Here is a 72,089-nt window from a genome sequence, read left to right on the forward strand (position 1 = left end):
AACTAACCATTATATCGGGCATGACGAAGCTCCAGGTCAAATATCGGACATTGCGAAGGACTTCTCGAGAAAAAAAATTTTGCTCAGCTTGCAATGGTGGTGCACGGCTGAAAAACAGCGGACCTCGCGTACCCTGTGCCTTCGTCGGAAACCCGGCTGTTGCACCACACAGTTATTTTCCAAATTGCCGCTGAAAGTGCCCCGTAACTAGCAGGCCCGGATCGTTTTGTCCGCAGGCTTTCACGTCTCTCCCAAAATGGACCGCGTTAGCACACGCCAACACAGGCGGCCAAGTCCAAAGCGAACGCCCTCGCTACGATCGCAAAAGAAATGCTGTGCGCCGGGAATGCGATGATAGCTCGATGGACAGACGCCGGTTTCATAAGGTGAGGTACCAAGGTGCGACTCCGACCACGGCAAGCGTATTTTTTTTCCTTTCAATTAGCTACACATATTATTGTTTCCAGCAGGTTCTAACCCCATACCTCTCGGTCCTTTGGCGTGGCCCAATAGTCAGGTTGCCGGTTGCATGGCGTGAAGGTCCTGGATTCGATTCTCAGAACCTCCCTAAGCAAAAGTTTTCTAGAGGATTCGATGGTTTTGGTGCGACGGACGGACAAAGCTCGAACTTAACAGCTCGGCTGTTAAAATCTACCGCTCAGTTATGTGCATATTTAATAGCTGAAGGCCATAGGTCGGCGTACTCACTCGTGAGTACACTCATTTGTACTCATTGTTACTCAAACTCACGAGTGAGTACGATGATGATTGAGTACACACCCAGAAAAAAAAGGTGAGTATGATGACGAGTGAGTACAGGGGTAAGTCCACTACTCGTGAGTACAGTACTCATGAGTACACTACTCGTGATTATGAGTACTCAAGAGTGCAGTATTCATGAGTATGAGTACTCATGAGTTTGAGTACTAATGAGTATGAGTACTCGTGAGTACACAGTACTCGTGAGTACACAGTACTCGTGAGTGCACAGTACTCATGAGTACACAGTACTCATGAGTACAATACTCGTGAATACTGGTTTTGCGAGTGCAGGCACGCTTGACTATATGCACTCGTGAGTACAGTAGTGCAAACAAGTTTTATCACGAGCTCAAGTCCGGACGCGCGTGTACGAGCCGCAAGCATTTAGCGGTGCCGCTGTGTAGCTTAACAGTCAATGATGGCAAAATTAGACAACGAAAACTACACCTCCCCCCTTTCCCGGCCCCTGTTTGGTGCTATAAGCGTTTCTCGGCGGTCGCTCGCAAAGGGGTCACGGTGAAAAGGAAAAAACGAAGGGGTGAGGGCCCGGCGGCAAACGCGGCCGCAGTTGCTCTTCTCCTAGGGAACTTGTTGACTGCCGCAGTTATTTTTGTTGACGCGGCCTGTGAACGCGTGGCAGCTTCATTGCGCTTGCTCCCTTCCAGTTGTTTTAGGGGAGAGGCGGTGGAGGCTGCTAACAATGCACGCACTAGGCGTACTGAAGTCCCTCTTTTTCGGTCTTCAGAAGTTTCCGTAGACGCATGTCACGCTGTGTAGTCGTTTCGTGAGCCGAACCACTCATTTCAACAGTCGCCGTTAATTTATGTAACTCGCGTCAAACCGACTGCGTGGTTTGTAACGTTTGTCTCACCGAAATTGTTCGCACCATTCCGCTGTGGGTATTCAAGCGACAATTTGGCTGATGTACGTGCGCCCATATGGTTTTATTAGGTTCCCGTTTTGAAACATTTTGCTCAGGTTCGCTAGTAATATGGTCTCGTGTAGTGCCATTTACAAATGAGCATATAGCCCCACCGTACAGGCGAGGCGGTGGAATTTGCCCCAGCAATGGAAAAAAAATATCCGAGTACACCTAAGCACGTTTCTGAGTTGTGAATCGGACATCATAATATTCATTTGAATGCGTGCGACGCCTTGTTTAGCCTCGCATATTTTGTTTAGCCTCGCATAGTTAGTTAAACATTTTATTTTTTTCTGTTTAGCCTTTCATTCGAGCCACGACCTAGCTAAGATGTTGCAGTCGACAGGATCAGGATTTGAGGCCATGAGAGGACAAACGGACGAAGAGACGAACAACGTACACGAACCGCACCACGAATACGAGAGTGCGGCACGCAGACGTGAGGCACCGATGGACTCCATGTCAGTGGTGGTCGACACACTGCTGTCTTCACCGGAACGCTACGTCCTATTATCTGCGAAGAAACATCAGTTCGTGAGCACACTACGATTACGAAGGCTACCCTGCTCTGGCCATAAGGACGACATCGTCTTGCGTCTTCTAGAGGACAACGGAGAACGTCGCCATCTCTCCAAACGAACGACTGTGCCAACGCTTCTTCAGGCTGCCTAAGACACCAAACGGCAGAGGACCCTGCAAGTGGCGCTGTTTGAGAGCAGGAGGCAGCATGAGGAGGAGGAGGAGCAGGAGAGGAGGAGGAGGAAAAACCTAATGTACAAGACAGAGTTAAAGAGAGGGAGAGGAAGTTAGGCCTTTCTTGCGTGGGTGGTATTCCTCAGTCCGGGATCCCATTGGTCGAGGCCGCCTCCCGTGCCTGCTGGACGAGAGCCCGCTGAGATTCTAGGTTCGAGCAGCTGGACAGGGCCGCCCGCCTTCTAGCCTCCCTCGTTGGCTTCACTTTGACTTTTAACCCTGGATTATACTGCCAGGCCCATACCATATGATAAATGTCTGCCCACTGACCGCAGAAGTTACACGAACCCGAGAAGGAGGGGTTGATGTGTTTGAGCATTGCGGGGCTGCAGAATGAGCCCATCTGCAGCCGGCGAAGATGGCGCTCCTCTGTTCTATCTAGGCCCTTGGCGGGCACCGGCAACGCCCGCCTACCGTGGCGCAGTTATCTTGTGACCTCAAAGAATGTGGTTAGCGGGTAAGGTACGAGTGTACGGTCAGAGCCTGGGACGTCTGAGGAACTCCGGGGGAGAGACGCTCGGGCGGCTGTGTGCGCAGCCTCGTTCCCCTCTACTCCCTGGTGGCCCATATAAGTTGTTTAATGGTGTCGGATATTTCTGGATTGGCATTCGTGAGAATTTTTTTCTAGCTAGGAGTGCTATCCGACCCCTCATAAAATTTCGGCAAGCTTGTTGCGACTCAGACATTGTGTGCGTTGCGTCAGAGTGAGTGGCGGCCAAAGCTATAGCCGTGTCTTCAGAAAACTCAATTTTACTCGTTTTCACCTATAGTTCATCCACCTGTACTCCGTTATGCAGGACCGCAACCGTACAGATGCCCTCCGGTGTGGGCCCCACGCTGCGTCTACATAATACACGCCTTTACGGGTGCCATATTGTTTTGTTATGGCTGTGGCCCCGGCTTGCCTTCTTCCTGAGTTTCGGGCAGGATACATATTACGGGGCAGAGGTATAACGATTAGTTTGCTGCGCCAAGGGGGAGGGATGTCCGCTCTGTCTTCAGTGGTAGGGGGTAGAGCGATGCGGAGATCTTCAAGGACCTGCCTGCCAGTAGTTGTCATTGACAGTCGCATGATTGGACTCTATGAGCCTCTATGAGCTCAGTGATCGTATTGTGCATCCCGAGCTGTGTTAAACGTTCGGTGGACGTTTTAGAATGGAGTAATAACAAATGCAATAACGCCATTGCCCTTAACAAAATTAAATCCACGTGTGAACAGATCAGCCGCATGATCGATTGAGTATCAGGCAAACACGGGGGCCTCCAGGAATGCGAGACGCTCCGCCAAGTACAGGCCTTCGTCATCAGCCGCATAACATATCCAGTGCCCTATCTCAAGGTACGACAAAACGATCTTAAGAAACTTGACAATATGATCAGGTAAGTTGTTAAGAGTGCGTGATGAACGAGAAAGTTTTCAGAGACAACTGGCGAGAGCCGGCCGCATGTTTCCCACTGTGCCTGGACTGCACGAGATCCGGACAGAGGCAGAATGCACGACGGCACGCACATGAACGATACGACGCATGCAAAATTGTGATTGCGTGCTCAGCGGACCTCTCCCAGGTAATCGCCACGATTACGGAAACGCATCGAAGGTCAGTGCATTTCTGGGGAGATAACGAACACACGTTGCTCTGCTACATCGCCCACGAGCTACATCGCCCAACCGCAGGTCATTCCAGCAACGAGCAACGAGACGCGCAACGTACGCAGCGTGCACTAGCCAGAAGGCACCACGTTCCTGGCACCCGTTATTACGGTACAGACGTGCATGAACGGAACGCTGAGAGAACGGAACGCAACGGAGCCAATACGTACATTTCTCGCTCGTGCTGTCCCAGCGCCGGTCCAAGCAACCAACGACATCACATCCGGATTGGTGGATATGGCCAGGACAACCAAACAAGACCCACGGCGGCCGAAATGCACCATACGTGGCGAATAACCGCACACCAATTCTAGGGGAGTTTCCTAGATAAAACGAGACGCACAGCGCACGAAACGCACCAGAGGCGACGAACGACATCGAATTTGAACCAGTGGAGCTGACCACGGCGAACGAAATGCACAGCGCACGGAACGCCACCAAGCCAGCACACACGGAGGAAACTACTATTCGCGACATCCTCCGCTCCCACTGCTGCTATCCGGACTTGGCCAGCGAATGTTACAACCGAAGCAATCACCTGGCCACAAACAACAATAGACCCAGCGCACGCACTTCAACCCTACCGGAACGTACGAGCTCTCCACACCCGCTGCTCCAGCCCGATATCCAGCGGACGAACGACATAACACTCATGCAGGTAGGTCCGTCAACGAGCAACGACACGGCCAGCACATAAGGCATGTCCGAGCTAGAACGAGCAAGATCCCCGGCACCCACGCTCCGACCGAGGCTCACACGACAAACACCGTTTCGTACAAGAGGACGCAACCGCGAGCAAGAGGACACGGGACGAATGGAGCCTGCTTGTATGGGAGAGATAGTGCTTATAGCATTCTCGAAACAACGGGCAAAAGACGAGGGCTTGAGCGACGACACGGACACGCAAGAACGGAAACAAATGAACCCGATCCAGACGAAGGCATCGAATGCCCTAACGATGAAGTCACGCTTGCGACGCCAAGGAATGTGGGACCGAACGGACGGCATGAACCGCGCCTGCTTCCCCACCACAACGGTTTCACTTCCGAAACAACCACTGTGACTGCGAGCACGGAGCCGCAACGACCTTGACCGATCAGCTATGCCACCCTACGAAAACGCCACGCTGCCGCACACTAAACGAAAAGCCAAACGGTTCCCGCACCATACGCAACGCACACGACAATTCAAGCAACGTCCTCAACGCGCCGAACTATGCCATCTCTACACAACGCAGCTCGCAACCGGACAAACCGGACGTCTACGCCCCCACATGCATCAAGCACACGACGAGCTACACGAACACAATCGCCGACGGAAGCGGCGCGGCTAACGCAACGCCGTAAACACTGTCAAGTTCAGGTCTGACGAAGGCAATCCCACGGCACACACAATAAAATCAAGCAGATTTGAAATTCACCAAAACTCAACGACACCAACACCCTCTTAACGAAGTTTCTAGTATCTGGAACAATAACAAACAAACGCCAGCTTCAAGCATCTGTGAAGAAGCGGACAGTGATCTGGATACGAACGGACGTCAATCTACGCGAACGTTTCATTGTGCCTGCGGGCAGGCACAATTCATATTCTGAGCACGATTACGAGAGTATCAGCGTGCCCGGAAACGAAAACGAACGACAAAAGCTGCCACCCGAAGACACGCACAAAATTGCAGTTTACGGCCACGGCCGCACTGCCAAGTCCCGAGCTCCCCTGAGCCCGACCCGGCCTAGACTTCGTTGTTTTATTCCTGAAACAAGATGAGTCCCCAGACGCAACGCGAGTGCTTACGTTCAGTTTCGCTCTCTCACATGCACGTGCCTTCGCGCAGTAAGTCGCCCTACGACAGTGCACCGCATCAGACGTTTTCTTCCTCTGTTCTGATATATATGTGACCTGTGTTTTTCTAATCAATTAAACATTTTATTTTTTTTCTTTCAATTTATTCTTCCATTCGAGATACGACCTAGCAACAGTGCAGATAAGTTGATTATTCGTGAGTAATATAAATTGAGTACTCATGAGTGCAGAATGAGTAGTACTCATGAGTGCAGAATGAGTAGTACTCGTGAGTGTAGAATGAGTAGTACTCATGAGTACAGAAGATTGAGTACTCATGAGTACAGATTGAGTACTCATGAGTGCAGAGTGAGTACTCATGAGTACAGATTCAGTACTCATGAGTAGAGATTGAGTACGAATACTCGTGAGGACAAATGAGTTTGAGTACAAGTGAGTACGATTAAAAATGAGTATTTGATGAGTGAGTACGAGTGATTTTCTGAACAGACGAGCTTTTTGAGTCTGAGTTTGATTGAGTACAGCGTGAATGAAAAAAATTGTGATTGAGTTTGAGTGAGTTCTTTCTGTTTTGCCGACCTATGCTGAAGGCATTAAAAAAGAGCCAATATTATTTGTGTATGAGCACCGCAACGAATTATTTTTAAAAAAGTTATTTGCCCTTTTTCCTTTTGTTCTAGCGGAAACACACATTCGGAAAAATATTGGCGCGTTAATAGCCAAAGCTATGCCTGTGCTCTGAGGCGCACTGTATATCACAGAGCATCAAAAAATACAGCTACAGTGAAAGAAGGGCAAAGACGATATTTTATATAAGCTGGAAGGCGAAAAACGTTTGCCATTTCTTTCGCTCAGTTTCGCATTCTGCACGTGCGGCCAGCTGCACCATACCAACGCAATGGTGCTGCGTACACGTGTCCCTATGTTGCAATCACACATCGAGGGTTGACAGTGTTGTGATTGCTGTGAAGAAAATAAGCGTGAGAACGTACGCAGCTAATCTTAAATTATGAAAAAAATCGTGAGTACATTGACAGAGCAGTATCAACCACGGGTGTGACAGAGCAGTATCAACCACGGGTGGTCGAACCGTTTCCTTGTGAGCGGTCAACCGTTATAGATTTCTTGGGTTCTCTTCCGGTTCATATTCAGCCGGCTCAAAAAATAACGGTTCGGGTTCCGGTACAGTGTCGTCAGAACTACTGTTAGGGTTCCAGTTTTCAGTTCGGTTCCGTTGCGGTGCGAAATCCTGGAAAAATGCGGTTGGGGATATCGGCCTTCGACGTCTGTTTCGTTCTTCAACGCCACAGTTATAAAAGCGAATAGCAAGTAAAGCTAGTACCGTACTCGTGCCTCCGTCAGGCGATAACTGAGGAATAAGATATAACGCGTGGGAATCGAGTAGCCAGTAATTATAGTTTCCGTTGCTGGACCTTTAATATGCGTGAACACATAGTCCTTATCCCTGGTGAACTTAAGGCTCCGCCTATGCACTCGCCTTGATCCGTTTTAAAACTCTGAGTACGCCGTTTCTGCCACGTCCATCCCACATCATGCCCGTCGTGCCCTGCGCTTTGGTTACGACCCTAATCATGTTAGCCCTGCAATTGCCTGTGCGTCAGTCATTTCTGTTCTACCCCAGTATTGGCATTTCCTACACGCGACAATCTTTTCTTCCCTTTAGCCCCACTGAACCGGATGCAAACTCTGGTTTAGAATGCGGACAAGCAGTGACTGGCGTCAGGAAAACCTTCGACAGGGCGTATGAAGGGCGCTTCGCCTTCGCACGGGCGAGCGAAGCTTCCACGTGACGTCTCCATAGGAACGTCCTGAGAGGTGCAAAGGCAACGCCACTGTAGCCCTCTGGACTCTAATCTACTGTTAATCTTTCGCTGTGATGATAAATAGGCACCGATAATTTTTGTAGCCTCGCCGCAACTATTGCTCACGCCACAATATCCACATTTGCTCACCCACGTACCTTTAATATGCTGGAGCGCAGTGTCCTGTAAGTAGTGCCTCGCAACCAATACACGGTTGGTTACCAGGGTAAAAAAAACAATAAAATAATTATTTGATCACTTGACACTTCCCAAACCGGTTGGCAATTAAAGGAAAAAATGTAAATTATTCTATCAGTTGACTTTTGCTAGACTGGTTTCGATCATCCCAAAAATGAGCGCCTAACATGCTCTTGTGCGAACATTTTCAGCTGAACAGCCATTCTGGTTCGCGAATTAAGGTGGCCGTTTTTTATGAAAATATTATATTCTGAGCTAGTAATCCTTGACTGCATAGTCTGAGTGCGTGTTAGGTTTCGAGAAATAAAGGGTTAGATAGCGCTGAGGAATTCACGATGTTTGTGGACAAGAAAATGTGTTGATTGCTACATATGCTTTAGTTTTTTATAGCAACGGTAACTTTTGCCATTAGTTTGGTGCCGAACAACCTAAGCGAATTGAGGGAACGTGGAAGTGACATTGTTGTTCAAGACAACACAATGTTTCCTAAAGTAGGCCACCAAAATATTTTATAGAGTTCTCAATTGATTTTGGACGCATCCCTGTTGATGGGCTTTCTTGACGGCCTTTAGAGAGTTTTATAGCTTCAGAATACATGTGCACAAAACACGCGATAATTCAAGGCCTGGCTTTACACGGGAAAATACTGGAAGGTTGACTGATATTTTAAATGTTGGGTGTACAAAAATTGGCAGTATGGGTGCAAGGGTTTATCATTTAGCATTTATCCTCACCGACAGCGATGGTCAAGTGGTAAAACACTCGTATCCTAAGCGGGAGGTACCAGGTTCGAATCCTGGGCCACCGGATACCCACCGGTTTCTTTAAAGGGTACTAGCGTCCCCGTACCGTAGCTCGTCTCGACGGTGGAAGAAACGCTTGGAGCTTGACCACAAGCAGCCATGGGAGGCCATGTGGTAGGTCCCTCGAACCCCTTCGGGCGGGGTCTGGGACCACTAGGCACCCACCAGTTCAAAGGGTACAAGCGCCGCCTGTCTCGGCGGGGGATGAAGGACTACTAAGGCGGTAAGTTGGGCGACTTGGTTACTAACTAAGAAAATCATCGTACTAGCGAACACTAAACAGAAACAAAGGTAAAAGAGGCGACTAAACACACGCTAGGGGGATGAAGGGCTTGGACACGCACTACCACTGCGGCAGACGTGGTAGGTTCCTCTGAGGCCGCTGGTCACCCACCAGAATAAAAATGGGGACATGCGCCCCCCCGTACGGGGGATCCAACTGGAAACCGTTCCAGTACGTCGGTTTTTACCATGGGGTACGAGAATGTCGGAGGTACTTCGGTACCGCTGGGCACCAACCAGTGAAAATTGGTACAGGCACCCCCTGCACAGGGGGTCTCGTGCTTGGGAAGTTACCCGACTTTGTCGGGAAATGCCCCTTGTTGATGGCCTGGTTGGTGCCCAGCGGTACTGAAGTATCTCCCAAATTCTCGTACCCCATGGTACAAACCGACGTGGTGGAACGGTTTCCAGTACACTGGATTCCCCGTACGGGGGGCGCCCGTCCCCATTTTTATTCTGGTGGGTGACCAGCGGCTCCAGAGGAACCTACCACGTCTGCCGCAGTGGTAGTGCGTGTCCAAGCCCTTCATCCCCCGCCAAGACAGGGGGCGCTTGTACCCTTTGAACTGGTGGGTGCCCAGAGGTCCCAGACCCCGCCCGAAGGGGTTCGAGGGACCTACCACATGGCCTCCCACGGCTGCTTGTGGTCAAGCTCCAAGCGTTTTTTTTCCACCGTCGAGACAAGCTACGATACGGGGACGCTTGTACCTTTTAAAGAAACGGGTGGGTATCCGGCGGCCCAGGATTCGAACCTGGTACCTCCCGCTTACGATACGAGTGTTTTACCACTCGACCATCGACCATCTCCATCGAATCTAGGAAGTGTTGCGTGCACAACAGTCTAGGAAATGTTGCGTGCACAAAAGTCTAAACAGTCTCGCCTCTGACGTTACCGTAAACAACACAAACAAGAGAATATCAATATTTATTTGATTACAAGGCAATGACGATCGACGTCAATGTTCTCTAAGTAAATGCAATTTTGTTACGCACATTGAACGTTTCATTATTTCTGCAAAGACATGCGTCAAAGCATTACTGTGATCTTCAGTATAATCAGTGCACACCCCAGCATCGTGAATTTGTACTGACAACTGTACTGTACCGGCATTACTGGTAACGTCATTGATACCACTTCTGTGCCATGTTGCGACATCACTTATACTAGAATGGAGAACTTTATCTGATATTAGTCACGAAGTCATCGCTTGTGTCTGTTGCCGATTTCTGTTGCCGATCGGCAGGAGACCGCGTGAAATAGGCATGCGCCCTAGCGATGGTGGGCCACAGTTGCAAATTATCGTGAGTTAGGTTTATCTGCAGAAGCGGACGGGAAGCAGGAAACAATCATCCCGTTCACATTTCACCCTAGTGGGTCGTAATAATGGATAAAATGATCACTCAACTATTGATGTATTGGTTCTAAAGTTACCATGTGCTGCCAGGAAAAATATCGGGCTTCCGCATAGGGCGATGGAACATGGACAGCATCATAGGTTTGGTGACATTTGTTGAACACGAGAAGTTCAAAGGCGAGATTACGGTAGCCATATTCCTAGAGAGAGCAAGAGAGAGCGAAAACGTTTATTGTCAGACGTAATGCGTGCTATGTGACAGCTGGCCACGTCTATGTTTTGGAAGGACTGGCGCTATTAGAACCTGCTTCAAGTAATGCCTCACAAGAACTGCCTCCTGTCACATGTATATCGCTCACTAGAGCTAGATTTTTTGAAATAAGCGGAGGCACTCAGGTAAGCTCACTTGCGTCTGTCTGAAATTGACCAACTGGGCGAAGTGGTTGAACAACTCTGCCTTGATCTACGGGGTCTTGTAACTGATCTAGAAAAAAGCAGACGGAGAGAATCACGGCTTCCGGAAGAAATACGGCTGCTAAAATTGCAACTGTCTGATCTTCGGGAGAAACTGTATACGAGTGAACGCGTCTGAACTTGACGAGAGCAAAAGTGAATCTCGAGAAGTTCCGTCGCTAAGGTTTCAGATGGATGACTAAGGTGCGCTGGCGACACAATGCAACGCCTTGAAGACGGACGCAGAACACAACATGATGGTCGCAGAATAGGGAAAATTACAAACAGAACAAGACGGCAAGAATCTCTTGGAACCCTGCACGACTACAAAGGGACGAAGAAATGAGTCCGCTGGCAGAATGGACGCAGTTTGAAGTGTCTCAGCTGACTTCTGACGTTTATCAACTACGCAAGGAACTTCAAACAAACTTATTTCAGCTGGAGGACAGCCGACACACGGAATCGCAGCTCATACGCGATGCACGTCCCCAAAGGACAAGAAGCCCCTCACACCGGATAGACTACGTACGGCCATCATCCAAAAGCAAGACCCACAACGAGGATAAGGAAAGTGGAATAGGTGTTATATGGGACCAGGGTGCGTGTCTACAGTTATAACGGTGCGGTGAAGTGGTCAATTCAATGACGTAAAATACAAGTGAAGTTAAGTGCAAATGAAGTGAAAAAAAGTATCTCTTGGGGTATTATAAACTCTGCAACGGGTAGCTAGCTGTCCCCGAAAGCAGGGTAGACAGAAAAGAGACTATACTGCTTCTACGGACTCTTCTAGAGGTTAATATTTGTATCATGTATTGTCGTTGCTCGGAATCATGTTGACCTTGGTCTGTGTTCGGTGTACTTTGTGCATGTCGGTGTTGTTCACACTAGTTACTTCATTTCCTGTATCTGGCCTTTCCTCCCAAGAGAGAGTTTGTTTCAGGGGGGCGTGGGGGCTATGTGGTATTCGGGATTTCGCATCTCGGCGCTTCGGTGGTTCTACTACCACGGGGCTACGCCTGACGTAAAAAAATGACGTCATCTTGAATACACTCTCTTTCTCTTCCCTTCCACTCTTCAACGCGAGCACGCTTCTCTGCTTCGCCCCCTTCGGGCCCATGGACGATGCGACACTACAGCTAGCATCTGACTGTCTTGTGAATACTTTTAGGTGAAAGCCTCAAGTGCCCCATCCGGGGGACGCCGTCGTTGTTGTAGCAGTTCACGACGTTCAGTTGTTCATCAAAGCTTACGAGCGCAAATATACAGAGAACTTTGAGTTCGCTAAAATTATTTACCGTCTAAACATGCCTACGTCCGTCTGTGGCCTCAACGAAATCACGGAGACTAAAAGAATTTCCTTGGCCATGTTGTTCGCATCGCCTTTTACTGAAATAATGATCCTTCCTGAGCGAATATGAGCAGAGTTAGCAGGGAGAAACGAAGCTGCCATGGGTAGTAGGTGTATCTTCAATGAATGGGCGCACAGCCATGCTAGTCTTGATGAGGCCATTAACCGGCGAAGGCAGAAATTCAACCAGAAAATAAATTTTGCCAGTCCAACAATCGAGCTCAGCTCTGCTGTAACGTAGGAATCGCATATCAAAAGTATCTGAGAACGGGAAGCAAGTGGATGTTTAAAACGTGGAAAACAGCGCGAATTAACGGTGCGCAGAGTAGAAGACACGCACACGGCGCCGTAAATGTGTCTTCTACGCTGCGTCCGGTTATTTCCCGCTGTTTTCAACGTTTTTACCAAAGGTATCTGAATGCTGATGCTTTGCCACCACAGTAAATTCCGTCCGGAAGATCTTCCACTCCGCACAAATGTCGCGGAACAAATGCTGACAGCATTAAGTGCCCCCCCTTCCGCCCCCTCCGCCCCCCCACCCCCCCGGGACAAAAACAAACTTTTTGACCCCACGGGAATATATTTGAGTCGTAGGAAAGTTTTGAAAGAAAGAAAGAAAGAAAGAAAGAAAGCATCACTGAGAACCAAAACTGGGGCCCCAGTGTCCACTAATGATGTTTCCACGCTGTTTGCACTAACATTCACTTTGCTCTTCCGCATTATTACTGGTGAAAGAATAGCTGAAAGTGACCGTCCCGACTTCGCCCCATGGGTCGCACCAGCTACTTTTGCAATGGCGGCGAGGTTGGTATGGCTTGGTGCATACGTGGGAGAGAGCAGATGCGGTCGGACACTTGCGAATCGTTTTGCGTGTTTCTCCATTGGTTTAACCAATAGGAAGTAAAGTTAGCACAGTTTTGTTGTAAGGCTGGCTGCTGTGCATTGCCGTAGATGATCCTCCAAAGTTCCCTAGAGGGTGCTGTGGGAAATCGCAACAAAATGAGGATATATGTTCGCGGAGACTGCAGGTGAAGCAGACAAACAGCGTACGTGGCGAAACCAATGCGAGAAAGATCGTCTGTACTCCGCACGGGCTCGGCGGACATTGTTTATTGTTGAGTAATGCAAACGTCCGTGACTGGTACCGGTACGCGGCGCCCGGAGAGCATTTTTCTTATCCGCTGGCGCGTCAAACTTGCGTTCACCAAGATGTTCGAGACTCATCTGGTGACCATTGGAATGCGCACTGATGGTAGATGGAATGGACTGGAGCGATGCAATGGCGGATCGGCAGGTCTCATCAGGCACCCATCTTGCAAGCCAAACATTATGATGTACTGCAAATCTACGACGCAATCTCTCCGGAAGGGCCCGAATCGAAGTCCACGCTCGCTACGGTGATGACATTTGCCAGGCGGCAAAACATGTGTGAAGTGCGCCGCATTTTTAGTGCATCAATTGCGTGCAGTAGGCAACTGCGTCTTGTGGGGACGCAAGGTCCCCCTTCGTTATTAGAAGGTTATAGGCGAGCACAGCAATGCCCTTCAGCTGGTTACCTACCTCGTCCTGGGAGGTCATGCCACTGTAAGACGCCGTCCTTGAGCCCTTCCTCAGGTATGTACGTTACGCTGGCCTCTCTAGAATCCTACGATCAATGCGCGAGGGTTTGTTCAGGCTCCTCCTTTCTGGTGACTGAATCTCAAAAGCAGTTCTTCATCTGAGCGACCATAATATTCCTCGTAGAAAACGTTTCCTTCTTGTTTTTCAAACCTACAGGCGGCAGTTCCAGCGAGGAAGAAACCCACGTTTCCGAGCGACAGCTCCGGGTCGCAGCGGTCGCACTTCCCGACCGTTTCATAATGCTTGATTTAATCTTGTAAGTACTCTTTCGGAGTAACCGCGAACGTACGCGGCTTCCTCTGGTGAGCGTAGGAACTGGCCTTGCCTGGGAAAGTGGCGCCAGTCACTTGATTGTCAGGGATTTGATCTGTCAGCGGGAATGCCGGGCCAAACGCGTGTTCTGTGGTAACTCGTGGGATGTTTCCAGGGCAATGGTACCCGGGTCTTCAACCAAGTAACACGGCCGTAAGGATGAGATGGGCCTTATTGCAGTTAAAATGGGGTTGCGCAGGGCAGCAGGGGTGGGCGTGGCCCCAGCACATAGCATGTCGCACGTACAACCTGCCTCTTTGCTTCTCTTTCACCCTGCTGGTTGGTTCTTTCACGCTGTATTCTCACATTGAATTTCGAGTGGCCACTTTTCCTTTTTAAAGGTATAGAAAAACACGAACAGTCAATCAATTCAAACAGTAAGGAAATTGAGAGTAAGCAAATAGGCGAAAATTGTAACTATTGTTACAAACTTCAGCGACATTTGGTTTTGTTTGACTTTGTCGGCGAAATTGTAAAGCCGTTTTTGATGGCAGCTTAAACAAATGCAGAAATCCACGAACTTGTAAATTAATATAAAAAAGACAAAGGTACGCTTACCTAGCTCCAACAGGCGTGTAACCGAAACAAAAAATTGAATTTACGAAATGAAAAATTGAAAGCCAACTAGCGATATCGCCAACCAAACCTAGGCCAGCTACAGCGGAATTCCCCAATTATTATCAAGAAAACCAAAACTTTAGAACTGATAACAACCCACCGAATAACAAAAGCCTGCTTTACCCTTAGACGTAAAAGGTCACAACTAAAAAAAAAGAAAAAGCATGTAAACATAGACTGCTCCGTGGACATCTTCCTGCAAGTGTTACCGTTGAAAAGTAGGGTTGGTGAAGGGCGGAAGTCGCGTAAAAGCGTTGATGTATTGTAGAGCAATTTTCAAAATCTATGAATCATCATTTTCTCTCGAGATGTAACAAGTGGCCCACATTGTTCTGCAATACATATAGCATCTTTGATGTACTAAACCAATGGTCGGCAACCTGCTGCCTGCGTGCCCGCGGGTTGTTATGCGGCCCCGGCACGACCTCAGAACACCCCCACCCCCTCTCCTTGTGCCTTCCTATCTTAGGACTGACATGGCAATTATACACTCAAATGGGGTTAGAAAGGAACAAAGATCGTTTTCACTTGGCATTTTCCTCCATCTTCCAGTGTTGTATAATATTGTCGATCTCCCGAATTTTTTCTCTTTGCCTACAGATCATCCCCCCCCCGCCCTCGCCCCCCCCCCATTGGCCAGCTGGCCCCCACCGTGTCGACTTCATGCAACTCGGCCTTCCACCTCAAAAAGTTTTCGACCCCTTTTTTAAGAAATTAAAAAGCCTGACTGTTTTACAAAGCTCCGCTTTCGGCAACTTCGCTCACTAAAGTATACTTCGCTGCGCAAAAGTGCAAAGTGTGTTATTTCCATGAGGGCAGCGATTTCTCTCTAGTGCGCGTATTCTCTATCAAAAGCCCTAATTGGCGTCTCGAACGGAGGAGGCTAGAGCAGTGACCAAATTAAAACAACGCCAAATAATATGCTCAAAGCTCTTAAGAAAGCTCACAGAGGTACTCGCCCCTTGGGAGGTGGCAGATATACTAGTGCTAAGAACGCTGTTATGATTCGTATTGCACACACAGGAGCCGTGCTTAAGTACTAATAAGTTCTTGTTTTCTGCTAATAAAGGATAACCAATTTCAATTATCTGTCATAACAATATTTATTGTTCAAAACCCGATCAAACCTTTCAGACTCTGAGCTGCTACCACATGAAATACAGGGGGTAAGGTATTTCTATTCTACAATAACAGCGTTTCCCATCATTTTCCTAGTAAACACCCCTTGAGACAAATTCTTGATCACCTGGTACCCCGACATCACCATACACACTTGTGAAAGTAAGCAATACGAGTAGCTTTGAACAAATATCGGTGCTCAAAAAATTGACATTTTTATTGAACAAGCTAAAACAGGGCAAGTCACTTACTTTGGTATAATAACAAAAAATACATTAACTAAATTATTGCTTCGTTGTTTTAGTGACACCAAAGTATGCGCCACAGCAAAGTTACCTAGGGAACGATACAAAGACGAGCATTCCGGAAGATAGGCGCCTCTCAGTTTTCGCAGTATGGTTCATGTGCATACGTTCTGAGATATTGAACTCCTCTTCCGGGCGCAGTCACACTGAAATATCCCATCCGACCACTATTCCAGGGATCGATTCTTCGGGGGCAGTCTTGGGCCAGAGCCTGCTGGTAGCCACGCGGACAAGGCCACGTTGTGAATCGACATCTGGGATACTTTAGGGACGCCACAAACAGCCTGGTGGCTCTTCGGTGGCTGCAGGGGTACACTGCTAAAAGAGAGAGAAAGAAAATGTTAGTCGTGGAGCGGAATGCGCACACACCTACACTATTTCTGCTGTGGTGTAGTTTACGGTCTTATTAGAGCATTACGTAACCATTCATTTACATAAAATGTCCTGACAACTGATTAACATTCATTCAGAAAAATGTTTGACACGTTGACTATTGTCCCAATGATTGTTCAAAGCAAGTAAAGGAGGGTTATATATCGACGTAAGTAACATGTACTATTCAGGGTTTTTATGTTTTCCTCTTCTAGCAACGCAGTTTGGCTATGAAAACCGCGGGTAACTCAAAAGTCATAGTACCCAACCTTTTTCCTGAAAATACCATTCTACTTAAGTGTAATGATATGGGTTCAAAGTAATCGCTTTTATTAAGTACCTAGGCTTTCAGTCTTGGCATCAAAACTCTGTAGACAGTGCTTCGCATTACGTCGATGCGTTACAAGCAGTTTGCGTAGAAATGAGCTACTGATTGGCAAAGCGTTTCTAAAAAACATCCTTGCAGGGAGTGTTTTAAGAAATAAATCCTTTAAACGAGAGCCTGAACATATTCTAAACATTACGGAGATGTCCAATTTTACCGGCAATACCTGGAAACAGATTGTGTAGGTTCATGTGAAAACAAAGCTAAAATTAGCGCATCTGGCTTTCAAAACTCTTTCGGAAATATACGGCATACTTGCACAAAACGAACGTGGGCTGTCACGCACATTACGGTCGGAGCGGCACCGCAGCTCGGTGCACAGGACCCGTAAAGAAAATCGGTAAAGATCACCTCCCTCTGGAGGCTCCATAACCCCGCAGAGTTCCGGTAAAGTGATTCGCGACACTGCTGCGATCAAGTATGTCACATTGTTGAATACTGTCTCTATAGAGACAGTATTCAACAATCTGCAAATAGAGACAGTATTCAACACGTGCAAATGTTTCGAATTAGCCGAACTGTTATTTGTTCGTCATGACCTCATGAAACATGAACACTTCGAGGCCGCCACGTAACCAATACGGGAACAGCCTGGCACCCCAGTATGAGGTCATTTCCGGAAGGCAAACCACGACGAGTAGAAACGGGAGACCGGAGTGCAGCTTTGCATCCCCCTTACCCTCCCCGGCCCGCTTACTCCGCCTTCCGTCCACTGAAGTCGGATACAATGGCTCCTATATTTTTTTCGTCATTGTCTTGAGTAGTGTTTCCAAGCCTTGCCTCAAGTCTCCGCCCTGCAGGGTTGAACAGAATGCTGAGAACACGTGCCCCTCTATCTATTAGTTATATTTTGTTGCATGTTAGCACCCAAGGTGAACTGAAATTGATTTAATTGTACGGAGCCACCTCGCTTTCTGTTGTATAGCCCTCTGCACGCGGAACTTCGCAAATAAAGCCACAAGCACTTGGCTTAGGAGAAAACGGAGCACAAGGGCGTCTCGTTTAACGTGGTTTCTGCTTCGATTGTGTCGGAAGTGCTATCTTCGCAGTTTTTCGTGAAACACAGCTCAGCGCAACTGGACATAACAAACAAAAAAGACCACGTGGCGCCATACCTCTCATTAACAAGCCAATACGTAGTGGCCGTGAAATTTTATTTTTTAAGGCGAAATACATAAGTGCCCCATTTTCCGAAAAAGCGCCATCGTGGTTGCTTTCGGGTTAAGGAAATGACAGCCACTCGACGAAGTAAATAAAATAACACGTGTTCTCCAATTATACTTAAACAAGACTATCCAAAGTATCATCAGATGCTCTACCGACTCCGTTCTCCCAGGGCGTTGCTAGTGGTGAAACAAAGTTGTTTGTTCCTTTCTTTCCATCACATGCTCACGTGGGAAATTCTCGGAATCGGCAGCTTTCTGGGGCTGATATGCCCGCTTGACGAAATTTATAAAACTGAATCTCAAGCGTAAAACTTGTAGAATCGCGCATCCCGCGTGACACCTCGACGTGATAGCGCGTGAGTTTCCAACATAGGTGCACATCAGCCACGCAGAACCCTGACTCCAAGGTGGCCGTGGCGTGTGCCAGCGTGCTTGCTGACGTAAATTGTGGCGTAAGACCACGAAATGAAAGCAAAGAAACAGACGTATGGACGGTGAAGCCTCACAGAAGCCGGTCGAAGTAATTTGTATCAAGCCACCATAAACGAAAGCAAACAATTGACGCAAATACGATTTAGCCATAAAGAAGTTGTTAATAAGTATCACCATGCCTTGCCCGGATGAGCTTCCACCGGCTTCCGCCCCCCCTCCCAGTGGCGCCACGAGCCACCGTGCATCGGCGTTCGCCTCAAGCACCACCGCCGCTGCCTTCCCTGCTGATCCGGCTGACGCGCAAGATGGCGGCACCCAGGACAACAAACAGCCGAGTGGGCCCTTCCCCATGGAGACCGCGACCTGCGGCGGCTCTTCAGGCGAATCCTCGGCATCGGAACTTTACCCCGGACATCGTGAAGGCCAGTGGACCATCCAGCAGAGCAAGGCAGTACGACGGAAGGCCAGGAAATTGGTCGCTCGGCGCCCGATTGCGCAGCCGGCCGCCGGCACCTGCCTGTTCCGTCCCACAGACCGAGCCGCCTCCTTCCTCACGGCATCGAGGGAGGTCATCGCCCGTGAGCTCGCCGCCACCCCCGGGGTGTCCCAGGTTAGAGTGAACACCCGGCTGAACGTGGTCGCGGTTGACGCTGAGACGGACGAGTGTTTGGCTGCCCTCCTGGCCACTCAGAGTGTGGCTGGGATTGCTGACCGAGCCGGCCGCCCCGCCAGCCGAGGCACGAGCCGCGGTCTCGTTTTTGGTGTCGACCGTCAACTCACCGTCGAGGAGATCCAGGCCAACATCGACTGTGAGGTGGCGGTGAGGGGTGTGGCACGGAAGGCTGATGGGGCTGTACTGATCACGTTTGCGGCCCCTTGCCCTCCCCCGTTTGTGGCTGTGTACAAGCTGCTGCTGCCTGTGCGTGGTTGTCGGCCGCGGCCCACGCAATGTGCGCGCTGTGGTCGACTGGACCATGTGACAGCCTGCTGCAAGGACAAACAGAGGTGTGCTCGCTGCGGTGGGGGCCACACCGCGCAGCAGTGCCCTGCCTCTACCCCACGCTGCACCAATTGCAGTGGCCCGCACCCCGTCACCGACACCCGCTGCCCCCGCTGGCAGCACGAACGCAAGGTTGTCACAGCCATGGCACGCGCACCGCAGCCAGTACCCCGAGCGGAGGCCGCAGCGTCAGTCCGCACTGAACAGCCACCAAGCTACGCGGAGATGGCCAGGCGACGTTCTAGCCAGCAGCAGGCCAGCCGTCAGCTGCAGCAGCGTCCTGCCACCCAGGGACGCCAGCCGCAGCAGCATCCTCCAGCTACCCAGGGACGCGAACAGCAGCCACGCAAGCCAGCCGGGCGCCCACCTGCCCAGCCGTCCGCACAAATAGGGGTGGAGCAGCTGCCTGCAGCTTCAACCGCAACCGGTCAGGACCAGTTGGTGCCCATCCTTCTTGCCCTGGTGCACAGCCTGGTGGGTCACCTGCCTACTGAGGACCCCGCACGCCTGGCGGCCACTGCTGCCCTGGCACACCTGCGCCCCCCCGCCCCCTATCATGGCTAACAGACCCTGTAGGACCGGCCAGCGGCCACGCATCTTGCAGTGGAACTGCAACCACTTGGGGCCTCGCCACGCGGAATTGGCTGAGCAGCTGCTGCGGGAGCACTTCGATGTACTGGCGCTGCAGGAGACCAACGTCTGTGGCAGCTCCCTGCGGCTTCCGGGGTACGTGTGCCACGCCAGCGCAACCAGCTGCAGCCTGCGCTCTTGCACCAGCCATCCGTGCCAAGACGCCAGCCACCCACCAGGCAAGTCCCAGGCAGCTGTCTACGTTAGGGCTGTGCTCAACAGTGCTCCAGTGAACCTGGACTCGATCGTGGATGGCCCCATGGAATGTGCCGCTGTCACAGTGCGCATGGGGTCCACGGACACCACTGTGGCCAGCGTCTACGTCCGTCCAACGCGGCCCTGGGATGCCACAGCAGTGGGACGGCTGCGGGCCCACCTGGGCCCGGACGTTGTCGTGTGCGGAGATTTTAACGCGCACAACTCAGCCTGGGGCAGCCCCCGCACCACCCGCAGGGGACGAGAGTTACTCGATGCTACCACAGCCTGCGGACTGCTCGTGGCCAACACAGGCAGCCCCACCTTCACCCGCCCTGGTCCCTTGGGCACGGTCCAGCTGTCTCACATTGACGTCACACTGGTGTCCCAGCGGTGTGCCTACACCTGGGAAACCGCCACCAGCACCTGGGGATCTGACCACTACCCCATCCTGGTCACCCCCAGGGGTGATCGCAGGCGGGCAGACACCAGGGTCTACGCCGTTACCAACTGGACCGCCTACCGCAAGGAGATGGCAGAGCGTCTGGAGGACCCAGAGCCCGATTTCCTGGCAGCTGTCGTGCAGAGCGCCAACAAGGCGACATTGCGGGGGGAGGTACCCCTTTACACGGCACTACCGGACCTGGAGCTCCTGAGACTCCGGGCCAGGCGCAACCAGCTGCAACGGCGGGCCATCCGGAGCAGGCGTCCGGAAGACTGGACGGCGTACCGACGGGTGGATGCACAGTGCAGGAGGAGAGCCAAGCAGCGGCGGAGGCAGAGCTGGGAGTCGCTCTGCTCCTCCATGGACTCACGTAGAGATCCGGCCAAAGCTTGGAGAGTCTTCCGGGCCCTTCTCCAGCCTTCCGTCACCAACCGGCACCCCCTGCTGGCCTCCGCCATTTCCTTGCGCATCACTGAGGAGGCCTTGGCAGAGCGGCTAGCCGACCAGTTCACCCCGGCTCTACCCGCCGCTGAAGTCCAGGTGCACGTGTTTCCGGTGGCTCCCCAGGACCCGCAAGTGGTGGCCATTTGCAGTGGTGACATCACACTCTGGGAGCTGCGGGCCGCCCTGGATCGATGCCCCAAGCGGCGAAGCGCCCCTGGTATTGACGGGGTGACATACCAAATGCTTCGGAACCTGGACATCACCCAGCTGCAGCCGCTGCTACAGCTCTTCAACCAGGTGTGGAGGGAGGGCAGCCTTCCACCTACTTGGCGGGTGGCCCTAGTCAGGCCGATGCTGAAGGTTGGTAGGCCGCCCACCGAGCCTGCATCGTACCGGCCGGTCTCCCTGACGTCCGCGGCGGGAAAGCTGATGGAGAACACGATCCTGGCCCGCCTCCAGTGGATTGCTGATCGTCGGGGCGTCTTCAAGGAGCAGCAAAGCGGCTTCAGGCGCCACCGCTGCACGGCTGACTCCCTGGGAGATGTGGTGTCTATGCTGGAGCAGGCCCGCCACGACAAGGAGGTGGCCTTCTTGCTCCTGCTGGACATGAAGTCGGCCTTCGACTCCGTCCCTCACACGGCCATCCTGGACGCCCTGGACAGCATGGGCGTTTCGGGGCACCTCCGAAGATACGTGAGGGCGTTCCTGACTAACCGGACCCTACGAGTCAGGGTGGGCCGAGCAACGAGCAGCCCAAGAGATGTCAACTCGGGGGTTCCCCAGGGGAGTGTGCTCAGCCCATTCCTTTTCAACCTCGTCCTGGCTCCACTCCCGGACTGCATCCCAGCTGGGCTTGCATTTCCCGTGGGGATGGCAGTCTATGCTGACGACATCGCCATCTGGGCGCACGGACCAACGAGGCTACTCTCCAAGGTGAAGGCGTGTCTCCAGGGGGTGCTGTGGGCAGTCGCCGCCTTCCTCACAAGCCGTGGCCTGCAGCTGTCCGAGACGAAAACGCAGGCCATGATCTTCCACTCGAGGGGCTACAGAGCACGCAAGACGACACCACCGGTCACCTTGAACGGTCAGACTCTTCCGTGGTGCACTAGCGCCAAGTATCTGGGGCTCCTGGTCGACTGCCAGTTGTCCTGGCTACCTGCGGTGAAGGCGCTTCGGAAACGCACAACGAGGGTCCACCAGGGCGTGCGGAGGATGCTGGCGCATGGACAGGGCTGCACACACACCGTGGCCCTGAAGGTGTTCCACGGTATGGCATCGTCCGCCGTCCTCTATGCTCTGCCTTTAGTGCAACTCAAGCCGCGCCGGTGGGAGGAGCTGGAGGTGGATCAGCGCCGGGCTATCCGCCTCTGCTTGGGCCTTCCGAGCACATCTCCGGTGGCGGCGACATACACGGAGGCAGGCTTCTGGCCCATCCAGATGCGGGCCCTGCAGGTCGGTCTCCACCACATCCACCGCCTGCAGGGCACACCTGACGGCGTGGCACTCCTTGAGCGCTACCGCAGCCGGCCCAACTCTCGGATGGGCGTGCTGCTCAGTACGTACGAGAGCCACATCGCGTTGCCGCAGCGGCCACGCCTGGAGCCACCAGCCCCAGGCACAGGGCAGGCTCTACGCATTGTCACCACATTGCCGGGGGTCCGTAGTAAGAGGTCGACTCCACCTCAGGCTGTCCACCAAGAGGTGGCTGCCCTGCTGCAGGGCGACGCTGCCGGACATCTGCAAGTGTACACGGATGGATCTGTACAACAGTCGATGGGCAGAGCCGGAGCCGCCTGCACGGCCCTAGAACTCGGCACCAGCCAGGTGTGCAGCCTGCCCTTCCCTGCCTCATCCACCCACGCAGAGCTGGCTGGACTTCACTTGGCTGCAGATCTTCTTCTCAAGCAGGGCACCCAGCCCCGGGGGGCCATCATCCTGACTGACTCACGGTCTGCCCTCCTCCGTCTGCGTGCCGCCGACCAGCCAGCCAGCTCTAGCGGCTACGTTGAGCGGTCGCTGGCGGCCAAGCTTCATGCGGTGGAAGCGCAGGGGTGTCCACTGCGACTTCACTGGCTGCCATCGCACGTGAACATCACGGGCAACGAGGTTGCAGACGCCTTGGCCAAAGGTGCTGCTCGCCAGGCAGGGGTTCCAGCCTCCCGGGATGTGGTGTCATTTGACGCTGCAAGGACTATCCTGGCACGAGTGGTGGAGGCCAAGCATCCAGATGCCCGAGTAGTCAGTGGGCAGGCCCCACGGGTCTTGCCCGGACGCATTAGCAGAGACGCCCGGTCGCTCCTTCTTCGCCTGCGGCTCAATTGCTGCAACGTGGGAGCGCGCTTGCACCACCAAGGCCGCCGAGCATCCCCCACCTGCGCCGACTGCGCAGAGCCCGAGACGCTAGAGCACTTGCTGTGCTCTTGCCCGCAGCACGACACCTCAAGGACACAACTCCGGGCCGAACTCCAGCGACTCGGTGCCCCAAGCCACAAGCTAGAAGACTTCCTGTTCCCCACGGGACCGGACGCCATCCGACGGGAGGTCTTCCAGCACCTAGTCAACTTCCTGGTTACAACAGGACTAGCACTGCGTTTGTAGCCATCGAGTCATGGACTAAACGAACGCGATATAGACTATCTCCCACTCTCCTAACGCTCTCCTCTTTCCCCTTCTCTCTTCCTATCCTTTGAAGCCCCAATCCCCTTCCCTGGACTGGGTCGTATGAGGGTGAACTCCCCGTTGAGTTCAACAATATCCCCAGGCCTTTTCTCTTCCCTCTTTTGTTAATAAATCACCACCACCCCATGCCTTCAACTTCAAAATACATGAGCCTACGTAAGGGTCCCGAGTAATTTTGTATCAGTAAACGCCAGTTGTATGATCACCAGCACGTGTAACTGTGCGCGTGTTTTTATTTTATACTGCCAAGGAGTACTCATAATCGAGATCTCCCCAACACCGTGAAAAAAACTGCGTGCACGGTGCACATCGCGCACTTAAACAGCAAACGTTAGGGATCGCTGTCCACTGTTAGTCATAATCTTGCACACTGTTCGAGAAGAAGCCAGCGCCAAGCGTTTTCTGTTGACCGAGGTTTTCAAAACGAGAACCTTTGATTATTACGATTCAAGTCTGTCCAAATACCCTCAAGTACAGCTATACGTACAGTTATTATTTACTGTATATTTACTGAATACCGAACCCACCACTCATAGTTCTGTTTCAGGGCTTCTTTTCTTTCAGAGCTCTCAAATCATTTTTTTTACTTACGGCTCCATCTGCACCCTGGCTGCCAGCTTCCTCCGTTTGGATAAAAATCGACGTGTCCCAGTGGTTTTGCAAATCCAAGCTTCAGTCTGGCGATGCTGTGTCCCGCAGATGTGTGGATGACATCAACAAAAAGAGCATCATTCTTGGTTAAGTGCCCAATTTTTCCTTCGAAATATACCGATGCCGGGTCCAGTCCTACAAGCAAAAAAAAAGAAGTGAGGGCGACTGGAAGCAATAAATTCTAAATCGGACGTGAAACCTTGTACTTTTTTTCGTACGAGCAGGCTGATTTATTTATTTATTTATTTATTTATTTATTTATTTATTTATTTATTTATTTATTTATTTATTTATTTATTTATTTATTTATTTATTTATTTATTTGCTTCTGGCGATACGTCCAAATATTTGTTGTATTGGTTTCCAGGTGCGCTCAATGATGTTGCTTAATGAAAAAAATATTCCAGGCCATAGACGGCCCAAGAGTGACTGGCAGGTTAGGACGTTGAAGTGAACCTGTTAAGAGACTCAAAGCAGGACTATAGCTTCATGGGCGTATTGCTTCTACGGCTGTAGTAAAATACTGAAAACAAGACCGCTTGCTCGTGGACGTGTTTGTAAATGTTTCGAATTTCGCATTAGCATTCGGCATTGCAACACAGTTTTAGCACGGCTGGTAAGAAGAAACGGCAGTACAGCGGAGAAGAAATAGGGCGCGTGTTTTCAGCCCATGACGTCTCTCCGCAGTAGGGTAACAGGGTGTTGCGACGTTGTCATCCCACCGTTGACAACCCGTTGCTGCGTACGGGAAGGCCGTTGCAGCCGTGAAGAAATCCAGAAGCCGTAGCCAAAACGTAACTTGCTTACTTCATAGCGAGAGATGAGTCGAAGCCAAAGAACAATGCCCCGACGGGCGAGGTTACAGTACAGGACTCGAGCAGCGAGCAGAGTGATGACAGCATTGAATCACTGCTCAAACAGGAATGATCTATAGCGCTTGGGGGGGGGGTCGCATTTATACCAAAAGCGCCAACGGTAGAAACAAGCGTTCCCTCTAGATTGTCCACCCGATACTAACGACACAGACGCACACACCACTCTTTCCAGAGTTTGTGAGCAGTCTGCAGTAGTGGCGCGCGCTAAGTCCGAGAGAGGGGAGAGAGGAGGTCTCCTCAGCGGACGCAGGGCTTCTGCGTGCGTCCTTTGGGCAAGTCTCGACCCGTGTGCGTCGGCACGCCACTGAAGTTTGATCGCGCCGATAGATAGGCGCCAGAGATCCAGGCTTGTCGGAGCTTGCTGCAAGCGTGAGCCATCGACAATGGGGGCGTGCTTGAAATGCGCACGTAGTCGTGGCTTCGCCGCACAGACGAGGAGTATTGAAACGAAGTCCAGCGGCGGGCTGATTCGTAACAGTTTCTCCGCCGGGGGTCCGAGATTCTGATGGATAAAGGTCTTCAATTGTTGTCCTGAGGGATGCTTTCGGAGAGAAGTGCTCGCCATATGCTCGACTCCAGGCCTGGGCTGTACGACACCATGCTAGAGCTTCACTGGGGCCGGTCACTGGATGAATAGTGGCCTGCCAACAACGTCTCTGGCTTGGTCAGGCAAGCAACCGAACAACACAGGAAGACACAACCGCAGCGCCGGCAAGTGCGAAGACAAATCCACACTGAAGATCTACCATGATTTTAGTTGCGATAAAATACGCTAATAACTAACTACACTAGTTATATTTTTACCCAGCAGTACATTAGACAAGCCCACAAACTTGAAAGATGACATTTCGTGTGATTGGAAATGTCCCACAAAAAGAAACGTAATCGTAAGGGCGAAACCTACTTCAGGAAAAACAATGAAATGGGAAAGGCAGGCGTCTACAGGTTCGCGCTGAGACCTTGAAGTGAGCTCTCGTCATTTCCCCGAGCTTTCCTCCTTTTGATTCGCACCTTAGGTGCGCCCATCCTCTGAACACTGCTGCGACCGGTCGAGAGGACATCGGCCTTCTTCCGAGATGTGCCTCGAGCGCGCGGAGAAAACTGCTCTACTTTCCACCGCTCGAGCAAGGAACCCGCTTTCGTTCTCGGCCGCTCCGAGGTCCACTGAGACCCGGCGCAAAGCGTGCGTGCGGCGCTGCCACTCGGCAGGCCCGCATAGGAGCGCTTGTCGCATTTTTGCTATACTGTCGCTGAGCGAGCACCAGAGGGTGTTTTCGCTCTTTTTTCTGGCTGTCAACGCCAAGCTAGGTACAGGCGGCCCGGTCTTAGAAGACGGCTCAACCCCAGGCGACACCGGAATCGCTACGTGCTCGGCTGGCCGTGGCTCAACATCGAGAATGTGAGTTGCGCTAGCGACTCGCTCAGTTGCGGCGGCGTCGTCAAGCTTACCTGCACCGTGAAAATCATTCAGTGTCTCGACTTCCGGCTCTGCCCCAGCGTAGCTCGGTTCAACGGACCCGTGTTGCCTCCTTTCGCTAACGTCACGGTTTCGGCTTTCCCGCGGAACGTCGTTCGCCTGCGAACTGCGTGCGTTTGAGTCGGTAGCTGTTTTCAAGGCCTCCCGTAAACCTGAGCACTGCGAACACGACGACGCTTATACATCTGCGCTCACAGTACGGGCCTTACACACAGTGTTCTAACGCTGCCCTCTGTCGTGAGCCTCCGGAAATGCCCCATCCTCGCTATCTGTCTGAGTCTCCCCATTCCTCTCCGAGGTGGCGACACTATCGTTACTTGAGCCCTTTGCAGCGACCCCAGCTGATTCTTTCCACGGCAGTTTCTCGAAATTGTACCCTTTTCCGTAACAGCTGATCCGACCTGTTCGAGAATAGGTACCTGTATTCCGGAAGAAGTTGTGGGGATACTGCTGCCTGCGTGACAAGTTCACCAAACGGACCTCCGATGCTGATCTTAGCAATCGGCAGGCGCACGTTTCGTGCTGCCACGGCCTGCTTCACCCAAACACTCTGTCCCGTCAGCTGATCCGGTTCAACGTACGAAGGGTGGATCATGTCTACCGTCGCCGCGGAGCCGCGAAGAACTCAGCATGGTTTACCGCTGACCACGAGCTTAATACCCCGACGGGCGAGGTTACAGTACAGGACTCGAGCAGAGTGACAGCACTGATTCACTGCTCAAACAGGAATGAACTATAGCGCTTGGGGAGGTCGTATTTATACCCAAAGCGCAAACGGTATAAACAAGCGTTCCCTCTAGATTGTGCACCCGACACTAACGGCACAGACAAACACACCACTCTTTCCAGAGTTCACGAGCAGTCAATAGTAGCGGCGCACGCTGAGTCCGATAGAGGGGAGAGGGGAGGTCTCCTCATCGGACGCAGGGCTTCTGCGTGCGTCCTTGGGGCAAGTCTCGGCCTGTTGCGTCGGCACGCCACTGAAGTTTGATCGCGCCGACAGATAGGCACCAGAGATCCAGGCTTGTCGGAGCTTGCTGCAAGCGTGAGTCAACTGCAAAGGGGGCCTGCTTGAACGGCGCACGTAGTGGAGGCTTCGCCGCACAGCCGAGGAGCATTAAAATGAAGCCCAGCCGCGGGCTCATTCGTAACAAGGGCGATGGTCAGGTTAGTGGGATGGGACGCGGTTGTTGACGTGTATGTGTGCCTCCGCAACCATCAGAGACGTGAAAGAAAGAAGAGGGTAAGAGGCTACAGGCGCATATAATAAACAGTTCGGTGCAGAGACTTGTAGACAGCATGGATGATTTACTTGGGCCCGCCCAATGACAAAAATGAGGAAAGTGAGGTGTGCATACACACATGAAATGAATCTTCAATACAACGTCCCATGATTTTGTGTGGCTTGGGAACCATGCGGCTTCACAATGCTCCCTGTATCAGCTGAAATGCTGTTAGCACAGACAAAATGCGTCTTTTGTGTGTGTAAAATACGCGGATCAAGTCAGTTCTATTGAACCCACTAGAACTCACAGTCATTTACTCGTGCACTGATTGCGTGCTTGCACTTTTTTTATTGTGGCCGGGATAATTTTTCACTAACTATTCCAAAGCCAATCTAAAGAAACTGTCATTCTGATCTTGTAATTTTAGCATCGCTTTATTGTCCTATGTTAAAAAGATTTTACAATTGTCCGTAAGCTGATGGACTTATTTTTCACTAATTTGTTCTATGTATTTCGTGGTTGATTTATTTATAAAAAATTTGTTATCTTCTTCGGGTTAGGTACATGTCCGATCAGAGTGTAATATAAAACAAAATATATAACAACAAAAGGCACAGAGCTAACACTACAGGAGAAAGTAAGCAGTAAATCATACCCACAATGCTGACCTAGACCTGTTTAGCGAAATAAAACTGCGATATTCTCTGTATGTTGCTCCTCTTGACAGTATTAGAAAGTAAAGTAACAGTAGGCGCTTTAAAAGCGCCCGCTACTACTTGTAATTATTGGACAGTGCAAATAATTGTGTTGTTGGGCAAGCAATCTACAAAACCGTGCAAAAAACAAAGATCCCATAAACGCTATTCTGCTTGCCATCATCAGCTGGAAGCTGAAGAACACCTCTAAACTTTGAGAAAACATACCCTGTAATTTAGGTATGGCATTTATTTGTCACTCAATCAAGGTTATGACATCCCTCTAGGTCTTGAGCGCTGCAATCTCGTTTGCATTGATAACAGCCCACCTAGTTTGCCTAAAACTGCAAACTGTTGGTCTCTCGTACACCTCTCTCGCCTGTTTACATGCAGTCACAACACGGCAGAATACTATGCATTCCAGCACCAACAAACTTCGGGCAGCTTAGCTGATATGCTCTAAACACTTCCCGACAAAATCTTCTCAAAACAGTCAGTCAAAGGTTTTTCTTTTCCTCCGGCCCAATTTTAAAATCAGCCTACCTGTTATCCTTCCGATCTTTTGTCCCGTCATTGCTGCGAAATGTTGACCGAAGAATCCGGCAGCGTGAGCTCCCATGCTGAATCCGATTGCGTGTATCTGATATGCATGAATCCACCCTGGGTAACTGTGCATGAGCAAACGCACCACCGCCGATGCTTGCCGACCAACCATCGCCGTGTCCTTAGCGCTTTCCGAGGGTTTTAGCGCGCTTTGTCCGGACTCCCAATCAACCACTATGACAGTGTAGCCCTGCAGGAAATTCAAATCGAATATATTCTCCCTTGTTCCTAAAGTCAATCTAACGATACAGAATATTATTCGATTTAAATAAATTTAGGCAAGCTCATTGCTCCACGTACAAAATCAGTATACCCTGTGGCGTCCCTCTCAACTTCAAGCTCACCCAAGGTCAATCAAGTGCCTCGTGTGGTTTGGCGGATCTGACGAGAGCGCCACCGACCACCGTTAGGCCATCGACCGAACCATCAACTGAACTACCAAATAGTCTTGTGGCCGTGCGATAGCAGCACGTTTTGTGGCGATGCGAAGAAATACTTCACACAAATTTGTGAGGGAAGAATTCAAAACAGCATGCAATTTAACCTTCGCTTCCAGTCGATCCCCACCCATGGGTAGGATTCGTCAATTTTTTTTTGAGGAAAGAAGGGTACAGAGTACAACGTATAACTGTACTCTGTCGGTGCTTCCGAGGTTACGATGGAATGCAACCCTAGTGCTTCGCAGAAGATGTGCTCCTATTACGGGGTGCGTGGTGAATTTGTAGACCACAAGTAATGCCTTACAATCTACGGTAACAGAAACTCAGTCCAGTTTCGACGGAATACAATCTCGTTAGGCAAAAACTTGCAGGCAATAAAAACTACAGTGAGCAAGTAAAACCTTAACTGACGACGCTTCGAAACCCCTACGGGTACCACGTTTGCCATCATCAAAGACTGGGAATTATCTAATACAGTCAAACCCGTTTATAGCGAACTGCAATATGCACCGCGATGAGTTCGATATATCCAAAAGTTCGATATAACCGAACCCGCCTATAACGAGCCTATTGTTACGAGTTCGCAATCCGCGCGAGCCCCCCGCGCCCTCCCCAACTCCGCCATCAGCGTATGCAGAAACGAACACAGTACCGTAGCCATTACCAGACCAAAATTCATTTATTGCAAATATCAAATCTACTTTCCGCCTTAACTGCCCACGTTGCAAAAAAACGGTGATTTTTGTTTTCACTTTCGTTTTGGCGGCTTCAACTAGCATAGCATTCTCTACACGAGACATTGTTTCCACCAGTTCGAGTCCAAGTCCTCAAAAATCCAAGAAGCATTGGCGGAGCACATCGACTGCCGAAAGCGCTTCATTATAAGCGTCGGACGGATTTAACTGTCGACATCATCGGGAACGTTGGCGAGCTCTTCCCACAGTTCACCGATGCTGCTGTCTTGGTCCGCCCTCACTGAATGGGTGAGTTCCGTCGCGAGTCCCGCGCATCGGAAACAGTTCCGGAAAGTATTGGGCGTCACGTGGCTCCGTGCGAGGCGCAATGTCTCAGTCGCGGCCAATCCGCATCTCAATCGCCGCTCCGAGATCATGCATTTTGGCGGCCATTCTAGGCGCCCAGAGTTCGATATATCGGATGTGAACTTCGTTATAAGAAATATGTTTCCCATTGTTTAACTGAATTATTTTAGTTCGATATATAGCGTAATTCGCTCTATCCGGGTTCGTTATAGCCGGGTTTGACTTTATATGAATCATGTGGAGTAGTCACGGCATACCTGTGGGGCCGACTGCCCTCCATTCTGTTGTATTTTTTGGAGTTATCGGAATGAGGGCGAGTTAAGCAGCAAAGTGTAAAGGTGACTACGCTCAGTAGTCAAGACACTCAACTCATCCCAGTCAACGACCAGTCCAGTCTTTTGGAAATGCTCCGTAATCGGGTTTGTTTTCGCGTAGTCCTCGATAAAATCATTCCGATGTTTTGTCTGCCTTCTGTGCATGTAGCCTGCAGAGAATTACACTCTCCGCGGCAGGCTTAAAAGGTGTCCTCGTCGACATCGTTGAAGGTGTCCCTGATTTCTGGTCATAACTTTGTTAGCTTCTTTGGGTATAAAATGCATAGGGTACCCATTTATATTGCAGGTCCCTTTAAATCGCTGAAAATTTTCCTTACGAGCGATTTTGTATGTGCGGAGATTTGTGAACTTGAAAAATCAGCGCATTGTTCCAATCTACTCGCCTCAAATACTTAAAGAATTCGCTATTACAAGCCTCGCAGGAGTGTTGCCGACAAATATTTAGCCTTTAGACATTTATTTTACGCACCTATATACACCAATTGATTAGCAACTGAATTTGAAATTTTTAAATAGTTTTTATACTAAACTTAATCGAATATCGCTCTATTCGCTTCAGTATTCGAAAGTTTCGAATATTCCCGCAGCCGTATTGCAATAATTTTTCTACGATGTAGAAACTGTCGTGCGAAGCGCTTTGGATGCTACCAGCGTTCGCTGATTCGCCTTCTGCGGCGGAAACCATATTTCCCCAAGCTGTGGTTTTCCGTCTCCCAAGTAAGAAGAGGCAAACCCAGGCACCAGGCATCCATTTCAGTGAGCGTCTTGTTGTTTGAAATTTACAAAGAAAAAAGAACAAAACGCTTACTGACATGGGTGCCTGGTTTTGCGTCTCCTTCCTTGGGCGCCACAGGAAGCCGAGGAGCGGTTTCCCAACATCGATTTTCCAGCAAAAACCCGGGAATCGTCCTTCCCCCTAGTTCGCGCTGAGATTCCGCTCCTTTCTATGGATACTGTTTCAGGAACAGACACCGACCGCTTGTTATGGGGCGTCAAAAGTGACAGGAGAACGAGTGGATCTTGACGCCTCTCGTAGGACCTCACAATGACGCGTATACAGGGCATGATCTGGACAAAACGTACGCTTCAATTCTTCTATGCGGACATCCTTCTGGTATTGCTTCTCCTCATTGTCAGACGCCCTTATCGCATCTTCGTTTGCAGAAAGTCGTGGAGAGAACCTATGATATATGAAAAAGGGATTCTTGCGTTTGTCAGCCATAGAGACCGGTGCAGACTTCTGCGGGAGTTGTGCCTCAAGCCCCCATTTTCAGGCCCAATTCAATCGGTGGATTTGTGTAAGACACTTTCACTGGAATGCAAGGCCAGAGAGTTGATGAGGCCAACAGTGTCTACCTCCCGAAACTGCCGAAAAGAGCTACAGAAGTCCTCAATCCCACGTGTGCTCATGCGTAAAACGCAAGCCCGGCAACCGCTTTTGGTTCTATTGCTCTCTTCTCGAGATAAGAATACTTGCAAAGTCGATCCCAGGCTCGTATTGGCGGCGAATAAAGCTTAATTCTTCTCTTTCCCTGGTACTTCATTCGATTTCGGGACGAAGTTTTAGATATGGAGCGATGCAACGAGAGGGCTTTAAACTCCGTGCTTCGAAAAGCGGCGGTGTGGGCCCGTCACTTCCTTTCTAATGCAGGTGGAACTATAAAAGGGTCTTTGTGTATGCATATGCGGGTGTTTTTTCTGTGTGCGTGCGCGCACGTGTGTGTGCCTGTACGAGTGAACGTTTGCGTGCGTGCGTGCGTTCGTGCGTGTGTGTGTTTGTGTGTGTGTTGTGTATGTGTGTGTGCGTGTGTGTGTGTTGTGTTTTTTTTTTTGTGTGCGCGTGATGATTATCCTCATTTCGTCCTGCGTGATGAACGAAGAAGCGCTGTAGAGAAGTAATTGATCTGAGCGGTCTTAGTCGGAAATAGGGTTTGTTAAAAAGCTACTTCTGGGCACTGTTTTGTTTGCTTCTTTGTTAAACAATAAATTACCTATGTTTGTGTCCATTCTTGCTATGTTATATGTGCGCTTCTTTCGTACACTGACAACATCAACCTGTAATCTCTGTTTACTAAATTCACATAGTTCATTGTTCTTTCTTCTGGGTTACTGTGAAAAGCCTAAAACATTGCATATTTAAAAATAAAACAAAATGTATATTTAAAACAAAAGCCATATTTAAAACCTTTTAAATATGGATTTTGTCAAAGAAGTATTCATTACTGGAACAGTTTATCTGAACCTATTGTCGTCGCCCCACCTACATCTTTTTTTTTACTAATTTACAGCGTTTCATGCTTAATATTTGAATTTTGTCCCTTGCACCATTTCTGTCCTATCCAAATGAACCTTTCGCGGTTTGTGATTGTTTCGTGTATATTTATACTTTTCTATATAGGGTCATTTCTATCAATAAAAGTATAAAATACCGCTGCTTCTCTGGCGGCATTGATAATTGCGATGATTATCTGGTACCGCTGGTTCTTTTGCTATCTTCATGTACTCGCACATGCTTTGCGCGCATGTGCGGTGTCTCTGAGTGCATGCCTACGTTGTCTGCTTTTATCACACCGCGTTAACTCTTGGCAGTCATTATATCCATTTGTGTGCGCCGTCTCCCTAAACTAATGATAGGTAAGAGCGATGTAGGTATATGAAAAAATAAAAAAATGAATACGCAGCAACATTGCCAGAAATTAATGCACGATTTTCTTGTCCCGCAACTTACCGCTTTCATAAATATTGCGGTGATTTCTTTTATCCACATGTTACTTCCGTCTTGTTTGAATCCATGAAAGACAACCTTGAGGCCTTTGGTCGCATCCAATCCTTCTAAACTATAAAATGAATTTTTATCCGTGTAGCTAAGAACACGAGGAGCCGATCTGCCTGAATTCGTGAAAATGGTTGTCACAGTCTGTACTTGGTGTGGCGACCTTGGGAGTCCATCGCCATGAGTGAGATCATTTCCAACTTTAAAACATCCCAGACCGTCACCATAGCATTCTTGTAACTGCGAAAATAAAACAGCAATTTTAATACCTCATAATCTATACTGTATGGTAGGTTTCATGCAACACTGTTTATTACTTTAGGACAGAAAAAAGTAATTGGCCAGAAATACGTATTTTCAAGTGACAGTACTAGAAATAGACGCGTTAAACTCACAGGACGTAGACCACATAAAAGAAATCAATAAAATATAAAGCACTGAAGCTTGACTTTTGGATTGCTAAAATAGTACAAAAGCCATACCAATCCTCAAAATCGATCCTCAAAAATGGCTACACAATCAGCCTTATGCAGCCAACTTATGCAACCGAGAAATGAACGTAAAAATACTGCTTATAAAATCACCAATTCTGCACGAACTATTAAAAGAAACACAAAACGGGGAAAACAATTTGGCCTTATTGATAGATTACTGTGTCCAGAATCTAAATCTAGAATCTAACTAGCAGTTTAATAAAACAGAAAAATTCAGAAACATTAAAACAGGGATGACGCCCTGCATGCCTTAGGGTGCTATGGTTTATGACGTCACAAAGTTGTGAACGGCGAGAGCTCATGTTGTTGAGCATGCGAAATAAAGGTTGATCGAAGCTTTCTGTGAGCTCATCGCATTTAAAAAACAGACTACAGCTTTTATACACTGTGATGCAGGCCCCTTCTCTCACTATTCAGTCAGCCATCATTCTTTCAGTTTCGTTTTCAAAAAGTAGTGGCGCGAAATTAGCGAATAACCTACGACGGTGAACACCCGAGTTTCTGCAAACGCAAAACCTGGCACCAAGTGGCTGAAGACCCTTCATTAGAAGCAACAAAAGGAACGAGATGAAATGCAGGCGGTTAAGCGACCCGCGTGACTTTCCAATCTCCTGTTCTCAACACGCGGATATTGCTACCGGTAAAGCATGCCCGCGCGCCCCTTTTGAACATTATCTTCCGTGAAATGAACTTACTTCGGGTGGTTAGCTGACCGATTCGCTCATGTTCTAATCTATTCGCCTCGAGACGTCGTCGATGCTCCGTGAAGCATGCGTCTCCCTTCACTTTTTTCTTGGGGGGGCGCAGAGGGAGCGTGGGCACTGACGACTACCCGACACAGCTGCCATGAAGAGACTGTTTATTTAACACTAGGTTCATGCCTCGCGAAAGAAGATAATATGAGATGGCAGTGATTGCCAGACGAGATGAAGCGAACGCGCCAGCACGGGACGCCATGCTTGATATCTGAAACGGCGCTGGTCGCATCATAAGGGGCTTCGCTTGCAGCCGGCTTGTTGGGGTCTGGGACGCCGGTGTAGGCTGGCAGACAGCCGCTCGAGCGTCTAGAATCGCTCCTCATTCGTTGGAGAAAATTATAAATGTCGAATCCAGCCTCCTTTGCCAGGGAAACGTTTCCGTAGAAGGTCATGACTTGAACACGTAAAACCTACCGTTGCTAGCGTTTACGCTCTGGACCTCACCGGTGCTGAAGTCGAACTTTGTGACGCAATGACTACGTCACAGAGAAATAAAATGGAAGCGGGAGAGACAAATGCCAGCTTTATTTACTTATTTCTCAGCAAATAACCATTGTTGCTCGTTGAGCAAAATTTCAGAGAGCTACGAATCCTATGACCTCTAAGTTAAAACAGCATTTCATTAATCTTTTACTGTCCCTTTTTCATGTTATGTCCTCACGTCAAACTTTTTCTGCGTACGACTTGAAATAACCTTGTGGACTGTGGAATAAGCATTAAAGGCATTCACGCTTGTGGGCCATATCTATTGTTTTCAAGCTCTCTAACTATGGGTATTTCTAAATATTCGGAACATTATTTGCATCACTAACAAAGCCACGTTTTGCAAGCAATATTTTTTTCCTGCTTGTCACCGCGGTTTAAAGCACACAACGCAAAAAATCTCTAGAAATTAAGAGAGTTAGTTGCCTACTAATGCATAGGATTCTTGTCTAGATTGTGAGTTCTTACAGACAGATTTGGCTCTGAGTAGTAAAATACGCTTGGCCTATCGTTGTAAGATTTCTTGTGTTTCGTTTCGACAATGATGTATATTTACACCAAAATAGCGATTAAGGCCCTTTCCCAAACGTTCAACTAATAATCTCCGTTTATGCCATTATAACGATAAATGTGTGAATTACCGCCAATTATGCCTTTTTTGTGGAAATGCTTCGCGTTGCACTGTTGACTACGTCCGCTAGTTTTATTCCGATTTCCAGCGGTATTTTTCTTTCGGGCATGTTTAGTTTACTCTTCGTTTTTGGAGTAGATGCATAACATACACATTTTTATTGCGTCAGTTTATTTTGGGGCAATTTTGTTTTTTGTATTTTTTTATTTATCCAAATTCTGTTCGGGCAATTATCCGCAGTTACGTTATTATTGTATGGTTAAATTTGTTACTTTCGGAAATAATTTATTTTGTGCTAATGCAGGGCGTTGCACCATCCTCGCCGCAGGGGTACTCGGCAAAGAATGCTGTGAAATAAATATTGGTTCCCGAAAAAGGCGGCTTCTGCCCCGCATAAATCGATCAGCGTGAACACATTGCGGCATTCTGATCAACCTTACAAAAAACATACCATCACGTTCATTTGGCTGCGCAATATTTCTTTTCGCATGAATGAGCAATCCTATAAATTCTATTGAATGATTAGATAGCCTCTGTTGGTCCCCATCAATAACCAAGGTAATTTTGGAAGCACCGTACCTGCAGCAATGCAAATAATTTATCCTACATCTGAGCGGCTGCTTTGACGCACCAATCAAACCGAAAATGTAATTCTTGCGCTACGCAGAGAAGGCCTCAACCCAACCCACCGCTAGAACATGCATGTCGTAAGAAGTGTAGTGCCGAAGTGTAAGCAAACACAGATGACAAATGTTTGAGTCGGCCGTCATACGGAAATTTTACTTGCGCAACGTCACTCTCACAGCCCTCAAACAAAAGCCAACACATAAATGTCTGCACAGGGAGACGCGGTATAGCAAAACACAGGGCTATGCCCTCATTATAGAATACGGCACATATTCAGAATAAACACGGTTGCTTGTGCTTCACCTTATATCTCTTAATGAAGCCAGTAGCTGCTTCAGTCATGCTACTTCGGCGCCATTGATAACTATGGGGCGTACAAAGTAGTGGCACAAAATGTCGAGTGTGAATTGCTCTTCCGAACAATTTTCCCAACAGCTGAAATATTTTAGGGTTCACAAAAAGCACAGCATACTGCATTTCGAGGTTACACGACCTGTAAAACTAAAAAAAGGTGTAATATTTCTCTCAGCGTTATACACCCGATATGTTTGTTCCCCAGACCCAGCTTAAGTACCAAGCAAGCCTGAAATTCCATCTTGTCCTCGGGGTATTCCACTAAACTCCACCTTTGTATTATGTGGCCCTTCATTTTGTGTAAAATAGCTACCACCGCCTCAAACAGCATGTTTATATATGCATCCAATCCTTTCCTCTCATATAACATCTCGCATAACGTTCTTTTACACATAGACTAAGAAAGTGGCCCATGCACCCTTGCTGCTTGGTACTCTTTCATGAGCTCCTTATTTGACTACTACCAGTGCTGGTCAGTCTCAAACCACAACAGATTTATGTAGGTCATCCAATTAAAACATGTAAGCTCCACGCCGTACAAACTCGCACCGAGATCCCCCAATATACATGAAGACCACAACTTTCTCTCTTGCTTTCGCCCTTTGCACTCAAAAGTGAACTATCCGAATGTACTAGCCGTCGCGTAAATCTCTAGCTGTGAATTCAAGAACTCATTTTTCTTCCCAGGATCGCAATTAAATACCCTTTCTTGAACACCTCTCTCTTCCCTTTTCGCCGCATCTCCCCCTTCCGACCCTGTCCCTCGTTGTGGTAATAAAGGACTTTCACTCACTCAGTCACACTTTGATTTTGTTATTACTTTCCTGACAGTCGCTTTCTCGTCCGACGGCACGTACTTTACGACAAATGGAGCGTGTTAGCGCATGCTTCTTAATTTTTGTTAGACTCGGAGACTCACTGGAACAATTGCGAGAATGTAAGTGTTCTAAAATGAATTATCTTCGTATGTGAACATAATGTCTCAGCATTTTTCCACCTTTCACAACGACCACAGCTATATTAAACATTTCAAAATGGCCAGCCAACAACTCGGCGTTGACTCTGCGCCTTACCTGAACGACACTCCGTTGCAGCAATCGAAAAAACAGGTTTGTTATATTCAAGTTTCTTTTTACACACTAAATATCGCAACGCCTGTAACCCTTAAATCTACACGCAATAATAGCAAGACCTGGGGTCTCTAACAAAGAGGGTGCCTTAACACAGATTGCCTAGGCACAACCAGTCGTGCGTCCAGTTCATTCACTGTACCTGATAATATTTTTGCAGTTTAAGTACGCCGCTTCGCTGGACAGAAGCTAGACATTCTTTTGCAGAATGCTTACAAGTCGCTATTTGCGTAAATTTTACTGGGGTCTTGCACGTGTTTTCAACCAGTCGCGCGTCCAGTGCATCCAGTATGTGTCCAGTGTGCATCCAGCACATCCACTGTAAACCACCAGTCGTGCACTTGAGCCGCGATTCCCGCTTTCTGTAAACCAATTACTAAACTATGCGACAGCATCGGTGAACCACTTTTTTAGAGTAATTTCTGCACGCTTTCATGAGCCGGGACCAAACCCTTGTGACTATGAATGCCGGCATCATGGTCTCGATAGCCCTCTTTCTACCCCGAGATTGCCAAAGGCTTTGTCACGAAAAAATCTCTGGGTGGTTTTAGAGCAATTACTCTCCATTTTCTTAACCATACTAATGTTCATCCCTTTCAAAAAACGTCATTTGATTGCTCTCCCGGTACCCTCAAAAATTTTTACAGGTTTTTGACACTCTCTAGCCCACTACATCGGATCAACGTTTAGGTTGTAATGCTCACACACGTTTAAATAAAATAGGCTTAAATAGTTCCAACAAGCTTGAAAGACCGTGCAAGACCCCAGTAAAATTTACGTCAATAGCGATATATCAGAAGTTCTGCTGCAACTGCGACATCTGTCTAGCAAACTTCCCCCCCCCCCCCCTCTGGGCCTCTCCCAGCGGGTGCTTATGTTACCAAATACTTTCACTCGGTTAAACAACTGCTCCTTTCAAAGTTTTTGGTGCAATGAAGATAAAGGTAACAGAAACAAACTCACACCAGTGCCACCGTGTGTCTCCCTTCGTTTAGCTTCTTCATTCAACTGAAATGACGCCTCCGGAAGCTTACGCTGGGCTTCACACCATGGGTCTTCCCTTGGGTCAAGGGCTAAGGATACCGTGAAGTGCAACACCACCAGTGCCAAAGCTGTTATAACTGCTACACTTTGAAACCGAAGCACCATAATTGCTTCTGGAAATGCTTGGCAGCTGCAAAATAGGCTCGGTTTATGTAAACTTGCGCAACACATTAACTTTCCGTATAATCGCCAGCGTCAAATGTGTAAGGTAACATTGCCCCTCTAAAGTTAATTTTTTCATAGCTGAGAATATATTACGCCTTATTGCTGAATCTGCTTTGAGCAAGATAGTGTTTAGTGTCCCGCTAGTAAAACATACCTCTCTAGAAACGTGCGTTTGAATGTTTTACGCGACGATATAAAACAAGAAAATACGCGCACTCCCCAACTTTTGTAAGTTTCTAATTGGTGCTGTGTATTTTCTGATGCAACTGTAAACCATTCTTTGTCCCATCGGGTGCACGCGATTCATCCAAATTGCAACTTCCTCCTTTTTGTTTCTTCTAGAATTCAAGTTAAGCAACGTCAGGCCGTTTAAAACGCAACACTGAATTTGTTGTCACGGCTCCGAAGCCTTTCAGCCATTCTATTATAGTGGACGCTAGCAAGTGGCAAGCACCTGATGAGAAACAACAGTACTCAAACTGCCTCAGATGTAACTAGCAACTAAGTATACATACTTAGCACCGCTATAAATGCGTCCAGCACAATTGCAGAGGTTATGGATCGCACTTACCGGCTAGACCAGTGTCACAGCCCCTCAAAAAGATTATGGCAACAGGTTGTGTAGCACCCCTAACTACGATGGTCACTTGTAAATCAACCATGCATTTGCCGTATCCTGTAACGCAGACATACGGCGATTCAGAAAAAAGTTAGAAAAGGCATTTTAGTGAACTTTGCTCAAGCAGCTGTTCTAAAGGTAGATGGCTATTCAGCCGAAATGAAATCAAAGTTCTGTCGCGCGAACTTGTGCTCGCATCTTAAAGTTACAGAAAGAACCTGGAGATGAAGCGCTCAAACAAATTGACAAACGTGGACGCAGCCGGGGAAATGTATTCCGGAGCGTCCTGTCAGCCGTGTTTTTTAACACAATGAAGTGGTTTTTAGAACGACCTCAAACTGTCAGTTACAGGTAACAATTATTCAAGTGTCATCCGTGCAGGCTAGGCCAACAAAAAGAAGCGAGCATGCTGGGTTTCATAAAACCGTAACAGTGCCACATCTCCCCCGACACAGCATAAAATATGACCCACTTTTTTTAGGCTTTATTTGGAGCAAGCGACCGTTGTGAGTACCTTATTTGCATTGAATGTAACCACCCAGGAGCCCTCTTTATGGAAATACGGGTGAAGTTTTTTTGTCTTGCTTTATTATACGCCCTGGAACGTCCCTTACATCTCCTATAATTTTACAAGACTTCAAACCATTATTGCTTGGGTTCCATGAGCGTCAAACAATAGCAATTTCGGTCTGTGCACAGGATAGCAAATATCAGCCAAAATATAAAACGTAAAAGGTACTATAAGAATTTTTGTGGTCTCAACATGCTAGCTTTCACTGTCCCAGTCCGACTGCCACCCAACTAGTTTTACAATTGCAGCCTGCTCACCTAGAGATAGTCGAAGATTAAGATAAGGGATACATGATTTGTGACGATAACCTCGAACCGGGGTAAAGTTTTTAAATGACGTATTAGGTTAGGCATAACTATATTGATGCCTGATATTCGGCGGTTTTTACGCGCCGTGACGCGGGCCTGACGTAAACCTAGGGCTTGCTGCTTCTCTGCACAGCGTCAGCGGATCCCGTTACCGGGTCGCCCGGTCTGTGTTTTTCGAGCGCACCCCGGGCATACGGACGGCCCAAAGCGGAACGTCCTTGTCGCTACTCCGCACAGCTTCTTGGAGTTTCGGCGGATATGGATATGGATACAGCTTCTTGGAGTTTCGGCACCTTGACTTTGCTTCGTCTGGAAACCAGACCCAGTCTCAGAAGATGTGCGTTTGCCAGACCCACTTCCCACACTTCGCAAACACCACTCAAATAAAGTCCTGGATGTAACATGTGCATCGTTACCGGTGCTAGGATGGATCCGGTTTAGAGCTACAGTAGTAACAAGGCCTCCTCCCGGCTGAGTCCGTGGTGTTGGGGGGGGGGGGGGGGGGGGGGAGGACGGGGGGCGACATTATTTGTCGAACCAGGCCGTAAGCCTCGGTAATCTCGCTGTAGCTTGCTAGGCGGTCTTTGCTCTCGGAACCCCACGGACGGTTGGTCTCGGGGGAGTTACAGGAAAGTGCCCGCGCCTCCGAGTGAGCCATCTCGTTGTGGTTGGAGGTAGTTGAGCACTCGCCCATGTGCGCCGGGAACCACTTGATGCGGACTTGTCTGCCTTGTAGCTTGGTCTTGCCGATGATGGCAGCCGCCTGGGCGCGCACTCAACCATTGGCGAAGTTGCGCACGGTAGTTCTTGAGTCGCTGAGCACGGTGCTACACTCGGCCTCGGAGATTGCCACAGCGATGGTGGCCTCCTCTGCGTCCGCGGCGCCCGTGCACAGCACGCTCTCTGCCGCTGTCGTGACACCCGTGGTAGCCTGAACAGCCACCGCGACAAAACTTTTCAGGTGGTGCTCCGCCGCGTCGTCGTACCGCGCGTGCTCGTCCTTGGCGTGCTGCTCGACGAGGTTCTTGGCCCGCGCTGCTCGCCGCTCTTTGTTGTACTCCGGGTGGACGTTCTTGGGAATCGGGTCCACTCGTATGCGAACCCGCGCATCGTCGCCGATGTCGCGCGACTGTCGGTCCGCTGCTCGGGGGTTGTAACCCAGGGCCTTGAGAATCTGGCATCCCGTCTTGGTTGCTGAGAGGCGCTCTAGCTGTGCAGTCAGGTGCGCCTCCTCAATCTCTTCGAGGGTGTTGTACACGGCGAGTTGAAGTAACCGTGCCGTGCTCGTGGGTTCCGTCAAGCCTAGCGCCGTCTTGTAGGACTTGCGTATTTGCGCGTTTATCTTGTTGCGTTTGGTGACCCACCAGGGGTGGTCATGCCTGCTCTACGCGTGGAGAATCGGTGTATGAGGAGGGTTGCTCCCGCTGCCTTGCCGCTGAGCTTGGCCAGGGCTTCGCTGTTGCAGCTGTTCCTGCTGATGAGCATACCCAGGACCCGGATTCTTGCTACCTCGGGAATTTGCTGCCTCAACGCGGTGAGGATCTTGATGTGGTCGCAGTCTCTTTGGGGGATCTTGCCCTTGCATCTCAGTGATATCACCAAGAGCTCGGGCTTACTTGGCGAGCAGACCAAGCCCGTGCCTTCGAGCTGCTCCTCGATGACGATGACCGCCACCTGCAGCTGGTTCTCGATGTAGCCGTCGCTACTGCCGGCAACCCACAGGATGATGTCGTCAGCGTAGATTGTGTGACGGACGTTCGTCTCTACCAGTGCCTCCGCTACCCCCATCATGACTAGGTTGAAGAGCAGTGGCGAGATGACCGACTCTTGCTGTGTTCCCGTGCTACCGAGCTTCTTCTCCTTGAGTTGGAGGTATTCAGCTTTAAAACACATTGCTCATTCCCGATGTCTCCTTTCTTTAATTAATGTATCTCTATGCAAATGATACACTGGTTTCGAAAATATGTTTTATGAAGCAATAAAATGAAGTGCATAAAACTGAATCTGGTTAATAAGTCTCAACCGCAATTGTCTAAACTCAATCTAAATTTTGTCATTTGTTCCGACCTTAAAAAGCCCCACCGGCGCACCTCCTTTATTCACATGCTAACGAACAGCTCCAGGAAAGGTGGAATAATCAACGTGATTACTCAACACTCTTCAAATACGGGGTGCCACTCATCGCCGTCCATTTTGAAGGAAAAACTCAGCTCCTCGCCTTTAGCTCCAGTGGCTGTAGGGCACGTGACAAAGGCGGGGCAGGTCAGTGATACAGCAGGTGGTGATGAGAATCTCTACGTCAGGAAAGGGTGCTCAGAAATTTCAAGCCAGCCGCGTTCCACATTACAGCTCAGTGAGTAAAATCAACTGTTCTGCATCAACGCAGAAGCCTTGAGGCTTCAAATTGCATGATCCATGGTAGTCCGAGATTACAAAAGAGGCGAGAGCTTCAAGGAATTTATTAGTGACTATGATGTGTGGTGTTGAGGGCCCGGAGAAAGGAGAAAGGTTTCGGTTTGCTTCGTGATGCAGCAATAGCAAGTAATCTGGAAAAATTGTGCATCAGTAGCATCGCTGTTGTTGGGATAAAACGTAGTAAATACATACCAAATGTAGTACAAGCCTTTATACAAACGTTAGCTACGGATAGATTCCTACCTAGTACTTGATAAGGATGTTGAATTTCAACCCAGTGGTCGAAAAGAACCAGATAAGCGAACATGCAAACTGGAACGTCTTAACAGGAGTGGGAAGCGCCGAAGTGATACACTACTCGAATTTGCAGAAAGACATCAAGGAAAGGTAAGAAATATAATGCTATGCGAACGACGACATACAGAATTCGAGTAAGAAAAGCGCCAACTGGGCAACAAATAATGCTGTCGACATCTTTCCAAGTTTAAATCCCGAGTTTGATCATGTTGTGAATTTGCGAGGCACCCTTAAACGCGCAGTCATTCCGGACCGAAGTTTAATGTTATTTTTGTGGTAGGTTTTAACCACCAGTGTACAAGATCGTTGCTTGTCATAGATAGTTTGATGCAATACCTCCCGTGCAGTGAATAAATCGCGAAATATTAACTTCCAATGTTCAAACCGTGTGGCGCCTTAATCATTTTTTGACAACCCATCAAAATCATTCTATAAAATTAGTATACTACAGGAAACATTCTTGGTCCCCGTGCGTTGTCCTGCAGCTCTTGGTCAATAAATCCTGTTTCAGAATAATAGCGACGCATATGGTGTACTTACTGACCTTGCCCGAAAGGTTAACATCGCATCTTTTTTAATTCACTCTCTCTCAACGCTATTTCTTAATGATCACTAATCACCCTGAAGTTTCGGCAACACTTATAAGGACAGTGTCCACAATGTGACCACAATAATTTTATAATGAGTAACGTGACGCATTGGTTTCCGTGCTGTTTTACCCTATGTATTCACACATCTAGGTTGATACCCTGTGTAGGATTTGCATATTACCGCTCACTTTAAAAGGCAGGTCCAATGGCGTCTGTTATGAAGGCGTCACCTCCCGGCCTTTCGCCATGATATCAGGGGTACCTCAAGGGTCTACACTGGGCCCTCTCCTCTTCAACATTTTTGTTAATGACATCCACTCTGCCATTAGACACTGTTCGCTCTCTCAGTATGCCGATGATACGAAGCTGTATCGCGCGGTCTCCTCACCGGATGATCGCGTCCTGCTGCAACATGACATCAATGCAGTTTCGGCATGGTGCGACAGCAACTACTTAAAGCTTAATCTCTCCAAACCTATTGTGATATCTTACACTCGTAAAACTGCCCCGCTCACTTTCCCGTACTCTTTGCTCGGTTTTGCCATAAAACGCGCCACTGTAGCGCACGATTTGGGTGTATTGATGGACGCAAAACTACTCTTCAACTCGCACGTGAACCATCTGATGAACTCCTGTCTCCGAACACTTGGCATGATTTCCCGACCCACCAGTGAATTCACGAACCCATCATGCTTCGCATCCCTTTACCGCGCCCTAATTTTGCCGATGCTAGGCTTTGCAAGCGCAATCTGGAATTGTTTAAGTGCTTCGTCGTCTCTTCGACTAGAAAGGATTCAGAAGCGCTTCACCAGAACCGTATTTTATCGATACTCACCAGTGAGCAACTATCTGCACGTTGAGGTTCTCAAGCTCCTGAACCTTGATGAGCTATGTATCAGGCGTTGCAGGCGTGACCTGATTTTTCTTTTCAAGTGCATTCATTCTAAGTTTGACTGCCCTTGCCTTGTGAGCTCTGTTCTCCTGCGAGTGCCAAGCAGGCCACTGCGGCCGCATGGCTGCTTTCATGTTGACAAAATTCTGAGCTTGGTACCAGCTAACCGATGCCAACATGCCTTTAACTGTCTTTTTTTATCTGCCATTTGACATTTTTTACAACGACATGGTTCTTTTTAAACGCTCTTTGAAACATTTTCCATCTTGAATGCACATGTTCTATAGCGCGGTCGCACATGCACTTCTCCCTCTGTTCTTGTGTGTCGGAGCGAAGAGAATCATCACGATTGTGCTTGTATTTGTCGTTTAGTGTACACACAATCTCCGTGCTCTTGTTGCTCAGAAAATGTCTCTGTCTCTTTGATAACTCTCCTTCTTTGTGTACATATACCCATATAATTGTACTGTTACTTCCCTTTTCATATTCTGTCTTTTGTATGCCTTATATGTCTGTATTTTATGCATCACCCGAGAAGGCCATTGCGCTGTTGGTGAGCATTTCAAATAAATCAATAAATAAATAAATAAATAAGTGCAGTCGTTACATCAAACCCGTTGATTTCTGGTGTGGGCAACACCATAACTCTCTTCTCCTGTAAACTCAGCCAGTACATTAGTGCGAAGGCTAATGACCCTATGAGGCGGAGGATCGAGCGTTGTCGGTCATTTTATGGTTTAATGAATCTACGTGACAGGTACATTCCTCTCACTAAAAATTAAACCCTAAAGCCGGCGCGAGGCCCTTCTGGCTCTAATGCGGCCAGGGTAAGCCTTAAGTCTTTCTGCTCTTCATCCGGCTGTCGTAAGGATTGGCCTTGTGCTGAGCAGTGCTTCGACGTACGCTGTACGGCCAGTGTTTGTATGGACTAAGCAAGGTAAGCCACACAAGTGCGCCAAAAAAGTTCAGAAAGCACGAGCCCTACAGTAGCTTTTTTTTTTGAAGAGTCAAACACTTAAAACGTGGCCGCGTTTCTTCTAACTCCGTTGTAAAGTCGTCAAATACAAATACTCATCTGCCGCCCCTGACAAGTAAGTGACTGTTCCCGTTCTCACCCACCTGTCACACTTTTCCCTCTCGTCTTGCTCCTTCCCCTAAACACAGGGCGGAGGTTCGCTAACGTGAATTCAATTTTCCCTCATTTGCACTGCTCGCGCCGCATCTATTGAAATCTTTCGCCTCTGTAGGTTTTGACATACTTCCTGGAGGCCTACCCTTAGTCGCGAGCATTTTGAAAAGTCATCAAAATCATTGTTTTTAATGTCTTTTGTTTTTCGTTTGCTATCGCAAAGACTAGGTATTTCTCAATTTTTAATTCGCGGAACAGTGCTATCCCACCCTTGAGCTCAAATATGTTGACAAGTATAAAGTGTGGTGGCAGGATTAGTACGCGGTAGTATGCGAAATGGCTTTGTGCATATACACTAGTGATTCCGATATTCTATTACGTTGTCGCTGAGTCAAGGAACAAAGAGACAGCCGAATACCTACAGGCCAACCGAAATGGTAGAGTACAAGTAAGGTGGCTACTTGGGCAAGTTGGTACGGCTTCATGGTATTACTTAAACGGGGCGGACATGATACCAAAGAAAGGTAAACAAGAGGAGCGCTGGCTCTCAACTGAAAATTTATTCAACAATTTGTTCTATTTATACAATGAGCAACCATCAGTATGCGCCTATGAAAGTGAAGACAGAAACACACAAAAAAACAGTAAAAAATCTACACTAAAAACAAGAGCCTAAATAGAATACTACCGCATAAAAGGCTTGATCTAACGGGCATTAGCAATTTTTCTAGTTGCAGTGACTTTTCAAAGACGACAATTTATTCTTGTCTCGGGGCTAAAGAGGGCTTAGAAGCGTCTTTCCTATGGATAATATGATGAACCTAAAATCTTCCGGTATCTTTGGGATTGATGGCGTGATAGCACGTTCGTGCCGTGAGGTACTGGCTCGCAGCCATGCTCCTGGCAGTGCGAAGCCAGAAGGGAAGGCGTGACTTTGCCTAACAAGACCATATGCTCTATGATCCTTGTTTTGAGGTACCTCACCATCTGGTCCACGTATGAGGCCCCACAGTTAGGAAGAATTTTCTAAACGATACCTTCCCAACATCACTGAAACTGCGAGTTATGTTTAGGCCGCAGCATTTCACACAGAAGCCTCCGCGACTACAGCGGTGGAAAGGAAAGCTGTGGCCATTGGGGCTCGAGAAATTTCGACTTTTGCAGCACAGCGTCAGGTAGTCATTCCTATGAGTTCGAGCTATAAAGTACTGTGTATGCTACACAAATTTTCCATGCCGTTTATTGCGATCAATCCAACCAAGTTTGCTCAAATCTCAAATACTACTTTTACTACAAATACTACAAGAATATAAAACTGCATAAAGCAGATGTGGAGCAGATGCAGCTTCCCACAATTACTGTAACGTCGGCCTGGCCAGAACATGGAGGAGCTGCGGACGCGAGCGACCGCCAAGCTGCTGATTCGCTTTCCATCTCCCCCTGAGGCGCGTGGCCAAGTCTGACGCGCCCCTCCTGGCACCGGGGATGATGATGCTGGTGATGAATACATTGACGATGGAGTCGCTACACGGCTTCCCTTTCGCGCAGCGGGTCAAGATGAAAAATGGATGATGCATGTTACGCGAAACAAAAAGCGATGTACAGGTATGTACAACAGCAGTGACCTGTAACATTTGCTGTCAATGCCATTACACTGTCTTAGTCGGTCGAGCGAGGGCGTCCGATGAGTGAATTTTTCTTGAGTGGCCTTGCCTGGGTGTGTCGGGAAGCGAGACGTCTTGCCCAGAGGGGAGAGTTATGTCCACCAAAGCACGAGTACATTCTCCTAGCAACAAAACCAGCGACGGGACTGGAAGGACACAGCGTACGAACGTTGGGCGGCTCCGCCTTGTCGACAGCTTTGTTGTTGCGCGGAGCATGACCATGTGTGCGGCTTAAGTGGCGCCGAAGCCGCGGCATTCGTCTAAGGATGGGCGACTGATAGGATATTGACCGTCATTGTGGCTTGAAGTGCTTATATTTTGTGAAGGCAAGCAACAGATGTAGAAGAGTGATGAATTACCTCCGAACTCAAACAAATTGTCGATGAGGACAGGCGAAAAGTCGCCTCCGCAGAGCTTGTTATGTGCGCACTGTCGTGGAAGGGTTGGGTTGATGTGGAGCGACGAGTCGGACGCAAGGGGCACGGCGTTTGTGCGCTTGCGTGTAGCTACCCTTACTCGGACCAGAAGACACGGCGTCGTTTGGCGAAGGACCAGGCGAAAGTGCATGAGGTGGATAGGAAGGAGGAGGACGAATGACATCTTCAAGGTTCTGAATTACCGTACTCGTTAAACTTTTTGGCGCAAGTATAGTTCAGGAATGTCCATCTTCGCTCTTTCAGAGGCAACCCCGCTGGTGTCCTGGTTATCAAGCAGATCGCTCCAAGGCATGCACAGCAGTTGTGTACACAATGTTGTTGCAGCTGAGGATCTCTTTCTGGGAAGACTCATGCTGCTGCTTTGTTTTCGCTGAGACGGAACACCCAATGTCCCGACGACAGATGGTGGGTGCGTCGATGCGTGTCTCATCGGTGGACCACAGTGCCTGCTATGAAAGCTGACATTGCGAAGCCAGCGTTGTGGTGGACAGGTCGTGGGGCGATGTCGGGGAATGGAGGAGGAAGTGAGGTCGTCGCTTCAGTATTGCTTGGTCTCACCGACGCCTTCCCATGGCGTAAAAGAAGCGGGCGAGGCAGGAGGTGGTCGCTGAGCCCGCGCAATGTCGTCGAGTTCAAAGCCTGCCGGGGAGGTGCTGCTCCCACGCTAAAGATGGAGACCAGCGTGTCGGAATCGGTGATAGAAGACTCCTCCGTGCTGGGTGGCACGGAGGATACCGTATGCGGCGGCGTAGCGTGCGGAAGCCGTGAGGGTACCTCGTGTGCTCCAGGCGGTGCCGGGTCGTCCCCATAACCGTAGTGTGCGAGCACGGCAGCCCGAAGGTCCACGTAAGGGGTGGCGCTGGGTGGTGGTATGGCGAGGACGCAGCTGAGTTTGAGCGGAAGCGTCTCCCAATAGATTAAGTGCTTGATCGGCTGTATCGTGACGCAGTGCAGCTAGAAGGTAGCCTATAGATTGAAAAACCAACCTCTACGGTCGCGTGGCTCGAATTCCGGTATTGTCGGGTCCCCCTACGTCGCCATGTCGGTGTGCCTCTGGCAGGATTACAGGCCCGGAACCTCCGGGTCACCAATTTGTAGGAAGCGGGCGTGGAACGTATCCGGCTACCCACATTTAGAGGAGCCATGAAGACAAAACACAAGTTTGATTGATTCAAAAGATTGCCTCCTTAGAATCATACTGACACCTCTATTATTGTACACTGCGTTCAAATAAGCTATATAATTAAGAAAAAAAGGGAATGGCCATGCGACCCACCAGGTCATTTCCCGCAACAGAACCTATGATGTCATACGAGCCTCCTCTGCGATTTGAGGGGGCCGGCAAAAGCAAACGCCAATTAGGCAGAGCTTATACGCTTCCTGAATGAGCTATTTGCGCCTAAATGTAATGCATATCCATTTTACAGCAGTAAGACTTGTGCGGGAAACCGCAAAAGTTACGAAAATACACGTAAACATGGAAGTACCGATGCACCTGCTGTTGGTACTGGGCGCACTATGCTTGTTTTTGGCTGCACAGCCGTTCTACGCTTCGGAGTTGTCTTATACGACGCCAGCCGATTGGCGTAAGCGTTGTTGCCTTATGTGACCCTGTTTTTCAACCATACCCCAGGTTTCACGAAACGACTACTTTCTACAGTAACAAAAACAAGCCAGGTGTAAATACGGTCAAAAACAAAGCAACGGCGGAGGGCTGCGTATGCTAGCGCCATCTGGGAGATTTGATGGCAGCAAGGCTGCAGAGCCGAATGGCACAGTGGAAGTGTTTGTATATACGCGCCGTTATAACTTCATTGCAGACGTCACCAAAACACACGATTTGGCGGGAGAATCAATATTTCAACCTAAATTGATTATTTCTCAGTGAATACGGCATCATTTTCTGCGGCGCAAGCGCTGGGGACGCTAGAAAACACAATATCTTTCGAACAAAACAAACTTGTACTTTGTCTTCATGGCTCCTTTAAGCGTCGGCCTAGTTAAACATTGGAGGGCCTGCGGACACAGGCGACCGCCCAGCTACTGAATAGCGTTTCATCTCTCCCTGAGGCATATGGCCAAAACTAACGCGGCCCTCCTTGCACCGCTGATGATGATGATGGCGCTGATGAATACGATGACGAGAGGGTCGCTTCAACACAATGGTGCTCATCCGCAGCTCCGCTGCGCCTTGTGACAATGACAAACGATCATAACCGAACCCACGCTCGGTCTGCTCTCAGGTAAAATCTGAGGATATGTGGAGGAGGACGTCTCAGTTCCCATGGACAACAAAAGTGTCGGTGACCAAAGCATGGCCGCGAGAAATTTAGTACCCACTTTTCCCACACTTCAAAACACAACAGGAGGAGTGACGCGCCGAACACCTACTGCATCTGGCGTCCAAGTAAGAACTGTCGATATCCAACTCCTGGGCCCGTTTGCCCGTACGCATAAGTTCCCACCTACAATAAGACGGCGACCGCCGACTACGATAAGTCGAAGACAGCCGCGGCAAATAAGTTGGTTGCCGGAATCGCCGCACGTGACCACGCGTTGTCTGCGCAAGGACAGCCCCTGCAGCAAAGCTGGTAGCCGATGTGGGCGAGCGGGAGCAACGGCAGCCATCCATTAATTGTAAGTTCGCAACTTATCCGCGTACGCTCGCCGGGTCCTTCCTATGTAAACGAGGCTTATCCGCGCGTTTGTTTCGGTTCCGGGCAAAGGACGTATTTCCTAGGGAGCGCATAAACTTGCGACTTCGCTGCGTAGGCTGGCCGGGACCTGCCTACCACTATAAGGTGGGGAATAAGTCGGCCACCTTATTGGCGCGCTTGTTTCGGCTTCCGGCAAACGACTTAAGCGCATAAGTCGTACTTGAGAACTTATTCTCCAACTTATCACGTTCGGGCAAACGGGCCCTGGTATGGAGGTTTACGCCGTACACGCAATGTCAGGGATGTGCCTCTTAACCGCCAAAATAAAGCTAGACATACTTATTACGCTTCATAGCCCACTATTCTCAAATTAACCTCTGGCTGTAAAAACAAAAAAGCATGAATACCCACGGTGGCGTATCACTAACGCCTGACGGATGATAAGGGTAAAGCTCCCGTTAAAGTCATGGCCGACGGCCTTAACACCGCATTAGTGAGGGCTCGTTGGTTGCCTGAACTATGAAACATGTTTAAAACAGCGTAGGAAGGACTCTGCTTATGGCAGAGGGCGCACAGGACGAGCAATGGTTCAGCACTAGTAAGGTGTTTCCTCTACCTCTAGTCCAGTACTTACTGTGCTTTTATATGTTTTGCACTGCCACTGCCTTATGTTTCCGCACTGAAATTTTTCATTCAAACCCACGTTTCAAATGAACACTTTCTACAAGTCTGTATATAAAGTTGGGCTGCGTTTAATTACGATACTTTCTGGTTCCCCTCGTACGTGTGATCCCCGGGTGACATGTACGTATCTGCGCCTTCACAAAACGGCTAATTTTTAAGTTTTTCTCAATTTCGAAAGACTTATCCAGGTAAAAAAAGCTTACTAACCATTGAAATCCTCAACCACCAGTTATTTTTAAGTTCATACACACGTATGAAAATGTACTTCTAATTTTCCCATGTCAGTCTATCGCCCATTGCACGGTTGCTAATTTGTGCTTCTTACATCAAGGACCATTACTCTATAGTTAAAGGAGAACTCAAATATGCTGCAGACAACTCAAGTAAACTTATTTTCGTCTTTATAACTGAGGTAACAGCTAGTATATGAGGCACGCGGGTTTCTAATTATGTGATGTCAGCTTCCCTTTTCTCCTCTACCCCGTCCCTGTTGTTTCAATAAACATCTCTCTCTCTCTCTCTCTCTCTCTCTCTCTCTCTCTCTCTCTCTCTCTCTCTCTCTCTCTCTCTCTATCTATCTATCTATCTATCTATCTATCTATCTATCTATCTATCTATCTATCTCTCTCTCTCTCGCTCTCTGTAGCTGTGTTTTTTTCTCCACACCAAAACCTCTTAAAACATAAAACCGTGAGCAAAAAAGCATGAAAACACGGCACGCTAAAGCCCAGCTATAGCCGGGACAAATAACACATCGTTTGTTTATGTTTACCGATACGTCTTAAGAATGCGTTTAGAAATGTTACATTAGTTGGGACGACGTGGGCCTATTAGCCCGACTCTTTCGGCCAATTTTAAATCGCGGCGTGAAATTTGAACAGGCCTCTCTCGCTAAACACATTTTGCTTCCACCAAATACTCTTAGCCTGTCAGCCGCAGTTCCTAACACGGCACAGCAGCATCTCCAGCAATGAACCAATAAAATCCATTTATTCTGAAACTGCTGATAATTGTTCATCTTTAGTGGCACATCTTGAGTTAAAAACCATTAGTTCAAGTTTCTAAACAAATAGCTTAAAAGAATGCCTGAACCAAAACTGTGCTTACATCTTCCACGCGCATCCTCACAACAAACACCGGACTGGTACTCTGCCACGCAGTATAGCACAATTCCATATCATACACCTAAAAAGCAACCACGTAAAAATTATCCTGTTTTAGGTAAACGTACAATACAAAATAATGCTAGCTGCGAAGCGACCATGTAGAAACATGTGATCAAATTGTGCAGAACAACGTAATGAAGTTATTCAGGCCCCAAATTACAAAGCTGACGTTCATTTTTATTTGTATTGATACAGCAGTCATTCCACTCAATGTGTATTTGGCGTTTGACCGTGGCACGGCCAATCTTCCAGGAACTAACGTGGCGTTCAAACTTTACTCCCACCAACCCGGCGCCTGTAATCAGCAGGCTATGCTGCGTCGTCAGCCGGCATCCCAAATTACCAGCCTTTGCCGTGTGACTTGGGTCCATGGTGTCCCCGTTTTTTTCCTTTGGGACGCGCTTTGAAGTCGATAAGGCCAGTGTTGTGCCCTCTTCCGGTAGTAAGCTGCGCGAAAAGGACAGATCAAAAGTTAGCGACATAGGAGTGCTGACTAACACACATCTTTAGGCTACTTTTATTCCGTCGGGTTGACAAAATTTTGAGACAAGAAAAGTCTCTCTGAACAGGTAGCGGCTACCTAATTTAGACGGAAGGAGATGATGTTATTTATTTTATTTATATTTAAGTCAAAAACCCGTGAGGGCCAACAAGAAAGCGCTTAAAAACAAACGCTTCCTCACATTGCCTTACGCACCTCGCCAGCAGGTTATGGGGGTTGTGATCGTAAAAGGCCAAAACACTTGTTTGTACGTGGAGGTCAATAGTGTACGCTGAACTCTGTTTTGCGTGAGCTATTTTCGACTCGCCGCGGTTGTCATTAATCACTGTCATGTCTGGCAAAACACCGCACCCATCCAGGGTGCTCGGATTTGTGACACCGAGAGCCGCCCCGCAAATACACACCACAATCAATTCTGCGCGAGAGAACGGTGAGTACTGTATTTCTTTGATCTATCCTAGCCCCTATATGCAACCCACCTACCTAAGCTATTACGCATCTCCCACCCACATAACCCATAAAATTAACTTCCAAGAAACCACCACTTCTGGTCGTAATTCAAGCACAATGGCAAATATCTCTTCGCCATTGGTATCCTAATCAAATATTCGGTATACTGAACAAAACAGCTGTCGAAAAAATGCGATAACGACGTAAATATCTGACCAATAGTGGGTTCCTCAAGTATAAATATAATGCCATTCCTAAAGGAACCGACTAATAACCAAATGCTTTGAGCAGGTTGTATTAACCTTATATATAGAGTAGACTCTCGGTAAACGGAACTTCAAGGGACCGAAAAAGTTAGTTCCGTCTAACGGGAGTTCCATTTCCTGAGCGAGATGTGAAAACGTGCAAATTCATGTGCGTACACACTCTTAATAACATTTCATGGAACTCTAAGCACTGGAAAGTGGATCTGGGTGATAGTTTTTTCAGCAAGCAACAAAGCTAAACACAGCACTCGCAAAGTTTATTTTGCAACAATTTTATTGTGCACTACAAAATGCATCATTTGTTTTTTAGTCGTGGCAACTGCCTCTTCACGATTGTTTTTCTCATACCACTTAAGCTTTCGACAAACGTTTCAGATCCTGGTTCCTTTTGAAAATAATTCCTTAGATACTGCACAGCTGATTGTGCACCTTGAAGGGCGGTATGTTGCACGGTAGCTATGTCTTCAGATTCATCTTCCGGCTCATCCTCATCGTCCTCCACATAATCGCACACCTCCGCAATAATGCTCTCTACCGTGTTCTCATGGCAAGTCGGAACATCACTGTCGATGTGCTCATACTCATCAGTCCACTGGGATTTCTTTTAAAGAACACTGCTTTGTTACCCCCTGCCCCTCAATGGCATCTTCACTGTCACATTCAGGCAAATCGTGCAAGTAGGTTGTCTGGTCACTTGAAAAAATCCTGCATTCCTGAAGCATTTTGCTAAAGTGTTAGCAGTCAGTGGCCTCCAGGTGTCGGCCATAGGCTGAATGGCGCCAAGAATCTCCTTGCAGGACCCTCGTTAAGCTGTTTTTCGGGACACCGTGCTTTGTCGCGAGCACCATTTTTGTCTAAGAGCAACTTTCGAAGTCAAGTATAATATCCATCTTCTTTTCTAACGTAAGCGCATGGTGAGCCCGCTTCTTTGCCGCCATTGAAACAGCGGAGGCCAGAGGTCTCAACTTCGCCAGTGCTTACGAGGCACCGAATTTTGAAGGTGGTGACGCAATAATGAAGCCCGAATAGCAAAACGATGGTCCTAATGAGGCGCCAGGAGCTAAGCCCTGTAACCTCGGTGACTTAAATCGAGACCGAAAAACGATGTTGCATTCGTCGCTCTAACGTGGCTGGCTACGAACTAGACGAGGCTTGCGAGGCCAGCGAGTTTTAAAAAATCAGAAACGAAACAGCCAGAACCGTAAAAAGATGTGACTGATGGCAATGGGTCTGACCAGGAGTTTCATTTTCGATTCCGCTTACACGGTGACGCGGAAAGCTTAGTTCCGATTAACGAAAATTTTTTTACGTTATCTGAATACAGAACCAATCAACTTCTGGGCGAATTCCGTGTTAAGCGAATTAAGTTTAAGCGACCGTGTATCGAGATTCTACTGTAGACACAACTGCAAAGGACAATAAAAGAGAGCAGCGCTATCGTCGAAGTTCGGAGTCATTAGAGAGTTATAGCAGATCGGAAAAACGGTTCCGGTACGGTACGCGGTGGCTGTTACCGTACTGTACCGGGAAGGCTCCTTTTAAGAATTATAGCAGACCGTAACTGCCGGACATGCTACCGTGACTGGGAGTGACTTGGGTTGTACGTCGTTTGCCAATTCTTCGTGAGTCTGTGGCGTTTCCTGTGCTGAAATAGTTTTCAGTTCTCAAAAGCGCTAAAGGCAGTATTAAAAATATCCAAAGCCCCTACGGAGATTCGAAACTGCGTGAAAGTGAAGCGGGCATTTTACCTCTACGCCACCTCAAGACATGGCGCCAGCAGGCCAAGCTGGGCTCTCAGTACGTATACGGCTGGCTGCTTCTAGTTTTTCGTTGTATTTGAGAGTCCTTCGTACTTATTCCGCCTGTTCCTCACTCGCCAATTTGTAGACGGGATCCATGTTGCTGTTAATACTAATTACGTACCCGGATCGCCTTTATTTAACGTAAAGAAGCTATCGTAAATGCGTCGCTCGACGACACAAGCCACGGCAGTTGGGCCGGGACCGGGTTTCGCTTGCTGCTTGTTGCAACCTAATTTTTTCTTAAACGATCTCCTATTTACAATCGGTTCGACTAGGCCTGAGCCAAGCGTACGTCTGCCAAACTGCTCCAAAGCGGCCGTCCGCTTTGGAACGACGGACACGGTACGTCTCGGTACCATCCGGCAAAGTCGTTCCGGTTTACGGTAGGGTTCTGCGCATGCGCGGTGGTGTCCGGACGGTAGACATTACCGTACCGGAACAGGTTTTCCGATTTGATATAACTCTCTATTGATTACATACCAACAAAACTTGTGACGCGGACATCCCTACTTCCCTTTTACCGACAATTTAAATTCAGTTCAAGTAAGGAAAGTAGCAGATAAATGTTTTCCTTCGTTCTCCGTCCGACTTTGCAAACGAGCACTTAAAACGTTCACTGCTGCACAATGGTTCTCATTGGGTAACTGATAAATTTATGACGTACACTTGTGCTGCCCGTGTACGATCTTAGAGGAAACGCCATAGTCTATGAGATGACCACCTACCCAAACGTTAGATTCACTGTTCGTCACGTTAGCATACTAGGTTAAGGCTAGGAAATACCACCTTGCGAATTTTTGGAACTCGGGCGTTCCTCTTGTAGAGACCGACCCTACCGAGTTTCGGCGTAACTGGCGAGCTTCAACTCTACTTAGACTTCACTTTGTCGTTGGGCTCAGCAGACCGCTGCAGCTGATCGAACGGGCGAAGACGGCGGGTGGCTCCAATGGCCCCCTAGACTGAGGGCTCCACCCACAAGACTTTTCGAATCACAATAAAAGTTGTACTCTTCCTGCTCCTTCTCCTCTATCTCCTTCTACTCCCCGTCCTCCTTGAGCTCAGCAGCAGAGCTCTGAATGCCACTGAGCCACTGCGGAGGGTACTAAAAAGACAACTCACAACGGAGTTGCACCGGCGAGGCTTGTCGCACTTAACGTATCTCAACATTCTTTCACGAGTAAGCATCGTACTATTCCATTCAATACATTAATGTACTACTCCACGTCTTTGCTGTAACAGTTTTTCCATTAAAATTTTTCGCAGTAAGTTTTGTAATGCGCTTGTTTTAGTGTAGACGGAAGTCCCTTCATTTAAAAATCAAATAAGCGCAATACGCCACGCTGCAAGCCAACAGTCTATGATAGGTTACGTTCCCTTCAACGAAAAGGTTACGAAATCATTCCTTCCTACACGCCATGTCACATGACAAACATCTCAAACATTGCCTCATTCAACAAAGGCAGTCGCCTCTGCCGCGAAAATTCTGCTGTATGCTCTAGTTTGATAATACCGAAATTCTTTTAGGCATTCCCAAAAAGGTTGCGGGGGACTTTTTTTATTTACGACCAATCAGAATGGCGCGTGTGTCAGTGCACCAGCTGTGACTCCAAAAGAACGAAAAATTTCCCATCTTTAAAGAAACATCACGTGGCACCTTTGTTATATCACTTCTTGTCTGGAATGATTGTTTAGCGCTTTTATATACGCATACAAATTCACGCAGGTTGTAATTTTGTAGACCGGAACCATCGCGCCTTCCATGCATGTTTTCTTTTTCTTCCCTGTGGGCGTTTCGAGGGAAGGAGAGAGAGAAAAGACTTTTTGGGGGACGAGTCTGGCTCCAGTGCTGTTGGGCGAAAGCGGCTAGAGGATTGGCTAAGATTATCTCAAAAAACAAACTGCGCTCCAATTAACGGGGACAGGAACACATGAGGACAACTCCAGCGCAGTTTTTGTGTGTGTGTGTTGTCATTAGGTCAACAAGGCGCTTGTGTTATCCTTATGTGCTCCTGTCCCCGTTAATTTGCGCACAGTTTCTTTTTGAGGTGCATCATTACCAACTCGCCCAACTTTCAACCCTTTTACGGATACGATTACGGGACATCAGTGCACAACGTTGACGTTTCTGCTCAAGAAAGCAAGAAAATGTACAGAAGAACAGGCAAGCGTGGCGAATATTCGAGTATGGTGACAGCATCTGCATCGCCCTGCCACCACTCGGACCTTCTCAGTACTTTGATGAGGCAGTATCACATGTAGTTTCGTTGAGCACCTGTCCCAATGAATTGTCACGCGGAGAGAACGACTGCCTTTATAGAGGCACATCTGCAACTTCACATGAAAGCGCTAAAAGGGAACCTATCAATGAAGAACGCCAACAGAGATGCACTTGTCACCGCTCTTTTCTTGAAGAAGAAGAACGCTCTAAAATAAATCCTACTTACACCCATACACACAAACAAAACAGCCTAATATTCGATGAAAGATACACGTCACTGATCAAAGTAAACACTTTCCGGCTACCGCGAATTAAGAACCGATACTTACTTAAAAATAGCCGTAGCGAAGCATCGCTGACACAGCCTGTGCGGTACTTTAGAAATAAATATGCTACACTCAATTCACCCGCCCGTGTGTCACGACTTCTCCTGCGAAAGGTTCTTTCGTTCAGGCGCGGAGGCAACTGCATTCGCGGCAGTAAAAGGCAATTATGACGTGGTGCCATTCCTGGGTGGTCATCTATATATTGACCAATCGGTCCTATGAGAACAACCGTACTGGAGCGGTACTCGGTAAGTGACTCCAAGTGGCACCAACTAGCGCAACATCATGTTTTATTGGTTTTAGGTGCGCTGCGTTGCACTGCAACCTTCCGTCGTAAATTCTTCATGGGCACTGTTTCCCGTTCCGAATCCTAAAGGCCATTTACAAGCCACGTCATATAAGAATGAATATGGTGAAGATGAGGATGGTGATGATGAGAGTAATATCTGAAAGCTTCGTTTTCAATTGAGATGCTGGCCGATGCCATCTCGCACAAGTGAGTACGTGTAACATGTGTTTTTCTTTTTCTTGTTTCAGCTAATATTCTGTTTTCGATTGTGCAGAGAAGATATGTATGTGATTCTCCTCCTCCCCACTCCCGTCCGTCCTCTCCCGCAAAAATAATCACTTTTTCTACTTTCCACAGAAGACCAGTAACGCTTCCCTCAACTCTGAATCCCTCTGATTCATAAACGAGAAATTTTCTTGGTGCTTTGTTTTTTATTCGTAATTTTTGTATTTACTTGAGTATTTCTTCAACGCACACACAAGTCTCAATCCTGCTGTAAGTATTTTATATTGGCCTTTGCCGCCCTTCTAGTCCCACTATGACTTTATTTTCTTCTCCATCTCTTCTGTCGAGCAAACTGTCTCCACTTCGCTTACTTTTTTAACCATCCCTGATTCCCTAGTAAGTTTTCAATTTTTGTTGTTTCGTTCTCAGTTTTAGTTTTCCACCAACGCATTTGTACAATTCTAAGGGCAAAATTGCGCGCCCTCTGCTTTCCCATTCTTGAGTAATTCAAATTCTAGGTAACTCCTCAAACAGGCATACTTTTGCGCAACACTGGCTCGGAAGGTTCCCGCCTCGAATCCCCTCTTACTGCCTCATTAGAGCTCTACCTCAAAGCTCCTGGAGGCAGTTGGACGACTACCCTCTGGTTTACTTCAAGCTCCAACGAGATCTCCAACATGAAAATTTTCAGCTTCAGCCCAATTACCCCTTTCCCAATTTCGCAAACTATCCTGTATTGTACCGCCACCTAGTGCTCTATGCTTTCGTGTAGCCCCATTTCATGTCGCTTTCATCTTGCAGGGTTCTTTATCTAAACTTATGTACCCTTTGTCAAAACTTATTTCAGTCCCATTCCAGTGCTGTATGCTTCAATGCTGCTCCGTCTCACGGCTCTTTCAACTTGCAGTGCACCTCGAAGTTTTTCAAGTAGCAATTTTTCCTACCACCAAGTATTCATGCTTTACAAGTGGCATGGCTTCTTGTGGAACTTTTTGTGCCATCGGATTAGCTTTATCGTTGAACACCAAGACTCCTGATTTCTGTGCGCTGGAATTTTGTCAGAAGAATATTGTATCTTCGCCACACATGCTGCCACGTTTATGCAGTTCTTTCGCAGTGTCCGCGGCTAGCAATTGTAAGTCGTTTGGTATTCCATGTTGACTTTCAAGCGCCAAATATTTCCACACCGGGCATACAAGCTCACAAGCGCATGTCTCTGTCTTGTATGTCCTTTGTGTAAATATTTGACGCTTTAAAGTCATAATACGCGTATTCTGGCCCGTCATATGAACTAATCCTCTCAAAGTATCGTGGCGTTGTGCGACATAGAGGAAACACAGGAACCTGCAAGCCTCTTAATTTAACGTTTTCAGCCGGGATGAATGCCTTATACGGGTTTCAATCGACTAAATGCCCTTTATTCAAAGGCCTACGAACCGTATAGGCGCGAAGCAGAAAAATTCAAAAATGGAAGCATTTGATGCACAATAAAAACTTTCCGAACAAGAAGCGATAAATACACCAGAGGAACAAACCGGTGACTCTGCTTTATAAAGGTGCGGAAAATGTGGCGCTGAAAAATGAAGTTCATCTAGCACCTGATCGTTCCACATTCACTACGCACCCGCTGCCAGCATGAAAAGAAAACCTCCAACTTATATACTGAGGCGCAGACGTTTATACGCGAGGCCCGTTGACAACTATTACCATAGCTTATGACAAGGTATACCTTGTCATTATCAGGTCTGCGCCCGATGCAAATGCTTCAGAAAATAGAACTTTTCAAAGAACCTCAATCATTCGGCAGAGAGAATAAAACCCTGTTTCAGTAAAGGAAAGTTTGACATTCACCTAAATGCAGCCATATGGCTACAAAATAAAGCTATACAGCTTTCCTTTGTAAGAAAAATTGGTCCTGGTCTAGGATTCGAACCCGGGACCATTGCTTAATTGACCAGATTTTCCCTAAATCTGGTCGATTAAACCCTGTTTCAATACTTTGCTGAAAGGTTTTCCCACAATATGCCCGCCTCCGTGTATCATGTACGGCACTTTCACTAGGAATGACGCAATGGCTGAGAAATTAGGCAAATATTTTGTGTCACTTCATGCTTTAAAGTAGTTGGACTCTGTAAGCGTCGCGTACTGCCTGCAACAATGAAAGTAAGTGAAATGACCGCAACGTTGTGCGAGTGGTCCGACTCGCACTGAAAATTGAATCCGTCCGAAAGCGTGGGCTAGGACTCCTCTGCGAGTACATTCGGGTCTGTGAGTGTGCAACAATGGGCGATTATTGGGGCCCCAGCGAAACGAAAAATCCCGGTGGTTAAGGGTCGGCCAATACACAATTGCGGGTGTAATCTACAGTGCTCAATTACCGTTAGGAGGCTCTGAACGTGAGCATAACGACGCGCCAAAGCCCCATTCCGGTTCCGAGTCAGTGTAGACCAAGCACTTCCTGCTACACCTACCACCGTCTAGAATTTAGTTTTTAACGCGGCCGCCCTCTTCGTTGCGAACTGCTAACACGAGCTGGCGCCTAGCGGTCAGCGTCACGGCTATTAATGCTGACACCTTGAGTACGAGCCCCAGAAATTTTACATTTTTTCTGCATCCGGGACTTTCATTCAAAAATGCTTCCTTAGATCGCTTCTACGCATTCTTTTCGTAAACAATGATGGTTCAGTACGCTTAGGCCTGTTTAGGTGCAGAGAGGAGCCTATTACCCACCTTCAATAAACTTCTCGATGACCCTAAACTGCCTGGCCAGCCTTGGAAAAAATATATCGCCGTTCTGATCAGCTTCAAACTCCTTCTTCGTCAAGCTGGATGTGCAGGTTAACCTAGCTATACATCAAAACGCAACAGAAGGCCTGGGGTATCACCGAAGCGTTCCTTTGTTCCTCTTCCCCCTCTGCCGTGACCATGGAACATAAAATTTCGGTTTAACCGTTCACCAATACGTCTTTGCGATGTCGCGTCGTTACACGTAAGCGTGTGACGCTAGCGGAAGAGTACGTGTGTGCAGGGACACGCGTTTTTGCACGTGTTTTCTCTCTGCACAAACCGGTCAGGCAGTGGTCAGGACTACGCGTGAAGGCTACAGGACCGGTATGGAGAGCGTGGAAGGCCGCGCGTTCATTCAATGCCCGGTGATGACGCCTAGCCTGCAGTGTCACATGCGCAGCGGTACGCGTGTCTCCTCTAATTATTATTATCATCCTCCCTCTCGCTGTGCTTTCTTCCTTTGTCAGTTTCTATGACTTGGGGTTTGGACAATCGCACTTATTAGAACATATACGCTACTCGCGGGAACTTGCTTTGCTGCTCACATAATAGCCACTTGTGCATTTACTATGCTTAAGTTTTTTTTTTCCTGTAGAACTGAGTAGATGTTTATAACCCAAATGTGCAAGTCAAAGGTCACAGCCCATGCAAAGCGTTCACCTTAAGCCGGCTAGAAACATGGTGGTGCTGTGATTCTGTTCCGTGCTTGTGCCAGATTTCGGAACACCCTGGTTTGACTACCACCCGGCGCAAAATATACCATATTTATTTCACAACTGCACTGGTTACCTCCTGTACACGAACTTCCTTCGGAGATGTAGCGATAATCTGAGCATCCAATTTCCTGCTTTTACCCTTTTAACTGTGGGCCGTTTTGTTTGCCGTTTGTCGGCCTTATTGTATACCATCCATTGGCTATATTGTGTGTCAGGGATGTTGGATTTTATGCCAACATGGGTAGCAAATTATTCGGCATAAAAACGTTCTGCATCTACTACATCTCTTCTGTGTACCGAATATGTTTCAGCTTCTCCCAGAGCAGGTGGTCCTTAGAATTTTGTAACCTCGGTGCTTCCTGCTCATTTAACCTGCGATGACTTTCTCTACAAAAATGCCACGGTGCTTTCTTCAAGCTTACGAATGGGACTGAGGAACGAGCTTATGGAAAGCTTGAATTCTGGTGTGCGAATGGCAGTGATGCGTTTCAGCATGTGTACAGAAATAAGAAAGAAAGGCGGAGGAGATGGTAAAGGTGCATGAGGAAACAAAATGCGAAGGAAACGACAAAAACGGAGAGAGGAGGAGGAACGATGAGCGCGGCGTCCTGTCGCATTTGTTTCTCTCCCTTTTCGTGGTTTCTTTCACGCTGTGTTTCAGCATTCGTAAAGGGCGGGTCTAATCACTTTCAGCCATCAACCTAGGTAGTGCCGTCCCTTGCGCTGACCTTACTATACTCTGGCATTTCAAACTGACTTCTTCCAATTCATTGTGGCCTCGAAAAATTACCTCTGCATTACTGGTTGTTGTGGTTTGTTTTATTCTGACATTTCCAAAGATTGTGAAGATTCTCGTTTACAACCGTTTGTGTTACCTGTTAGCGGCGTTTTCGCCTTGCCAAAACACTATTTCCTTATCGTACTTAAGGCTCTCCCGTCCATCCACACTCGCTCGAATTCCGCCAAACTCAAACATGGTTTTAAGGTTATAACACCTTCCTTATTGTCTGCAATGGCTACCTCCATTTTTCACAAAGTGCTTTATACACACATAAATAACTTTTATTGCATTACAATAATCGCACTATTATTAGCCACCTAACATTAAAGGGCGCTCTTCGCCTTTTGTGCCATTGGGTAACAAAAAACAACGGATCGACACGCCTCATTCGAGCAACCAGGTGACAAAAAAGCTTTATGGCTCACGAAACCGCTGATTTTTCAACAAGAACGTCGAAAGGTGGCCTTTTGACAAACTTTTACGCTGTTGTAGCTCTACTCTTGTAGCAAGCTCCAGAAGGTATCAACTTCTTGCATTCCTGGAGGGCACCCTCACCTCCTTCCAGAACTGTGCCCATTTAACTCGTGCTTGAAACACGTAGTTCTGTAAATGTCTTCAATGTAACGCAATGCAATTATTGTAATGCAATTAAAAGTTATTTATGGGTGTACAAAGCACCTTGTTAAAAATGAAGACACCACTCGTCGTCACCACTCGCACTCACTAGCGCTCACGCTCACCACTCGTCGTCACCACTCGAACTCACTCGTGCTCACGCTCACCACTCATCATCACCGAACGCGAGCGGAAACAAACTTCCTTCAGCCTAACATTTATATGAAATGCTCTGGTCTGCCCTCCTCCTGTTCCTGTGTTCGCTTTAGTGAACGCCAAACAATGCACCCTTTTCCTTGTTCTGACCTTGGTTCTGGTTTATGGGGCATTACCGGGCCGCTCCGTTTCAATGACCTCTCCTTTTTCTAGCATTGCCTACTTTGTTTTCATTATGTGTCAAACCTTTGGGTTTTAACAGCAGAAGCGCGGTATCAGTCATTTGCGATTACGATTTTTAGACCAACCGCATACCCGATGAGCTGCCCTGCTTGTTTCGTTTGAGTCCACAGACATAAAAATTGAATCGGAAATCAGGTAGCACATTTCTATCGCGAAAGCACTAGATCCGACATTTGCGAGACAGGACAATCTGCCGCAAGTTTGAGGCGTGTCATCAGGAATATGCCCTTTGTCCAACATGCCGACTCAGACTACGGCATGTAACGCCACGCGGGTCATGCGGCGTCATACAGACGTTCATACCACGGCTTGTTGTTGTTGTGGTTGAACAAGTTAATTTCACATTTTTATGCCCATTTTTATGCATTTTTATGTTTATTTTATATATGGCTGCTGTCAAAGAGTGAAAAAACACAATAAAAAATTTACGCATCTCCACGTAGTAAACTATGACGTGTGGGCGAAGCACTGGGGATCGCCCTTACCGCAAATCACCCGTGAGAGGGCTTACTGCCGCTAAAACTATTTCCAATCCAGTCCAATACAATAAAATCCAATACAATAAGTTCAATTAATTCTAATCCAATTCATTTCAATCCAATCCAGCCAAAATCTAATTCGATCCACTTTCATCCAATCCCATGCTCCTCGCGCGTGCGTAGCACGGCTCTCCAGGAGCACTCTCTCTCTCGCTCTCTCTCGCTCTCTCTCTCTATCTCTATCTCTCTCTCTCTATCTCTGGCTTACCTTTCGTGAAGCTTTTGTTCACAGATGTTTCGATTTACGCAGTGCTGTACACGCCTCTCTCTCTCTCTCTCTCTCTCTCTCTCTCTCTCTCTAACCTTTTGTTGTGAACCTTTATTTTGTTCTGGTTAACCTTTTGTGAACCTTTTTTCCACGGATGTTTCGATTTACACGGTGCTGTGCCGTGAGCAGAGACGCCAGACGCCGGGCGGACAAGCCTCGGTTTTAAGGTGCTTCGCCTCTAAAATAAATATACAAAAAAGCTAGCGCCCTGTCAGTTGATCACTGCAGAGTCCTTCAATGCTTCGGACTCTGCTCACTGGCTTCAGCCGTGACAGGCTCTCGAGCTCCTCAGCCTAGCCACAAACGCCCGCTCACTGAGGAACGCGGCGTCGCCGAATTTTGTAAAACGGCTCCATCATTTTGAAACGACATGGAATTCACGCGTAAAATGCCTGTTCGCGAGTCGTGTGGGCTTGCGTGAGCCGAGAGAAAAGGCAAAACACAGCTCCTCGTGAAGACCAAAACGACAGATTGCAGCAAAACACTGTAAAGAAATTTGCACCCGTAAAACGCCAGAAAAGCTAATTTAAATAGCCTTATAAATAAGAAACCGCCATGTAAAACCGGTTCTTGGTTTCTTTTTAGGTTTACATATTCTTAAACCATGCGACTCATCAGCTCCCCTCAGCCTTTTCTGTTCATCCTCGGCGAAACAGAACTATGGGCTGTGTTTTCCCAAAACCTCAACTATGAAATGATATACGCCCTTAAGAGGAATTCCAATGTCTATACTTCAAACCCTTCAACCCTAAGAAAACACAAGAAAACACCCGTTTAAAAGGTGTTACAATATACCCCCTTATACCTTATAAAATACACAAAAAAAAACTTTATAAAATGTGTTTTGCCCTTCGTAACACCCTCTAAAAGCGTGTTTTTTTTCTTGGCAGAGTGTCACGGGGTCATTTATAGCAGGTGGAAATCCTCTTTAATGGTGTAAATCATTTTACAGTGTACTGATTACTACATAAAACTTTCGGTCAGCAACCCACAAACTCATCTAAAATTTTCTAATAGTGAGTATTGACGCTCAATGTGCGTTAAGAAACATCCACGTACTTCGACAGAACCAGCAGCAGATGCATGTGTGTGAAGAAAAGGGGAATGAGGTCATGCTACATAGTAGCGATCTTACCCCGTCCGATACGGAGTCGACGTTCATTTTCCAGGAAACCAGGCCCTTGTCATACATCTCGTTGAACTTGGTAACCCAGATGTAATTACTCTTGAAGACATTGTACCGAAGTCCTTCTTCAGCGGGCGATTTGTACTTCCTATCTGCAAAAGTTAAAAGTTCTTGTGATGCGAATTGGGTCCAAGGACAATGCCGTGACTGTGTAACTGTGTTCGCCTCTAACTGCTCTTTATATTAGTGTTTCTCATCTTATATTTCTACTTTACGGAGAATTTGTTCCCGCCGTTTCCGCCTAAAACTTCGCTACTGCATCACCATCCGTCATCAAGACTAAACGTCCCGCAATTCCAACATACCCTACTATAAAAGATGACGGAGCACTTATTGGCTGAACTGACACAGTTCCATGCCGATTCACACCTATCAACTTATGTTGCCGTTTGAAGAGCATTGAACTTATTTCGAGACAACATAAATTACGTCAGTGAAGAGCGGGGTAGTGTTCACTGTTTCTTATGATTTTCCAATGTGCGGCATCGCCAAAGATTCCTGCGTGGTACTACAGTATTGCGGCGAAAGCGGCAGTTCTCCGTTTAACCCGCCGCGGTGGCTCAGTGGCTAAGGTGTTGCGCTGCTGAGCACAAGGTCGCGGGTTCGATTCCCGGCCGCGGCGGCCGCTTCTCTGATGGAGGCGAAAAGCAAAAACGCCCGTGCGTACGAGATTTCGGCGCATGTTAAAGATCCCCAGGTGGTCGAAGCTTATATGGAGCCCTCCACTACAGAGCGCCTCATCGCCTGTGTTGCGTCGGCGCGTTAAACCCTATAATCAGGCAATCAAGTTTTCAGTTTATTTCATGGCAAACGTTCACGGCCGACGCACATGCGCCCCGATCCTTTCTTACCAACTCAGAAATACAAATCAATGACAGTGACCACTGTCATAAGTGGCCTAAGCAATAGACAATGGCTCTATACATCGCAGACGCTCGCCCATGATAGCGGTTTTAAAGGGGGCATTGATTCATCTGCTCCAACATTGAAAGCGGGTGGACCCACGGTCACGCACTCCGGACCACGTAATGGTAAGCGTCACCACACCGTCATTTCATCGGCCAGTAGCGTCACTCAGTTGTTGCGGCACTTATTCACGCACACACAGAAATATTAAGCTTTTATTTCCTAAGGACAATGTTTAACACGACGTTCAGCTAAAACTACTTGCTTTAGTGTTATGTGGCTATTCACAAACTGGAAGCTGTATATGCATCATGTCATGATTTGCTATTTTTTTATTTGCACTCGTAATTCAGAAAGACGTAAAACAACCCCGAAATGCATCACGGTTTTGCTATTCAAGACTTGCCGAAAATGTCACAGCGCTCTATGAATACTGCTGCGTTTCTCCAAACTTGAGCACTTATTGCCTTAATTATATAACACTTAATTGCTGAACAAGAAATCGCATTCTCCTAGACCGTGTTGTTGGCATTCCACTTGTGTTTACATAAAACCTGGATTATTGTCTTCCTGCAAGTTCTAGCTTTAAACCAAGGTGTACGCGAGCCTCAGAATTCTTGTCGCGCTTCCTGGTTCAATGATGTTAAACAGACAAATAAAACGTGATTGGTTTTATTGAAATATCGGGTGCAAGTAGGGGCAACGGCTACTTTAAGAGCCGTCAAGGCAGTCGTAAAAGTTACTATCAAAGCAATACGTCGCTGATACCGAGTTCGCTGTTTTCCGCGAAATGGCTAACGACCGTACAGGCGGGTGTCCTATCTGGCGGGGTTCCTATCTTATCGTCGCTCCCGAAAGGCTGAGAAAATTAACTTTCGAGAAAATTATCGAGAAAATTAACTTGTATTGTTAAACGACTTGAATTGATCAATTACGGTGCAGAATAATGAACGATGCGTAGATATTGTTCTACACGCGCACCCAATGTGACTGAGTATCTCTTCAAAGTCGTTGCGCTATTCCATCGTAAAAATACCAAACTAGTGTGCAAGAAGAGCCTGGTCATGCCCAGTTTTTTGCGTATACTTTCATTACGACAGCCGATGGCGTAAATACGTTCAACTCACTGCACAATAATTCATAATCAAAATACTGAAATCGGTTGGCGCACATGCAAAACTAACAAGGATGATGTAGTCGTACGGCGCCGTATAATCCGAATTTTTCGCTTCTCAGCCTTTGAATGGTATTTCTATCGATGGTATTTCTTGCACTGAGAAAAGATACTGCGCAGAATTCTACTTATTGCAGGAACCGTTAAGTCCCAGTTTCAGCCATAAATTATTAAAACCCATTCGATAGCTTCAATGTTGTGATGGCCAATGAAAATTCACCTAGCACGTTTTCGGCAGCTTAAGCGTACTTTTTCCCAAAAGTATCATTTTGCTGCCCACCCTGTCATTATAGAAGAGCAAAAAATTGTTGGGTCCTTAGGTATTGTCGACAAACGTTAAACGCGGTAGCCTTAATTGGTCCCGTTCGTATCTAATTATCATTCTCTTCTCATGCTATCGAGTAACACATCGCGCCTACAAGTAGTGAAACTCTCCGATTTTGCTCACATGTCATCGTATGAGACAGCACATTATGATTCCGGGTGTTGCAGTGGGTGCGGCAAGGTGGCACTACGGGATTTTTCTCCCAGAGTAGACGCCCCGGACTATTCAAACTTTTCTCCGACACGGATCCCTAAACTTTTTGCGTTAAAAATACAATTTTACCTGTGAAAACAACACGCAGCGTTACTAAAACAGCGGAGTTATTAAAAATAATAGCGAAACCTGAAAGAGGGCTCAAAGAAATAGAAGTGAACTTCAGAAGAGCACAAATTTCGCTCAGTTTCAGTTGGGGTTATTTCATATTTAAAGCGCGAAAAGACGTAACACCAGAAGCAGAGAACACAGGACATAGAGCTCGCGTTGTCTACTTTTTGTGTTACGACCTTCTTGCGATTAAATTAAGGCCGCAATCCAGTGTGGCATTTTTCACACTTCGTGGCTGCAGCAAATTCTGCAGTAGAGAGGAATTGTTTTTCCTTCCATGAACCTTTACAAAACATTTCCTTTCGTTCCGGCATATGGCCAGTTAGTCCTAGCGCGTGCATGTCTAGAAGGTGCAATGTTACCGGGATATACCCATCACGCGTCAGTATTTGTGTCCTTACGCCTGCACATTCCTAATATAAAATTCCACTCTTGAGTAATTTGTGCCCCCAACTCACTTCTCTATCGTGCGGCACCAACGACACTGCGTTTCCTCTGTTTCATTATCTGAAATACTTCACGCGTTCTCATACATGCTGCAACACATGATGTCCTCCAATCGCGACTAATTCACCTCCTATACCCGCAAAAGATATTCACTTACGGTGCTTCGCTTTGAAGGCCTCGAACTTCGCTTTCAATATCTTTTCAGGAATCCCAGCAGCGGCTGCCGCAACAAGGAAACATAGTAGGCCGACTCGAAGCATGATCAGGACCGTGAGGCTACCGATCAAAAAAATACCCTAGATTAGAACACAATCATTTGTCTTTTTGATTTGTGTGTTTTTGTGTGTGTTTTACTTATGGGTTTTGTGAGCTTCCTTTGCGTTTTCTGGTTGCGTTTCTGTGATAAATTTTAATCAATGACAGCATAAACGTTCACGCTATTGCCAAGACAACACCACCTATTTACCGACATGAAAATTAAGAACATTTTGGCGGAAAGAAACCATCCATACTAAAAAAGACACGCGTGGGTGTCACTACTTAACGAGCAGCCAAAATGCCTAGGTTGTAGGAGCCATCACATTTATACTGAGTAATTAAAATTAGTTTTGCTACCCTGAAAAAGCCAGTTTTCTGAAAAACCGAAAGCACAGGGTTGTCACGGGTAGAGGGAATCTTGTGCATTTTGCGTATAATTTTCAAAACTTTTCCAGGTATTAAAATAAGTCTTATATTTTAAGATCACTTATTTTTAGTACATTATTCCACCCTCGTGGTTGCGCTATTTTGTCACTAAAACTGCACCAACTTAGAAGAAACCGATTACACATCTAGATACGAAACAAGAAAGCGTACATCACGAACATAAAGGTTAGGACCCATTAGGAGTGCATAACGCCCGTAAAAGGACAGCGTGGGAAAGAATTTAGTGAAAATATATAATCAAAAGTGAAGTCGGCATCATGTCATAAGTATATCAGCAGTCTAAAGTGTCCCCAGATCAAAGGAAAGCTTAATAACGGCACTGAAATCAAGCAGAGGGTTTCACGGCAAAGAAACAAAAGTACAAACAGAAAAAGAGACCAAGTGTAGATACAGAATGGGAATGCATCTTTGTCCAAACACGATGTAGCAGGGGCCGAAGCAAATTACGACACAATTAGAGATGAAATTTTCTTGCTAGGGGAACACTAAGCTTTCAAATGACTCCTAGAACAAAATTGAACGCCAGACAAAGAATATCGAATACCACAAATGCTATCTTTTGGGTATCTGATTTTCTTGTCATTGCCCTGACCTCTGCTGGTAGCCATGTGTAATCCCAGACACGCAGTTGGCATGTCACGGTTTTAAAAAGGGGCGAGGCACTGGACATGCAACATGCGAAAAGGGCAAGTTTAGGTTGAATGAACACTGAGAAGTACTACAAAAGAGCAGCTGAAACTTCGTCGGGGACGTTGCAGTAAAAATGAAAGTTAGAGGAAGAATCAGAGTATTGCATATAGGGTAAGTCATGTTTTATTTACCAAAGCAAACATAAGGACCACGGACCCATCCAGCGGCACACGCAGCTTTTTTCCTCCGTCCTAGACACTCAAACTGGGCAAAATAAAATCTTCAAACCTTAAAATCTTGACGTAGGTTCTGGATGACATGGAATCTTAAGTTTGAAGAACGTCAAGAAGTAAAACGTTTTCATCCTGTAAAACGCAACACTCTAAATAAATACTGCCCACCAGGTTTAACCTGAGCTGCTCCCTCAACAGCGAGATTAAATTCAATAAAAGAGCAGGCAAATAATTCACCTCGTTCCCTCCCGACAGTCAGCACAAGGGTTTGGGCTTTTGACAACAATCTGTCTCCGTTTCAGACGTTGGTTCACAGGGGTGAAAGACGGGTCGTTTTTTCTCGCAGGGGCCTAGGGGATCCAGGATTAGAAATCTCTAATGGTAATACGTTCTGGTCATCTTGGGAACTAAATTGTTACAACTAAAGGGATTACGAACGACACCAACTTGCTGCAGCTGTTTACTTATCAGAAAGAACCAAGTACGTACCGCGCGAGCGCACCTGGTTTTCGTTCTCCGGGAACCGAAGAAATAACTTGTCAGCTGCACCTGGTTGCCACACGAGGGCAGCAGAAAAAGCACTCGAGGTATATTTCTGTTTTGACATGTAAAGAGATTTTGCCGGGCGTGTAAAGACCACCGTGTGTTTATTTATGTCCCCATCTTTTTTATTCGGGAGTTACCGATCTTTCTACCCCGTTTAAATGACATGAAAAGCTTGAATTTCATTACTTCGCTCTCTTTGCGCAGCTGAAATTCCGGCGGCCGAAGACATGGCAACGTTTTGGTTCGGTTTGATTTGCCGCGTAGATTTTTCTTTCCAGGGAAGCTTGCGCTATTGAAAGGTTCTATTGACATGCGTGAAAGGAAA

This window comes from Haemaphysalis longicornis, unplaced genomic scaffold (assembly GCF_048455015.1).
Source record: "Haemaphysalis longicornis isolate Haplotype H1 unplaced genomic scaffold, Haemaphysalis longicornis Haplotype H1 scaffold_5, whole genome shotgun sequence".
NCBI lineage: Eukaryota > Metazoa > Arthropoda > Arachnida > Ixodida > Ixodidae > Haemaphysalis > Haemaphysalis longicornis.